Genomic DNA, 72,089 nt, shown 5'->3' with positions numbered 1-72,089 from the left:
GCGGACGCATCCTAATTGGAGGGTGGTCCCGTTTCCCGATAGGATGGCGGGCGGACAAAGTCTGCCCGCCATTCTAATGACCCCCAAACTTCTTCAGAGTCATAAACAATCTCCAGTGACGTTAATATTATGCAGTCTGTTTGTCAACACCATGACGAAGTGACAAAATGCCTAGAAGTTGCATTTAAACCATTCACAACTATTTGTGCCATTGCCAGGCTTGTTTACATTCAACTCCCAGCCTGTGATGTCATAGCTTGTGGTGCATTAATGCATTACATAATTACTGCCTGTAACATCACAGGAAGCAAATGGATAATAAACATCTTCACTGACAATGATATCTGGGTGAAGCGACACTGTAATAATGGATCAATAGGTCAATAACAAGACAGTGCAGTTAAATTTGTGAATACAAAGTCCCAATTCACAACAGTACTTGGTGAATAAAAATCGCAATACACAAATTGCAATCCTTTGCTAGTCTCACATTAGGGGATGTTAAAGGTGTGTCCCCCTGACAATTCCCTTACTGTCTATAAATCATTGCTACAGCTTCTGCTGTAACAAAGAATAGAGGGGTAACCACCTGTTAAAGAATCACAGTAAGTATTTGCACAGTGCACACTGGTAATGCTTGACAGCTTACAATCTGTGCCTGCAGTCTCTAGAGATTGGGAGGGGAAGATGTCTTCCCGATGCCCTACTCACAATGAGCGACTTCTTGTGGCATTGTCACTCCTCTCTCTTTCAAGGGACACCGAAGTGTTAAGCCAGCACATTCACCCCTACTCAAAACACTGCTAAACGCATGAGACCTCAAGAGCACAAACTTAATAGACCTACCACAACTACTCCCCTAGAGAAACAAGCATCGGCATAGCCAATAGGTTTCGTTTTTGGACCTTCTAAGTATTTAGTTATGCACCACAATATCCTTGGTGCAACAACATCAACTGTTGCGCGGCTATACACTTATAAGGTCCCAAAGGCGAGACCTATTGGCTATGCCAATGCTGGTTATTTTTTGTTCTTGGGGGAAACCTGGCTAGTGCCAGGAGGGTCAAGGGTGAGTGGCAGGGAGGTGAGGGGTGAATCCCAGGAGGGACAAGGGTGACTGTCAGGCAATGGGGGTGAAAGGTGAGTGCCAAAGAGGTGAGGAGTGAGTGCCAGGGAGATGAGATGTAAGAGTCAGGAGGGTCAAGGGTGAGTGACAGGGAGGGGAAGGGTGAGTGCTGAGAAGGGGAAGTATGAGTGCCAGGGGTGAGGGGTAGGTGCCAGGCCAGGGGGGTGAAGGGCTAGTGCCACAGAGGTGATGGTTGAGCGCCAGGTCAAGGGGATGAGGAGTGAGTGCCAGGGAGATGAAGGTTGAGTGCCATGGAGGTGAGACGTAAGAGTCAGGAGGGTCAAGGGTGAGTGCCAGGGAGAGGGAGGGTGAGTGCAAGTGGTGAAGGGTAGCTGCCATGCCAGAGGGATAAAGGGCTAGTGCCATGGAGGTGAAGGGTGAGTGCCAAGGGGGCGAGTAGTGAATGCCAGGAGGGACATAGGTGAGTGTAAAGGAGGTGAAGGATATGTGCCAGGGAGGGGAAGTATGAGTACTAGGACGTTCAAGTGTGAGTGTCAGGGAGGTGCAGTTGAGTGTCACAGAGAGTTAATGCTGAATGCCAGAGAGGGAGAAGGGTGAATGCCAGGTGCGAGGAGTGACTGCTAGGCCTGAGGTGTGAAGGGTGAGTGCCAGGGAGGTGAGGGGTGAGTGACAGACTGCAAACAGTAGTGAGCTGGGGACTAGAAGGAGGTGCGGAGATCATCACCCGGTGTGTGCCAGGCTGGGACACACCAGTGCCAGGCCAGGCTTGGGTGGATGCAAGAAACTCTGAAATAGGGGTGCCAGGTCACTCGTAACTAGGGTGGGTGAAATTTGCGAAGTCTCGCTACGCAAAGCTCCCCGAAACGGTAAAAAATCTCTGCGAACGTGCAAAAGCTCAGCAAACACGCAGAATTGGTTGTTCTGCCCGTTCGCAATGCTTTTTATCTGTTTGCGAATGCTGTTTGCGTGCTCGAGGAGAAATATCTTGTGCGCACACATTTTGAAAGGGCGAACAAGCAAAAAATTCCACAAAGTCGTGGATCGCAGCATTTTTGGCAATCCCGCGTTGTTCGCGTAACGCGAAATTACCCAAATTCTGTAAATTTGGAGAGCGGAATTGAATTTACCACCCAGGCCTACTCGTAACCTTAGTACAGGAGTGGGATGCACAGGAGAGAGTACAATCTTGAAACAAGACACTATTCAAAATCCTGAAAACTCCACTTTATGGTCTTGCAAACTTATGTGGAAAATAATTAGCATATGAATGAGCTTCTGTAGTGGATTTGAAGCTTGTTACAGAAACTTATTGAGATAAAGTTTGCATTGCAAATAAGCTAAAGCTGACACAATTTGAATTCGTAACAGTAAGATTTGCAATGAACTAGAGACAAGTTATTCTGTGTCCTCGGTTCAGTATTGAACAAAGGATACAGAATAATAAAAGGGGCAATATTGGTCTCCTTTTCACAGCTGACATCCAAAAAAACAGGGTGTTGTGGAGAACTCGGAATCTGGTGGAATCAGAATTTTGAAAACAGTTAATTTTTCCTAAAACTTTCTTTTTTTAAACAACTCTTTTGGACACACTAGCGTATAGTGCCATGAGAGTGCCACTGCCCTTCTCCTAAGACACAACCTCTGTGAAACAAACTGATTACAATAACTGTTTGCTGTTTAACAATAAGTGGGGCACAAATGCAGTTTAGCATTCTGGTTATTGCTTTAAGGAAGGATAAGAAACCTGGTTACCTTTGTCTATACCACTGATATCTATATGGATCGGAGAAAACTCATGGAGTGGTATGGCTGAGAGGGGACGTGGAGGCTGCTTAAATATCGTAGAGATTGGATTGTCAAGCACTAGGAAACAACAGTGAATGCTGAATAAAACTAAAAACGCGTACACTTTCACGGTGAGCATGGCCATGAAAGTGAAACTGATCAACTGAAAGTGAAACTGATCGCGATCAAGCTACCTGGCTGAGAGGAGGCTGATAGGCAGTGAGTGGCCGGGGAGTGGCCGGGGTGTGTGTGTATGTGTGGTCGTGTGTGGTTGTGATTGTGTGTGTGGTTGTGCTTGTGGGTGTGTATTTGTGTGTGGTTGTGGGCGTGGTTGTGTGTGGTTGTGATTGTGTGTGGTTGTGGGTATTTTTGTGTGGTTGGGTGTGGTTGTGTGTGTGGTTGTGTGTGTGCGGTTGTGTGTGTCCTTGTGGTTGTGTGTGTGGTTGTGTGTATGGTTGTGGTTGTGTGTATGGTTGTGTGTGGTTTTGTGTGTGGTTGTGTGTAGTGTGTGTGTGGTTGTGATTGTGTGTGTGGTTGCATATGGGGTTGTGTGTGTGGTTGTGTGTGTGTGTGGTTGTGTGTGTGTGGTTGTGTTTGTGGTTGTGTGTGTGGTTGCGGTTATGTGTGTGGTTGTGTGTTGTGGTTATGTGGTTGTGCATGTGTGTGGCTGTGTGTGTGGTTGCATGTGTGTGTGGTTATGTGTGTGTGGTTGGGTGTGTGTGCTTGTGTGTGTGTGCTTGTGTGTGTTGGTGTGGTTCTGTATGTGTGGTTGTGTGTGTGTGTGTGGTTGTGTGTGTAGTTGTGGTTGTGTGTGTGAGTTTGTGTGTGTGTGTGTCGTTGTGTGTGTGTGTGGTTGTGAGTGTGTGTGGTTTGTGTATGTGTGGGTGTGTGGTTTCTGTGTGTGTGTGGTTGTGTGTGTGTGGTTTTGTGTGTGTGTGTGTGTGTTTGGTTGTGTGTGTGGTTGTGTGTGTGGTTGTGTGTGGGTATGGTTGTGGTTGTGTGTGTGGATTGGTTGTGTGGTTGGGTGTTGTATGCGTGTGGTTGTGGTTGTGTGTGTGGTTGTGTGTGCTTGGGAGCGTGGTTTTGTGGTTATGTGTGTGGTTGTGGGTGTGGTTGTGTGAGTGGTTGTGTGTATGTGGTTGTGTGTGCGGTTGTGTGTGTGTCATTGTGTGTGTGGTTGTGTGTGTGGTTGTGTGTGTGTTTGTGTGTGGGTGTGGTTGTGGGTGTGGGTGTGGTTGGGTGTGGTTGTGTGTGTGGTTGTGTGTGTTGTGTGTGTGTGTGTGTGTGGTGGTTATGTGTGTTGTGTGTGTTTGTGTGTGTGATTGTGTGTGTGTGTGGTTGTGTGTGTCAGTGTGCGGTTGTGCTTGTGTGTGGTTGTGAGTGTGTGTGTGGTTGTGTGTGTGTGTGGTTGTGTGTGGGGTTGTGTGGGTATGGTTATGTGGATGTGGTTGTGTGTGGATGTGTGTGTGTGGTTGTATTTGTGTTTTGGTTGTGGTTGTGGGTATGGTTGTGGGTGTGGTTGTGTGTGTGGTTATGTGTGTGGTTGTGTGTGGGTGGTTGTGTGTGTGTGGTTGTGGTTGTGTGGTTGTGTGTGTGTGGTTGTGGATGTGTGTGGTTGTGGTTGTGTGGTTGTGTTGTTGTGTGTGTGGTTGTGTGTGTGTGGTGTTGTGGTTGTGTGTGTGTTTGTGTGTGTGTTGTTGTGTGTGTGGTTGTGTGTGTGTTTGTGGTTGTGTGTGTGGTTGTGGTTATTTGTGTTGTTGTGCGTTGTGGTTGTGTGGTTGTGCGTGTGTGTCTGGTTGTGTGTATGTGTTTGTGTGTGTGGTGAAGTGAAGTGAAGTGAAGTGAAGGGGTTTTGTAGAGCGCGACTGCTGCTTGAGGGCGTCCAAGCGCTAAGTAGAGGTAATAGAACTCTGAGGGACAGGGGGAGAAATCCAGGTGGGGAGCTAATTTCTGAAGAGGAATGTTTTTAGCTCTTTACGGAAGGACGAGAGAGTAGGGTTGGACCTTAGTGAGAAGGGAAGAGAGATCCATAGTTTAGCAGCGTTGAGCGTGAAGGACCTGCCTCCTGCTCTGGACCTTTTGACTCTGGGGACTGCAGCAAGGAATGCGTTCGTGGATCAAAGTGATTTACCGGGACAATAGGGGGAAAGAAGTGAGTGGTTAATCTCAGGGCTAGCTCTATGGAAGGCTTGGTGCGATATGCACAGGATTTTGAACTTTATTCTGTCCCTGACAGGGAGCCAGTGGAGTGACCTGATCCCTGCCTTAGCTGATTCTCTGCGAGGGATCTGGAGCAGCGTGCGAGCTGCACAGTTCTGCATGCGCTGAAGTTTCTCCAGCACGTATTCAGGGGCTCCCAAGTAGAGGGCGTTGTTTTTTTTTTGTTCAAATCATTTTTATTAAGCAAAAAAAAAAAAAAAAAAAAAAAAAAATTAAAACAGCAATAAACCATCACTATCATACAGACATCGTGGAATAGTGCCGAAATCAGTCATGGGTAAAAAGCATATAAAACAATATATGTATAAGCGAATAGATGAATAAATGAATAAGTGGATAAATGAATAAATGGATAAATGAGTAAATGAATAAATAAATAAATAAGACTGAATACTAAAGTATAACATCGTATCAAGCGAGACAATAATCACTGCATCGTTTTAAGATGAAGAAAAGAAGTTATAACAATTTAGAAAACAGTAAGCAATCAGCATCACATTATCATCAATGCATACAATTCCGTAGAAGTTTCCATCTATAGCCAGGTATGAAACTTCATGTAGTTCCTCGTCATCCCTGCACGTTACGACTCTGGTTATCATGCTCAATCTGTGTAGTGTTTACCCCATGGAATAACTGAATGTAAGTTTCTCGGACAGTACTTTATGGTGGGTCGAAGGTGAAGGAGGAGGAAGCCTGGTCCAAGGAGGACCACAACTTGTTGTTGCTGACCTGCCATGGTGATGTGTGTAGTGCAGGGTTGTCAGTGCCCCTAATGCAGGACAGCCACTCTCTCCAAGCATTGAAAGAGACCTCTGTCGCTGATTTCCAATTGCATAGGATCACCTTGCATGCTAGTGTTAGTAAGAGATCTAGAAGCTGGCGGTCATGGTCTCCCTTTAGTCTCGGGTCTATGGCTCCCAGGATAATATAGGAGAATTCCCTTGCGGGTTGTATCCCAAGTATGTGCCCAATATAATCAAAGATCTTGGACCAATATGTGCGGAGTATGTGGCAGTTAAATAACATATGTGGGAGATCACCAACATCCAAAGAGCAGTTCCAGCATGTTGGTGTATCTCGTAGGCCAACCTTATGCAGTCTCTGTGGGGTCCAGAACGTCCTGTTGAGTATCATATACTTTGTTTGCGACAGTATTGGTGAAACCTTGTGTGTGAGCGCCGATGCATGTATCCTGGCCCAGTCTATGTCTATACCAGTGTTGTTTGCTTCAGCCTCCCATTTGAATTCATTACGCCTCAATGATTTGTTAGGTGAAGGTGCAAGTAGTTTGTATATTTTGGAGACAAAGTGTCCGGAGGATTGGAAGTGCGGAAGCATAGATGTTAGCGTTGTTAAAGTCGAGCCTGTACTGGATGAGGCCCTGAATAACAACCTGCTTAGCTTCCAAGGGCAAAATCGGCAGGATCTTTCTCAGCATTCGGATAATCCCGAAGCAGGTTGATGCTGTTTTAGTTGCCTGGGTATTAAAGGTAAGGGTTTTGTCCAGCCATACTCCCAGACTTTTGATGTCCTCCTTCGGGGTTGGAGGTGGGCCTAAGCTTGAGGGCCATAGCTGGTCGAAGGGGGTGAGAGTAGGGGGGTCGAGGATCATTATCTCGGTCTTGTCGCCGGTGAGTTTTAAAGAGGATGTTGTCATCCATCTTCTAACATCCTCCATGCAGGCTGCAAAATTGGATTGGGGTAGCCCGCTGTTCTTCTGTGCCAGAGAGACCACCAGCTGAGTGTCGTCCGCATACGAGATGATCTTGATACCGTATTGTCAGACGACCTCAGCCAGCGGCCTCATGTACACATTGAACAGTGTGGGGCTCAGGGAGGAGCCTTTGGGTACTCCGCAGTTTAGAGGTCTGCTAGTGGAACAGGAGTCGCCATCGAAGACCTGAAAGGATCTTCCGCTCAGAAAGGAACCCAGCCAGTCAAGAGCGTTTCCTGAGACTCCCAGATCGGCTAGTCGAGACAGCAGGGTTCTATGGCACACCGTATCGAACGCGGCGCTTAGATCGAGGAGGACCACTGCCACTGACCCCCCTCGATCCAAGATCCTCCTGGATTCTTCCATCACGGCTAGAAGAGCCGTTTCTGTGCCGTGTTTAGGACGGAATCCTGTTTGGGTGGAGTCCAGTAGAAGATTCTCCTCAAGGAAGTTAGTGAGGTGGAGATTAATGTACTTCTCCAGAATTTTGCTTGCCCAAGGCAGCAGGGAGATTGGACGGTAGTTGTTAGGGTCCGTAGGATTGAGATTGGGTTTCTTAAGCAATGCTCTCACCATTGCCTGTTTCCAGGAGGGGGGAACCACTCCTCTTTGCATGGAGCTATTGAGTAGGTCCATGAGGGTGGGGAAGATGACATGGTTGGCCATGTTCATCATCTGAGGGGGCGCTGGGTCGAGGGGAGAGCCTGATTTTACCTGAAGTGCAACGGATTTGAGTGATTCCAGGTCTAGTGGTGGGAATTAATTCAGGTAAATTCGCGGAGGGTGTTCTGTAGCGCTTGGAGGTGGTGGTATGACAGTGATAGTCTCTGGGCTGGGAGCTGCGAAGGATAAATATATTTTGTTGATTTTTTGAAAAAAAAATTCAGCCAGCTCGTTGCATCGAGCTATAGGATCGTAGGTTGGGGCTCTGGGAGGGGAGATCTTAGAAAGGCTTTTGACTACTTGGTATATTTCTCTTGGCTTAGATCGAGCTGCCATAATTTTCTCTTTGTAGTAATTAGTTTGAGCTAAGTTTATTTCGGTTTTGTATGCCCTAATGGCTTCCCTATACCTGTCTTTTTCGGTGATGGCGTATCCTAGGCGCCACTTCCTTTCCAGCTTTCTACACTGTCGTTTTAGTTCCCTGAGTTTCTCCGAGTACCAGGGGGCAGTTTCTCGTGCTCTTTTTAGCCGGGTTTTCCTGGAGGGTGGGATGGTGTCGATGGAGTCCTCAATCCACTTATTGAATGTCCTGCTATCGGGTGCAGGGCTTTTGGAAAGAGCAGGTTTAGAGGTGGAAAGGAGGCTCGACCACTGCTCTAGCGGGAGTCTTGACCAGTTTCTCATCTTGCGTGAAGTGGGGGAGGGGGGATTGACTTTGCAGGTGGACCAGTTGAGGGGAATCAGGAAGTGATCAGTGCCATATTCCTGAATTAAACTTATATAAATTGCTCCTATGCGGGGTTTTTTTTGCAAGAGTTCTAACCGTGGAACTTTAAATGGGGGAGTAAAAGGATAATTTAGTAAGTAACTTCGTAATTGGAGAAATTTAAAAAAATCTTTTCTTCCCACAGCAAATGTGATCACAAGCTCCTGAAATGACAACATTTGATCATTACTAAACAAGTCTCCCAGATAGCATATTCCTCTCTGTTGCCATCTATACATAGTTAAATCACAAAAAATTTCTGGTAGCAGGCCTTTTGATACGAGGGGGGTATAAAAGTTCAGTTTACATAATTTCAGATGTTTTCGCACTTTTTGCCAAACTCCAAAGGCCGCTTTCAATATCCTAAATTTTGTTTTTTTTAGATAACTGGGTTCTACAATCTTCAGAAAGCTACCCTTAACTTTTTCACCCAAGATCATTTCATAGATTGACGGGGTTTGATGTTTCTCCACCTCTACTCTATCTCCCAGAATCAAGGGGCTTATATATTGCAGTGCGGCAGACAAATAATACAGGAGGAAATAGGGAACATTCCATCCACCACATTCATTGCTCAGTATCATTTTCTTAGATGATTTCCTATGGCGTTTATACCCCCATAAAAACCGAAAGGTAGTTCTTTCTAGATTTTTAAAACAGAGCGGTTGGAATTCTAGTGGTATTGTATGATACAAATACAGCACTTTTGGTAGGACCATCATTTTTAAAATGTTAAGTCTGCCATAAAGTGATAAATGTAAGTGGTCTAAGCGCTGTAATGAAGCATTAATTTGTGTTATTATGGGATTTATATTGCGTTCTGGTATCTTCTCTATGGGGAGGGAGATCTTAATTCCCAAGTATGTAACCTCTGAGGTAGTGGAAATATTTGATGGTGGTTTATCTCCTGAACAAAGAATTTGAGTCTTCTCGAGGTTAAGTTTGTACCCTGAGAAAGATCCAAATTGCCTAGCAGTATCATCAATCACCGGTAGGGCTGACTGGACGTCAGTGGTGGTTATCACTATATCGTCAGCATAAGCTAAAACTCGGTAATTAACATCAGCTAATACAATAGGTTTAATTTTCTGCTCCAAAAGAAAACGATTAATTAACTGGTCAATGTAGAAAGCAAAAAGTAAGGGGGAGCAGGGACATCCTTGTCGGGTGCCTCTGGTAATCATAAAAGGAGTAGAGATCTTCCCATTAATTTGAAAATGCACTTTAGGAGCAGCATACAACGTTTTTAAAGCTCTTATTATACCAGAGCCTAGTCCCTTCCTAGATAAAACATCCCACAAGTAGTCCCAAGCAACCCGGTCAAAAGCTTTTTCAGCGTCTAAAAATACAAGTCCTACATTAGACCGAGTTGCTTGAGACCAATCCAAAAATGAGATCACTCTCCGAATGTGGTCAGCAGTTTCTCTAGTGGGGATAAAGCCATGTTGGTAGATAGAAACTAAAGGGGAAATAATGTTAGACAGTCGTATGGCTAGAATTTTAGAAAAAAATGTACTGTCTGCATTTATAAGCGATATGGGGCGAAAAGATGAGGGTAATAACGGAGGTTTGCCTTTTTTAAGAAACACAGTGATTATAGAATCGTGCCATGATTTAGGGGCATTTCCCTGTTGAGCTCTTAAACATAGGTCCATTAATTCTGTTTTAAGGATAGATCTAAACTGTTTAAAAAACTCTAGGGGGATAGCGTCTGGACCGGCTGCTTTTCCTGATGCTAAGGACATTAGAGAGAGTTCTATTTCTTCCCAGGTAAGTGGTGAATCTAATTTCTCCTTTTCCTCACTAGATAACTTGATATTCAAAGCTGAATCAGCAAACGGAGTGATCTGATCTGAGCAGACTACCCTAACATCTTCAGTATACAATTTAGAATAAAAATCCTTAAATACTTCAAGAATATCTTCTGTTTTATTAACTGTTGTTCCTGTCAGATTATTTATTTTATCAATACTGGCAAACATCGCTTTCTGTTTAGCCCTCTTAGCCAAATGTTTACCGGTATTTTCTCCCACTTCATAAACCTCTGCCCTAAAGGCAGAGATTTGTTGAGCAAATTTTGTAGCGAATCCCTGATGAATCTTGACTTTGAGGATCGTTAACTCCTTTATAATGATTTCAGTAGCTAATCCCTTATTATACGCCGGCACTGATCTAGGACAATGTCAGCAGAAATGGGCTAATATTTTAGGTATACCGGAAGTTGATATTTTGTTATCAATCAAAATGGCATCAGAGTGTTTAATAACAGGGATGATGAAATCACAACATTTTATGTGTATTCATAATTTGTACTGTACTCCTAGTAAAGTTGCCAAGTGGAGCACGACGACCGGTACGAACTGCAGCCGATGTGGTCTATTTTCAGCTGATGCTTTACATATGTTTTTCTCTTGTCCTAAACTTTCTAACTTGTTCCTACATTTTTTTTATTTATTATTCTTAAACATGAGGTTAAGATTACAGCAGAGTTGCTGTTATTAGGTATTGATCATACAGTCATTAGGCCAAGATCAATCTCATATTTTTTATTTATTTGCTTGGCTGCAGCTAGGTCTTGCATTACCAAAGAATGGATCAGCTTAGCTCCGCCGTCTTTTTCTATGTGGCGTGAAAAGTTATTATTTATGTATAATATTGAATCCGCCATATACAAGTTGAAGGGGGTAAAAAAAAGAGCTCTGGGGGAGAAAATTTGGGCACCAATTGCCGATTGGATTTAAGCTATTTGTTTGCCTGATTTACTTCATTTTTCTGTTATAAGATGCTATGTACTTTATGAAGATTGTTTTTTTTTTCTGTCTTGTTTACTAGTTTATGGCATTTGTTATGTATCGCTGTATTTCCTTGCAATAAAATAATAAAATAAAAAAAAAAAAAAAGGAAGTGATCAGTCCATGGGAGGGGAGTAATAGTGCCAACCGTGAGGTTGGGGCAATTACTAAAGACTGGGTCGAGCAGGTGACCTTTGTTATGAGTGGCGGACCTGATTAATTGTTCTAGTTGAATTGCGGCTAAGCTAGAAACTACTAGCTCGTTGGCGGTGCTGTCAGTGCTGTCATCGAAGGGAATATTAAAGTCACCCAGCAACGTGAAGTTGGAAGAAGACATGGCAGATTCGGCCGCTAGCGAAGGTAGAGAGGAGTGGAAGTGATTCAGTGGGCCTGGGGGGCGGTATACAAGTGCCCCTGTCAGACTGTCGTTAGGGGTGAGTTTGAGGCAGAAAGACATGCTTTCGCAGTCTGGGATTGGATCCAGGGTACAGTGGCATTGATATATAGATTTATGGATGATGGCGAGGCCTCCTCCTTTTCCTCGTGTGCGGTCCCTAAAGCAATTTGGTAGCCCGGTGGCAGGGCTTGAATCACATCTGGGTCGCAGTCTGGGGTTAACCAAGTTTCGGTTAGGAAGATGGCGTCAGGAGACCGCTCGTCTAAGAACAGGAAGATTTCTGCGCTATGTTTTGGCAGAGACCTGCAATTTAGGAGCAGTAGGGTGCAATTTTGCTGGGCCGGCTTGAGCTGGGCTGTTTGGAGGTTGGTGTTGCAGTATTGACAATAGGTGGGGAGGTTCAGAGAATGGTGCTGGTGAAGGCAGCTATCTTCCGTGGGGGGTTTAAGTGTAAGAAGGGTAGCAGCGCTATATTGAGTCCTAAGGGGGTCCAGGGGGAGTGGCCCCTGTCCCCGGCCGGACGCGGACGGGCGCCGACGGGCTTGCCTTTGGCGTGCTGGCGGTGCGCCCGCTGCGCGTGCCCGCTGCGCGCGTCCGCTGCGCGTCCGGGGGAAGCACATTGTTTTAAATGAGGGAAGGGGGTGATGCCTCATGGCCGTGGGCGTGGCCTGTGCGCTGGATGAGAATGGCGGCACAAACAACTCTGACCCGCGGCACCGTTTAGATCGGCTGCGCGGGGAAATTAGGTACAGGTGAGGAGAGTGCTCAGGGTGGAAGTGCCAGCATAAACACAGTTTTTAGACTAAAAGCAGTAAAAAAATCACACAAGCGCGCTCCCGGCTGTTCGCCTCAGGAGCGTTGTTACCTCTAATGCGGGCTTTTAGATCAGCGGCACAAACAACTCCGACCCGCGGCAGTGTGTGTGTGGTTGTGTGTGTGTGGTTGGGTATGTGTGGTTGTGTATGTGTGGTTGTGTGTGTGGTTGTGTGTGTAGTTGTGGTTGCATGTGTGTGTGAATTTGTGTGTGTGTGTGCAGTTGTGTGTGGTTGTGTGTGTGTGTGGTTTGTATATGTGTGGTGTTGGACCCGGCCTCATGGCGTGGTCCTCTCTGATCCCCCGCAACCCAAGGACTACCGGTGGGTCTGACCCCAGCCCGCCTAGAACTGTACACGACCCCTCTACCCCGGACCTGAGCCGATCTCCAGACCGCGTGCCTGCCACAGTGCACGTGACCATCAGACTCCATGTTTGGCCAGACCGGCCGGCTGCCTTCTTCCCTTTCGGCAGCTCGTGGCCGACCCTGGCTGCAGACAGGCGTGCGCGTCAGGTGCGCCCGGACCCGCCCGGGGGGCGAAGGACCCACCAAGTACCCGAAACCAAGACTTCAATCACACCTCCGGCCTCCTCCTGAGGAACTGGTTCCCCTCACACCTCTGAACTATCCCTGGGGGCTGGTTTCGTTCACACCTTTGGCCTCCTAGCGAGCTGGCTCCAAGCCGTGATGGGCGTCTGGGATCCCCTGGACGCACGGTCCAAAGCATCAAAGAACCAGCTGCCCAGACAATCTGCCGCCTTGCCCTCGGACCACCGGCCCCCTGCCTCTGAGGGTCTGGACATCAAAGGGCCCCTGAACTATAAGACAGCCTGCCTCCCATCCAGCCAGTAGTTGTATCCTGGACATGAAAGCCCTGCTGATCTGATCGCGGCTGACCTTGAGGAGAACAGACTCTGACCCGCCGAGCCCTGCTGACGCTGTCGCGGCTCATCCTTGAAGCTACGGAACTGAACCACCGAGCCCTGCTGAAGCTGTCACAGCTCATCCTCGAAGCTAGAGGAAGACTTGAACCATCGGAGCCCTGCTGACCTTGTCGCGGCCCACTCTTGTGAACAAGAGACTCTTGCTACCATCCTGAGCCCTGCTGACGCTGTTGCGGCTCCCCCCGAAAGAGGAACACTACGGAGCACTCTGGATCGAGCCCTGCTGACCTCGTCGCGGCTGGAGGAGTCCCCTGGTCCAGCTGGACCATCAACGCTACCCTCACGACAACCTCGAACCGAAGTGAGTAGGACAGCAAGTACCATCGCCAGCCTCCGTACCCCCCAGTTCGAGGATTGAGAACTGTGCGCAGGGTACGCTACGTACTGGCCGGCCCTTTGAGACTGTCCCGCTTCCCCGTTCCCTTGTGTTACGAGACCTTCACGATCCCTCGATCGCTGTATATTGCTACCCTTTTTACCTTGATAAAGTTCATACTTGATAAAGATTCACGGTGTGGTGTCCGTTCGTAAGTGTGGTGTGCCGACAGTGTAGATCAGTCCTCCCCGGCGGGGACCATCCCTCGTTAAGACTCGGCAGGAATTTTGGGAGAGGAGGGTCTCGGGTGGTTAGGAGAGCAGTCTTGACCCCTGAGGTCACCCCCTTCCAACATGTGGGTGTGTGGTTTGTTTGTGTGTGGTTGTGTGTGTGTGTGTGGTTTTGTGTGTGTGTGTTTGGTTGTGTGTGTGGTTGTGTGTGGGTGTGGTTGTGGTTGAGTGTGTGGTTGTGTGTTTGTGTGTAGTTGTGTGTGTAGTTGTGGTTGAGTGTGCTTGTGTGTGTGGTTGTGTGTGTGGTTGTGACTGTGGTTGTCTGTGGTTATGTGGTTGTGGGATGGTGTGGGTGTGGTTGTGTGTGTGTGGTTGTGTGTTTGGTTGTGTGTGTGGTTGTGTGTGGTTGTGGTTGTGTGTGGGTGTAGTTGTGGGTGTGGTTGTGTGTGTGTGGTTGTTGTGTGTGGTTGTTGTATGTGGTTCTGTGTGTGTGGTTGTGTGTGTGGTTGTGGGTGTGTGGTTGTGTGTGGGTGTGGTTTTGGTTGTGTGTGTGGTTGTGTGTGGTTATGTGCGTGTGGTTGTGTGTGGGGTTGTGGTTGTGGGTGCAGCTGTGTGGTTGTGTGTTTGGTTGTGGGTGATTGTGGTTGTGTGTGTGGGTGTGGTTGTGGGTGTGAGTGTGGTCATGTGTGGTTGTGTGGTTGTGGGTGGTTGTGGGTGTGGTTGTGTGTGTGGTTGTGTGTGTGTGTGTGTGGTTGTGTGTGTGTGTGTGTGGTTGTATGTGTGTACTTGTGTGTGTGTGTGGTTTTGTGTGTGTGTGATTGTGTGTGTGGTTGTTGTGTGTGGTTGTGTGTGTGTCTGGTTGTGTGTGTGGTTGTGTGTGTGTGGTTGTGGTTGTGTGTGGTTGTTCATGTGGTTGTAGTTGTGTGTGTGGTTGTTTGTTTGGTTGTGTGTGTGGCTGTGTGTGTGTGGTTGTTTGGGTGCCGTTGTGTGTGTGTGGTTGTGTGTGTTGGTGTGTGTGGTTGTGTGTGTGGTTGTGTGTGTATGTGGTTGTGTGTGTTGTTGTGATTGTGTAGGTTGTGTGTGTTTCTGGTTGTTTGTGTGTGGTTGTGTAGTTGTGTGTGATTGTGTGTGCGTGGTGTTGTGTTTGTGTGTGGGGTTGTGTGTGTGGTTGTTGTTGTGTGTGTGTGGTGTGTGTGGTGTGTGTGTGGTTGAGTGTGTATGTGTGGTTGTGTGTGTTGGTGTGTGTGTCTGTGTGTGTGGTTGAGTTTGTGGTTGGGTGTGTGGTTGTGTATGTGTGGTTGTGTTTGTGTGTGTGGTTGTGTGTGTAGTTGGGTGTGTGTGGTTGTCTGTGTGTGTGTGGTTGTGTGTGGTTGTGGTTGTGCGTGTAGTTTTGGTTGTGTGTGTGAGAGTTTGTGTGTGTGGTTGTTTTTGTGTGTGTGGTTGTGTGCGTGTGTGTGTGGTTTGTGGATGTGCGTGTGTGTGGTTTGTGTGGGTGTGGCTGTGTGTGCGTGTTTTTGTGTGTGTGTGGTTGGTTGTGTGTGTGGTTGTGTGTGTGTGTGGTTGTGTGTGGGTGTGGTTGTGCGTGTGGTTGTGTGGTTGTGTGTGTGTGGTTGTGTGTGTGGTTGTGGTTGTGTGTGTAGCTGTGTGTTTGTGTGTGTGGTTGTGTGGTTGTGTTTGTGGGTGTGGTTGTGGGTGTGGTTGTGTGTGTATGTGGTTGTGGGTGGTTGTGGGTGTGGTTGTGGGTGTGGTTGTGTGCATGTGGTGTGTGTGTGTGTGTGTAGTTGTGTATGTGGTTGTGTGTGTGTGGTTGTGTGTAGTTGTGTGTGTGGTTGTATGTGGGAGACCGCCACCTCCGCTGGGATCTGAGATCTCAACGGGGGCTGCGGTCGGATTCGCAATCCCTGAAGGGCGGCGGTGCTGAGGCAGGCACCACGGCCGATATTACGATGTCCCTTTCTGATAGCCTTTTCACGGAGGTCTGACCACTATGATAAGGCTGTCGGAAAAGGACTTTGGGGGCCCCAATCAGGTGTATTAATGTGCACAATGTGCTCTTTTACAGAGAGGCTTGTGCTACAGCCCTTTTCCTGGGCCGCAGCACAAGCCGCAGTGTAAAAGAGCACCTTCCAACTGCCAGCACATCAACTGCTTGTTTGGTGGTCTCCTGACCGCCGCTGATGTGGTCAGAGTTCCGACCACCAACATCGTAATGAGGGCCATTGTTTGACTCGACATCTTGGCATTCACTGTTCAATAGATTTTGGCCCTCAGTTCCTCACTATTTCCCCACGTAGATGGGAATCTAAGCATTGCTCTTTCCCATGTTGTCCTTCAGGAGCTGGGGAGTCCCATCAATCAATGGTTCACTTCACATTGGTCAATGATCAACTTTCAAAAGCTGATCTCTGAATTAGGTATGTTCACTTTGTGCTGTGCTCACAAGCATTTTGGCTACATCCTTCTAGTTCTTCTAGTTCTTTTCGGCCAATCCCTCCTTGACCGTGTTGCCTCTGTAACCTTGGAACAGTTTGATATTGTAAAGAGTTCTTATATTTCTAGTCATTGGTTGAGAGCCAGCACCTAATCCTTGTTTGAACTCTTTCAGTTATTTTATGCCCAGCGCTCTTCAGGTCATGTGATTCTGACCATGGTAACATCAGGATTTGTCCATTTCCAGAGTTAGCTTTGGTTCCCCCTCTTCTGGCTGTACTGTCAGATAGTGTGCCGGACTGTCATATTGTGGCGAATGGCCTTCAGATTTATACTGCCAAGAGAACTTTTCAATGCTTGAATGAGGGAACTCTTTGTAGAGCTAGATCTGTAAAATGTCCATTTCATGACCCCTTTGTAGCTGTTCGTTTAATGATGTAGATTCAAACTAATTCAATCTCTTTGCCGCTGCAGCAATACAAATTGTTTCTTGTGACTAGGGTAATTGATACAATAGTTTACTGTCCTCATCTGACTGGTGGTCCCAGGACAGTCTAAAGGTGAATGGCCTGCCCCACATGTGCCTGCAGTCAATGGAAAGGTGCTGTTTTGGCTTTATTGGCCACGTAACTTCAATGGCTTCACCTTTTCTTCCGTGGGCTCTCCCCTGAAAAAACGGCTGGATTTGGCCTTTTTTGTGTAAGTCCTTGCTGCGGCATGGCTATAGTTCAACATTTATCACTATGGAGTTCAATCGGCAGGAGGTGGTATTTGTTAGGCCTATATCCATTTAGCATAGCTTTTCTGCATGTTTAATTTCACAAGAGTAATCATTATTCTCCTAGATCCATCTGGTTCAACATGATTCTTGGATGAATGTAGTGGTCAGCATTCATACCTGTGATAACTCTGCTGTATTGTCTCCTGAATTGGTTGATTTTGCATACATGTGAATCTACTGAGTCAATCTGCCTAGTTCTGGATTCTTGATTTTGATTTTACTTGTCACCTTTTTATCTTCTTCACAATGAGCACAGTCACATAGGTATATGACAGTCTTTATGGATTTCTGGTTTACTTCCTCATTCTCTGCTGTTTGAGAGCTTTTCTCCTTTGGCAATTGAGTACATTTTCCTTCAGAATGAAGTTACATTTTGGATTTGTCGTTGGGGGTAAGTAACTTCATTGATGCTGCGATATATTGATTGTAAAGACTACGACGAGGAACAGTCATAAACTCCCTAAAATGCATACACAGGATGATTGGAATTAACATTTCCTATTCATATTCCCAATTCACAGATAGCAACTGTCATTTGTTTGATTTAATTGTCATCCTTGGCTTGCTTCTTATGTGTGGAGTCTCCGCCACAAGTGCGGTTATGAAGATAATAATTGTAACATTTATTTGAGAATAGCAAAAAATTGTAAACTTACACCAAAGTGTAAGTTTACCTTTGTGAATTAAGCCCTAGGGGCCCGATTCACATAATGAACTTAAGACTCAATCCTAAACTTACTACTATTTTGGTATTCACAGAATGCACTTACTCATTTCGGTATTCACAGAAGGCACTTACTCATTTCGGTATTCACAGAAGTAAGTAGTCCTAACTTTAGGACTCCTAAATGGCTTCTGTGAATACCGAAAGTCTTAAAATTAGGATTTTTCTCAGTTTAGTAGTAGCAAAGTTAGGACTCCTAAATCCCTTATGTGAATACCGAAAGTCTTAAAATTAGGATTTTTCTCAATTTAGTAGTAGTAAAGTTAGGACTCTGTGAATACCGAAATGAGTAAGTGCCTTCTGTTAATACCGAAATGAGTAAGTGCATTCTGTGAATACCAATTTAGTAGTAAGTTTAGGATTGAGTCTTAAATTCATTCTGTGAAACGGGCCCTAAGTGACTACATGTCATCACAAACAATGATGCAAGGATGGATACCTGTTGTTGACATTACATTGGGGCCATTGCTAGACTGAAATATCTGTTTGCTCCTAATGCATATCTAGACACAATATGCATTCAACAGTCAAAGTGATCCAATAACTTGGTGATTGGTGTCACCATAGCTGTGTGTGGAGGTCACAAATTTTCTGTAGGAAGGCTCAACTAAAAGAAGCTCATGTCACCTCCCAGAGGACTCACTATTCATTTTCAAATACTCACTACTCTTCAAATCATTCTTAGTCCAATACCAATAGCTATGGCTGTCTTTCGGACTCACATCTGTTTCCCTAGCAATGCTGAGTGACCATCTGCATACACTTCTGCGGTCAACAGTACAATGACTTGCTGCCATGTATGTTGATGTCCACGACAATGATGTAGGGTCCCAACACAACACATGTGCGCTATAAAATCAATATGGTGGTAAGAGTCCCTTACCTTCCTTGGAGGTGGACTACAGGATTAATTTCACATTCAATATTTAAGTGAAGATCTGTATACTGCGTGGCCCTTAAAAATACTGAGATGGTAAATGCCAGTGTGGTTACTGAAGAAACCAGCTGGAGTCCCTGTTGCAAAAGTTAGCACATAGACCTGATAAAACTGGGAACTTTAGAAGCACGTTTAGGGAGGCCAGGATAGAAGGCAACAATCTAATAGGTCCTCCTCGATGGCATCTTTGCATATCTCAATTCACATAGAAAAGAGCATTATGTATTCTTGTTATTGTTTGATGTTTTATTAATTGAAAAACAGAACAACGGACCATCATGTTAGGGGTCAGCACACTCCGTCAGGTCAGAGTATGCTTACCGCCAACATTTAAATTAGGCCCTCAGTTACCTAAAAAGCTCAGAATGTGTTTCCTCTAGATTTTGAAAGAGAGTTCACTGTGCAAATATTAAAACCCATTATAGTGAATTGGGGTCTATTAGAATAACTTCACAGATGGTATTGTAGGATGTAAAGCCTTCAGGTGGGGTCAGATGTTCGCAGGCAAAGGGATTCTGCTCACTAAGATGCACAGAGGGCATTTCTCTCATCGGGACACAGGTGTGCTGACAAGAAAATCGAGGTTTGGTTGAAGGAAAAAATGGATGCAGAAAAAAGACCAACACATTTTTTTTGATACACTGATCTGTGTGAGAGGGAGGGCATTCCACAACCTCGCTAGGCTCTTGAATGCCCTCCCTCTCACACTCAGATCAGAGCCCATACTACTCGCCTTCCGAAACTCCTAAAAACCCTGCTCTTTAACAAACCAGAGTAGCGTTCATCGGCTCTGTCTCGAGCATGACCTCCTGCAGCGCTGGGACGCCTTAGGGTAGCCATCGCGCTCTACAAATTGTTTTTTTTATTTCATTTCATTCAATGCATTGGCTATCAAGCTTGGAATGTGAAAAAGCTATTTTTGACAGCTTGGGGCAATGGACCAGCCTCAAGACAATCAGGCAGTGCCTATGGGGCTGGTCTAATATATCAGTATGTGTGCTGTTTTTTTTAGGATTGTGGACCTGTTTAATGGTCTGGTATGCCAGTTTTTACTGTTGATATTTCCGATATTACCCTAAAAATTACCTTTCCTCACGTACTACCTTTCAATCCACCATGCTTAAGATCTCTGAGTGGATGTACCATAGTCAACTCAAATTAAATCCCACTAAGACTGAGCTTCTTTTGGTGGGAGGAGCAGCCAATCCATGGAATGACAGCTTTTGGCCCCCCTCACTAGGGCTCCCCCCTGTCCTGTCAACTCAGTGAAGAGCCTTGGCATGGTCATCTCTAGTGACTTATCCATGGGGTCCCAGATCAGTGCGGTGACGTCATCCTGCTTTTACCAACTACGCAGGATACGAAAAATCTGTAGATTTCTTACCAGAGACGCACTGATCCTTGTCATCATGGCCCTGGTCACATCAAGAATTGACTACGCCAACACCTTGTATGCCGGTATTCCTGCATACCTCCTTCACAAGTTGCAACTTGTGCAAAATCAGGCTGCTCGCCTGATCTATCACCAACCCCGACATCAACATGTCTCGCCGCTACTGCGGAGCCTTCATTGGCTCCCTGTAGCCAAGCGTTGCATTTTCAAACTGGGCTGCACGATTTTTAAAGCCCTAGCTGATCTTGCTCCTATTTTTATCTCTTCTAAATTGAAATGTTATGTCCCTTCTAGAAACCTCCGCTCCTCTGGCCACAATTTTCTAGTCGTTCCAAAAACCAAGCGGAAAAAACATGGCGGCTCCTGTTTTTCTTTCTGCGCCCCCAAAACCTGGAATGCTTTCCCGCCTGCCATCCGTCACTGCTCCACCTATGGCTCTTTTCGTGAACTATTAAAAACTTATCTTTTTCAGTCTGCTGTTGAGTAAACACACGTCCCTGCCTCCCCGCATTTGTCATGAGCGCCATGAAACCGTACGATGTCCGAGCGCGGTATAAAACTTTTTACCATACCATACCATACCATACCTGTAGCAAAACACAAATGCACAAATGCATGCATGTATGTGATTTCACAGAAAAATGATTGAATACCATTATTGAGAAACCATATCATGTAAACGATCCTACGGAATTTTTCAGGGTGAATGGCATTTACCATTCCATAGGTACCCAATCCTAGAATGTAATTTTTCCAAAATTGTCTTCTGCATACTTATTTTTAACGTGTAAATGAAATGGTTGGGGTAGGTATTACTTTCAGAAACACTTGTGTCGAAGGTATTTATTTCCAATCCTTTATGTCAGGGGACATTATTTCATATGTATATCTTTTACATTGTCAAGCAATTACTTTGGATGCTTTAAATTCACTGAACACTCACCCTCATTAAACACCATAATCTCTGCCCTCCAAAAAATCCTTCCCATGCATTGACTACACCTATCCCTGACCCTTTACCTCCACTGATCCCTGTACTCTAAAAGCCCTTTCTAAACCAAAACTCCACCTATCTGTGAACCCTAAAAAACCCTCATCACACCTATACTCCAACCATCTCTGACCCCTGAAATCCACTCATCCCTGAAAACTTAAAGCTTTTTCTGCTTCTAAACTCTACTCTTATCGTAACCTTAAACCTCCTCACTACTTCTTAACTCCACCCATACCTGATCCCTTGAAACCCCGCACCACCCCTAAACTCCACTCATCCCTGAACCCTAAAAACCCTCACTACTCATGAAAACCACTGATTCATGAAAGCTAAGGTTCCTCATTATCCCTAAACTCCCTCATCCCGCTACCCTAAAACCCTTTCTACATAAAATCTCAAACTATACCTGAAACCTGAAAATCCCACACTCCCATAAATTCCACTCATTCCTGACCAATAAAAACCCTTCTCCACCCCAACACTTCACCTATAACTGAACCTTAAAAGCATTCCCCAGCCCTAAACTCCACCCATCCATAAAATCTAAAAAGAACTCAACACCCCTACATACAACCCATACCTTTAAGCTAAAAACCCTTCACCACCTCTAAACTCCACTCATACGTGAACCCTAAAACCCTTTGGCACCCTAGACTATACCCATGCCTGATTCCTAAAAAACCCTCACCACACCTAAACTCCACTCATCCCTGAAACTAAAATCCCCTTCAAAAAAACGAATCTCCCATAAACTCCACCCATCCCTGAACAAAAAAAAACCCTCACTACCCCTAATCTTCACCTAGGTGTGTGATTTTGGATACTTCCTTAAAATGTTTCCTTTCATATTTGCTTCATTTGTCTTTCCTTAGAAATGTTCTTTCCTTAAAATAGTTTTTCTATTATTTGGTTACTTCCGATATGGAATCTTAGTTGTAATTTTTCCAATACTTCACACATATCAGTCTCCCACACCTTGCAAAAGACCTACACAACTTGTCTTTACAAGTTCAAAATTGCCCTACTTCTAAATGTGTCCACTTTTTCTAAACTATCTGATTTTATAATGGGCAAACATGCCAACATTTTAGAAGAGGAAAGTGGAGGATTTAAAAAAATATGATCTGGAGAATCTATTTTCCCCATTGACTTCTATTGGAACAGAGGCAATTTCAATCAATCAATCAATCAGAGTACTTGTAAAGACCGCTACTTACCCATGAGGGTCTCAAGGCGCTGAGGGGAGGGGGTGCCGCTACTGCTCGAAGAGCCAGGTCTTGAGGAGTCTTTTGAAGGCGAGTAGATCTTGGGTCTGCCGTAGGTGGGTAGGGAGGGTGTTCCAGGTCTTGGTGGCGAGGTAGGAGAAGGATCTGCCTCCGGAGGAAGTTTGTTGGATGCGGGGAACAGCAGTGAGGGCGAGGCTGGCAGAGCGGAGCTGGCGGGTGGGGGTGTAGAAGCTGAGTCTGCTGTTCAGGTAGGCTGGTCCGGCATTGTGGAGTGCTTTGTGTGCATGGTTGAGGAGCTTGAAGGTGATCCTCTTGTCGACGGGGAGTCAGTGTAGGTCTCTCAGGTGGGGGGTGATGTGGCTGCGGCGGGGGACTTTGACGATCAGTCGGGCAGAGGCATTTTGGATGCGTTGTAGTTGTCGTAGGTGTTTGGCTGGGATTCCTGCATAGAGTGCGTTGCCGTAGTCCAGTCTGCTGCTGACCAGGTCCTGTGTCACCGTTCTTCTTGTTTCGGTCGAAATCCACTTGTAGATCCTGCGGAGCATGCGGAGGGTGTTGTAGCAGGAGGAGGAGACGGTGTTGACCTGTTTAGAGATGTAGAGGGAGGAGTTGAGGATGAATCCTAGGTTGCGTGCATGGTCGGTAGGTGTCGTGCTGTTCCCAGTGTGGTCGCCCACCAGGAGTCATCCCAGGCTGAGGGGTTGGTTCCAAAGATTGAGTACCTCTGTCTTGTCCGAGTTCAGCTTCAGACGGCAGTTTCTCATCCAGTCGGCGACGGTCTTCATTCCCTCGTGGAGGTTGGTTTTGGTGGTGTGCGGGTCCTTGGTGAGGGAGAGAATGAGCTGGGTGTCGTCAGCATAGGAGATGATATTGAGGTCGTGTTGGAATGCCACTTGTGCGAGGGGGGCCGTGTAGACGTTGAACAGCATCGGGATGAGGGATGAGACCTGGGGGACATCGCAGATGATGTCAGTGGCCTCGGATCGGAAGGGCGGGAGGCGGAGGCACTAGGTTCTGCCAGAGAGGAAGGATGTGGTCCAGTCAAGGGCCTTCTCTCTGATTCCGGCTTTTAGGAGGCGTGTCTTTATAGTGCGAAGGCAGACCGCGTCGAAGGCGGCTGACAGGCCCAGGAGGATGAGGGCTGATGTTTCGCCATTGTCTAGTTGGTGCCTGATGTCGTCTGTGGCGGCGATGAGAGCTGTCTCGGTGCTGTGGTTTAGTCTGAACCCGGACTGGGACGGGTCCAAGATGTTGTTGTCTTCCAGGTGGCGGGCCAGTTGCATGTTGACGATTTTCTCGATGACCTTCGCCGGGAACGGGAGCAGGGAGATGGGCCGGAAGTTCTTTAGGTCCTTGGGGTCTGCCTTGGGCTTCTTGAGGAGGGCATTGATTCCGGGGAATGTCGCTCTTTTGAAGGAGATGTTGATGAACTTCCATAGTTGGGGTGGGATGGCAGTGTCTGCTTTGTTGAATAAGTGGTGTGGGCACGGGTCTGACGGAGATCCTGAGTGGATGAAGTTCATGACCTTGCGTGACTCAATGTCATTGACGTTGGACCAGGAGATCAGGCGGTTGGCGCTGGTTCTGTTCACAGGAGATGTGGGGTCTGGCGTAGTCGGGGCGGTCATGGTGTTGAAGCTGTCATGGATGTCAGCGATCTTGCGGTGGAAGAAGATGGCCAGTGAGTTGCACAGTTCTTGTGAGAGCGGTATGTCATTGGCGCTGGGGTTGGAGAGTTCCTTTACGATGCTAAAAAGCTCTTTGCTGTTGTGTGCGTTGTTATCCAGGCGGTCTTTGAAGGAGGATCTCTTGGCTAATCTGATGAGGTGGTGATGTCTGCGGGTGGCACCCTTGTGGGCTGCGTGGTTGTCCGGAGTGCGTTCGTGGAGCCATATCTTCTCCAGTTTCCGGCATGCGCGTTTGGAGGTCTGCAGCTCGTCTGTGAACCAGGTGTCTCTCTTGCTGGCGTGGTTGTTGGAGGGTTTCTTGAGTGGGGCGAGGGTGTTGGCGCAGTCGTCGATCCACTGTCTGAGGTTGCGGGCTGCGGTGTCTGAGTTGGTGGGGTCAGTGGGTGGGTTTTGGGCGAGGGTGGTGATCAGCTGGTCTTCGGAGACTTTGCTCCAGCAGCGGCGAGGTAGCTGTTGGGTGCGGTGGTGCGTGATTGGTATATTGAAGGTGAAATGGATGCAGCGGTGGTCGGTCCATTGGTGTTCGTGGTGTGGTCAAAGTAGACTTGGGCGCCTGTGGAGAAGACAGGGTCCAGCATGTGGCCAGCGGCGTGGGTCGGTGCGGTGACGAGTTGTCTGAGGCCGAGGTTGGCAAGGTTGTCGATCAGGGTGGCGGAGTTGGCGTTGTTGTTCTCAAGGTGGAAATTCAGGTCCCCGAGGAGGATGTAGTCCGTGGAGGCGAGTGCGTGGGTACTGGCGAGGTCGGCGATAGAGTCGCTGAATTGAGCTCGGGGTCCGGGGTTGTATGTAGTTGAGTGTTCCTCTGAGGGTGGTATTGGGGTTGGTGTGGATCCGGAAGTGCAGGTGTTCGGCGGTGTTGAGGGTGTCGTCTGAGTGGGTGGCGACCTTGAGGGTGGACATGTGGACGATGGCTATTCCTCCTCCGATTCCCACGGCGCGGTTCCTGTGGGTGATCTTGTAGTCATCCGGGATGGCTATGGCGATGTCGGGCGTCGAGGAGTTGTTCCACCAGGTCTCGGTCAGGAAGGCCACATATGGGGCGGAGGTGTCGAGCAGATCCCAGAATTCGTCAGCGTATTTGCTTCCGGAGCGGGTGTTGAGGAGCATGCAGCAGAGGTGGTTGGGTCCAGTCCTTGGAGGTTTGGTGGCTCTGTTGCAGGTGAAGCTGCAGGTGTGGCAGGAGAAAGGTCCCTGAGTCCGTCTCAGGGCGGCTTGGAAGCAGGTGTGTTTTCAGCCGGCGTTGAGTGCGTAGAGGGTGCTGGCGTCGTAGCGGAGTCTAGTGTTGTGGCGTTCGTGGGGTCCAGGGGATTCTGGCGCTGGGCGCGGTCCAGGCGCAGACGGGCACGGACGGGCTTGCCTTTGGTGACGGAGCACACGCTGGGCGTGGCCGCTGCGCGGCCTCCATAAGAGGGGGATAGGGAGGGAGGAGCAGCTGGGAGGCGGTAGCGGGCTGGCCAATGGGGAGCAGGGGGGCGGGGCCGCAGGGACGCAGGGACGCAGCGGCGGAAAGGAGCAGGAAACGGCAGGAAAACAGGCGGGCGGCAGGGAGCAGGTACGAGGCAGCTGGTGGCCGTGTGGTGGCGTGGGGAGCGACCTGTCTGCGAGCAGGGTCAGAAGTCGCTCCTACGCCACTGCGCAGCCTCCTTAAGAGGGGGAGAGGGAGGGGGGAGCAACTGCGAGGCGGGAGCGGGGTGGCCAAAGGGGAGCAGGGGGGAGGGGGCCGCAGGGACACAACGGTGGGAAGGAGCGGGAAACGGCGGGAAAACAGACGGGTGGCAGGGAGTAGGTACAAGGCAGCTGGCGGCCATGTGGTGCCGTGGGGGGCGACCTCAGGCAGGAGACAACAAAAATAAAGCAACTTTTGGCTTCAAAAATCTGGAGTCTCCTGCCTGATTCGAGTCTATTGGCATGTGTGACTGGGGGGCACTTTTATTTTGGTGCATGGGCCTATTTCCTGTCCAAGTCCGACCACGATCAGCCTACTTCAGCCATTGGCTAACCTCATTGTGACACCATTCTGCCCTTTCTGGCCTGTGCTTTATGAGACAAAAAAATATTTTTGCATTTAACTGTTGGTTTTTTGTTTAGAATGCCGAGGGCCCCAGCAAGTCTCCCAACAATACATCTTTGCAAAAACCATGACGAAACAAAACAAGCCTCGGCAAACAGAACAAACTTTGGCAAAGTCAAAATGCTGACTGGCAAAATTTGCCTATGTTTTTTTTCCAAATACACTGAGCTAAGCTCAAGGTTATAAAACTGAGTTGAGGTTACACGATATTTACGAAGGTGATATTGTGGAGGCCCTGCACCAGAGCGAAATGGATCTTATAGTCGTATTAGGTTTCGATTCATGGATGGTAGTATTGTCAGTTTTGGCATCGGCGGATGCCTGTGCCCTTTACATGCCCACCGACTCTGACAGTCGTCAAGTTGTTCTCTGTCCTTAACAGTAGGGCCGTCACTGCTGCCAGAGGACAATTTGCCAAGAGGGTTGTTTTCAATTTGTCAAACGTTGTGTATCTCGCTTTAAATGCGACGAAAGAGCGTCTTCTGCTTTTATGGTCCTTTTATCACCGCCTTCCGGGAAGGAATTCAGATTGACAGCGTGAATGCCCAACTCTGACACTGAGCCCGTGGGCAGCGGGACCTCCCGCGGGCCCCAGTAACAATATAGGCTTCATTCCAGCACATGGTTCTCATTGCTAACCCGCCCCAAAGATGGAAAGAATACTTCACACCGAGATCGCGATGAAAGGTGAGGCGAGAGCAGCTACATGAAAGCGCACTATATATAACCCAGCGGGTCAGCTAGCCGCTGTATGTGGTGCAGCATGCGGCCACAAATTAAACATGTGAAAGGGGAACGTTCCTTCTCCCCATGCCAGTGAAAAAGGAATGCAGCACGCACATCAACAAAAAGAAATTACAAAAGCTAACATTTCTGGCATTTTATAATATATGCCCAAAGCGACGCACAGCACGACTTCGTATGGGTCACACACGGAGCCATAACAACACAGCAACAGGTATCCTTACTCAGAATGACGCCCTGATGCACACTGTTTGTTTCACACAAACATAAACAGGCACACATACCAACAGATCTATAGTCACCTAGGCATACAGACCCAAAGTAATAAAGGTACTCGTGTACAGGGACAGACATATGTACATGCACACAAGTCAAGTCAAGTCAAGTCAGAAGATTTATATAGCGCACTACATACCCAGAGGGTTTCAAGGCGCTTAGGAGGGGGAGGAGGATTATTTGTCAAATATCCACGTTTTAAGCTGTTTTCTGAACGCTAGGTGGTTCTGGGTGAGACGGAGGTAAGCGGGGAGTGAGTTCCATGTTTTAGCAGCTAGGTATGAAAAGGACCTGCCTCCCATGGTGGTCTTGTTGATGCGAGGTATAGTGGCTAGGGCTTGGCTGGAAGAGCGAAGTTGGCGGGAGGGGGTGTAGAAGGACAGTCGAGAGTTGAGGCAATCTGGTCCGATGTCGTAGAGTGATTTGTGTGCGTGGGTAAGCAGTCGAAAAGTGATTCTCTTGTTGACGGGTAGCCAGTGGAGGTCTTTAAGGTGACCAGAGATGTGTTCGTTGCGTGGGATGTCTAATATGAGTCTGGCTGAGGCGTTTTGGATTCGTTGGAGTTTCTTCTGGAGTTTAGCGGTGGTACCTGCGTAGAAGGTGTTTCCGTAGTCCAGTCGGCTCGTGACCAGAGCGTGGGTGACTGTTTTCCTTGTTTCGGAGGGGATCCAGCGAAATGTTTTTCTGAGCATGCGAAGAATGTTGAAGCAGGAAGAGGATACGGCGTTGACTTGTCTGTTCATTGAGAGTGAAGAATCTAGGATGACGCCAAGGTTCCGTGCGTGGTCTGTCGGGATGGGTGCTTTTCCGAGGGCTTCCGGCCACCAGGAGTCGTCCCAAGCAGAGGGGGATGTGCCTAAGATGAGGACTTCTGTTTTGTCTGAGTTCAGTTTCAGACGGCTTTGTTTCATCCATTCGGCAACTTCTTTCATTCCTTCGTGTAGGTTAGTTTTGGCGGTGCTGGGGTCATTGGTGAGAGAAAGGATCAGTTGAGTGTCGTCCGCGTAAGAGATGATGTTGAGGTTGTGTCGGCGTGCGATGGCCGCGAGGGGGCTCATGTATACGTTGAAGAGGGTGGGGCTGAGTGAGGATCCTTGAGGTACGCCGCAGATGACTTCAGAGGCCTTGGACTTGAATGGAGGAAGGCGGACTCTCTGGGTTCTTCCGGTGAGGAACGAAGTGATCCATTCAAGTGCTTTTCCTTGAATTCCGATATTATTGAGGCGTTGTAGAAGGGTGCTGTGGCAGACTGTATCGAATGCTGCAGAGAGGTCGAGGAGGATGAGGGCGACTGTGTCTCCATTATCCAGTAGGGTTCGAATGTCGTCTGTTGCTGCGATGAGGGCGGTCTCAGTGCTGTGTTTTGCTCGGAAGCCAGATTGTGAGGGGTCGAGGGATTTGTTGGCTTCGAGGAAGGCGGCGAGCTGGTTGTTGACGGCTTTCTCGATGACTTTGGCCGGGAATGGAAGCAGCGAGATGGGGCGGTAATTTTTGAGTTCGGTGGGGTCCGCTGTTGGTTTTTTCAGAAGGGCGGTGAGTTCAGCGTGTTTCCAGACTTCTGGGAAGGTAGCGGAGTTGAAGGAGCAGTTGATGACGTCTCGGAGGTGCGGTGCTATGACGGAGTCTGCTTTGTTGAAGATGTGGTGAGGGCATGGGTCTGTGGGGGATCCTGAGTGGATGGAGTTCATCAGGCGGATGGTGTCCTCTGTGGAGATTGGGTTCCAGGCGTTAAGGGTGTTCACGGGGGGAAGATGGTCAGCAGATGGTGGGGTGGGTTGGTTTCCGGGTTGGTTGTCAAAGCTGTTGTGGATGTCTGCAATCTTGTTGTGGAAGAATGAGGCTAGGGAGTCGCAGAGGGCTTGAGAAGGGGTGATGTCGTTGGAATTGGCCGAGGGATTGGAAAATTCCTTGACGATGTTGAAAAGTTCCTTGCTGTTGTGGGCGTTGTTGTCAAGTCGATCCTTGAATGCTGTTTTCTTGGCTTTTCGGATCAGTTGGTGGTGAGTGCGGGTGGCGCTTTTGAAGGCGTCCTTGGTGCTGGTGGTTGGGTCTTTTTTCCAGGCCTTTTCGAGGGAGCGGCAGAGTTTCTTGGACTTCTTGAGATCGTCGTTGAACCATGATGCCTTCTTGCTGCCAGGTTTGCTTTGTCGTTTTTTCAGTGGTGCTACGGTATTAGTAACTTTATAAACACACAGGTAGCCCTGCATGTAGACCAACAAACATACAGGCATCGAGGTACACAGATAACAAACAGCACACATGCACATTTAATACAACACATGCTCATTCATGTTCAGACAAGACATGCAGGCGAACATAGATGGACAGAAGATGGGGAAAGATAGATAGATAGATAGATAGATAGATAGATAGATAGATAGATAGATAGATAGATAGATAGATAGATAGATAGATAGATAGATAGATAGATAGATAGATAGATAGATAGATAGATAGATAGATAGATAGATAGATAGATAGACAGGCAGTGGGAAGGGCAACACGCCTACGGCCATCCACACATTTACAGACTCAAATCCCTATAGACACAACTGCATGCAGACCAACAGCCATACAGGCACTCATTAGCACAAGCCAAAGATATGCATTTCCCCAAAACCACAGATTCATTTACGCATACCTAGTCACTTAGACTAATGAACAAATTAATGCCCACACAAGGAACGTGGAAATGCACACAACAACTACAGGCACATACATACACAGACAACCAAAACACAGAAGCACACAAGCAGACACACATGGATATATAATGTCACATACAACCGGCAAGGCCACACATACAGTGACAAACAGCACACAAACATTCACACCTAGCTGGAATGATGTCAAGATGGATGAATCAATGGTAAGATGTCAATGGTCAGATGTATGGATCTTTAGATAACAAACCAACAAGCAGTAGTATGAACACAGATCAACACAATCATTCACCCAGGCATATAGAAGGCACCAATGTACACACAGAGAGCACACATGTAGCCACAGACAACATACATACGTACATACGTACACACACAAAGTGGCATTAGAAACTGATGGCAGTAGTAAAAAATGAATAGTCAGCACCCCCGTTATGTTTGCAATTATTAGATGACCAATGTAAAGGTGTGCTCAATGAAAAACACTGTGCCACCAAAACAGTGTTACTCCCGCAGGGGTCGTCCCTTAGCCCCCTCCTCTTTCACATCTACGTTACTCCTCTGGTCTATTTGGCCGAGGACCTTTGGGGTAAGGTCATTGCCTATGCAGATGACACCCAGCTTCTTTTTACCTGGGGTAAGGATGCAGACTCCGTCTCTTCCTCTCAGCACTGCTTGTCTTCTGTCTTTAAGTGGCTCGCCGCCGCGCAGCTTAAGTGCAATGAAGACAAGTCGGAGATTCTCCTTCACGGTAATTTCCCCCCAGCTTCAGAGACACGCTCTGGCCTCCAGGGTTCCCTTTACCGACATCTAAAGGGAACTCCTGCAAGAACTTGGGAGTGTGGTTCGAGGATAATCTATCCTTCTCTACTCAGGTTAAGAAGCTGGTAGGCAATTGCTTTGGACTTCTTAAAACCTTAAGGAAATGTCTTCCTCTTCTTCATACTCCTGCAAGAAAAACAGTCATTTGTGCGCTGATCCTTTCTAGTCTGGACTATGCCATGCGCTGTATGTGGGCATCCCGGGATACATACTGAATAAGCTTCAGGTTGTCCAAAATGCAGCAGTGAGGCTTCTCCTTGAAATTCCCACTGGGTGTAGCGTGCGACATCACCTGTGCTCATTACATTGGCTCCCGATGGCTGAACGGGTTAAGTTCAAATCCCTAGTCATCGCGCATCGTGCCGTTTATGGCCGGGGTCCCTCCTATCTGCATAAGCCGTTCTCCTTCTATGTCCCGCTGAGACAATTGCGCTCATCAGCAGTGCTTCTAGCACAGGTTCTCTGCTTCATTCGTCACTGGCTGGGCGGTGGCTCGCTCACTGGGGAAGCGGCTCATGCATGGAATGCCTTTCTTTTTGCGCTTCAAAATACCCAAGACCCCTTGGTCTTTAAGAAAAAATAAAAACCTATCTTTTTGTCTAGTGGTAATCAGTTGACCCATCCTGGTTTGCGCCGGTACACTCCTCGGAGTAGCTGCGTGTGTTATAAAATTAAATAGCATAACTCTGTATAGGAAAAAACTTTTCCTTATACAAAACACAATTCAGAGCACAGCACCAATGTAGTTTAAAACTGACTCTGTTGTCAGTTAGATTTTAATTTCAATAATATACCAAGGAAATTAATGCGGACAGAGTAATATAGTCCACATATAAATACAAAGATAAGCTATTTCTTGATGAGTTGAAACGTAGGAGGAGCATAGATGCAGGCAGCCGACACATCTTTAGTCATGTAGACAACTTTCTCAAGGCTTGAACAGTAACTGTTTCGTTTGTAGTAAGTAGATTCAGGACAGGTTCCAATCCCCTTACTGTACTGGGGAATATGGACTGCGCAAGCTTCAAGACTATCCTAGGCTCAGCGGATAATATTCCAAATTCAAATGTTATCTTGCAAATGCGAGAGTCACACTTGTAGAACCTAGGGTCTGAGGTACGCGTTGTGGTAGACGAGACTAGGATCCTAAGAGCTCCATTAACAGAGTAAAGTTTCCATTGTCAGTGCGGGGCAGCCTGTGTCCATATTGCTGGGAGCAATACGGACACAAGCGGATTGGAACCTGTCCTGAATCTACTTATTACAAATGAAACAGTTACGGTTGAAACCTTGAGAAAGTCGTCTACACGACGAACCACATGTCGTCTGTCTCCATCTACGCTCCACCTACGCGTCAACTCATCAAGAACTAGCTTATCTTTGTATTTATATGTGGACTATATTACTCTGTCCACTTTATTTTCCTTGGTGTATTATCGAACATAAAATCTAACCACATGCTGTGGTTGAGGCTGGAATATCTTCTCATTCTCTTAAACCTAGTCCTAAACAATGTTAATTTATATGTTCCACCTATTTACCTTTCACTCACTCACCCACTCACTAATTTTTCTGATATTTTTCTAATTTTCCTCAATTGTCCTTCAATGGAGTGACCAAAAAATACCCTGACTTTAAATGAAATCTCTGATAGCATCAAGCAAGGGAAGCAAATGAGCATAGCCCTCCCCAGAAGAGGTTCCTTGTCTTTTTCATTCAAGCATCTATCTATTCGTCCCTTTACCCTTCCATCCACTTGCTGATATCCACTATTTTACCTTTCCATTCTCACATCCAATACATTTTTCACCCATCATTCAATCTTTCCCATTCCATCAAACCATCCATCCATCCATCCATCCACCCATTCATTTATCCATCCATCCATTAACCCATCCAATTACCCACTAACCCATCTATCCCTTTACTCAGCCATTCATTCACCTATGCGTCCATCTCTTTACTTTGACATCCCTTTACCTGTCTATGCACATATATCTTTACTTTGCCATCCTTTCACCTGTCCTCCCACCGACTCATCCATCCATTCATCCATGCCTTTAAACTATCATCCTTTCACCTGGCCATCCACCTAGCCAATCACTCATTCATCCAGTTAGTCATTGATCCCGTTTGCCATCCTTTCTCCTGTCCATCCAACTATCCATTCATTTACTCACCCTTTCACCCACTCATCCATCTAGCCACTTATTCATCGACCAAACTCATTCAATCTCCCACTCATCCATCCATCAATCCTTCCTTCCATTAAATAATTTTTCCTTCTTCCCCTTTTCTCTTTACCCAACTTACATTCTTCCTTGATCCTGCTTGCTCTTATATCGAAGTTGTATTCCCTCATAGTGATAATTATGAGCTATTATCTGTCGAATTGCGGACAGAACATGTTCATAAAGAACCCCTACAGCCGCTGTAGCTCCTAAAGCGTGATGTTGTAATTAATCTCGCCATTGTTTCCGACCCCTCGTCGAAATGTTCTGATAGATCTCCTCACTGGTGGGTTACACGGCATAACAAGATTAGATCATTCCTTTCTTTTTCATATACAAAACTTTTGGTTCAAATCCTTGCTCTGCCTTTCTTCAACTAAGATCCTCTCTGTTATGGCCCTTCTAAGTATTCAACATGTGTTTGTGCCTCTTATATCTGCTTTACCACACACAAACATTTATTGGCCAGCTATTCTGGTGACCTGTTCATTCTCAGATTGTTTCCTTTTCTTTGCCTAGTTTATGGATGTGTTCATCCTCTGGCCCTTCTTTACTGATGTTTATTGGTTTCTCTGTATACCACATTTAGATTGTTATATTCTGTTTCATTATTTCTTTTATTTGCTTCTTGTTCACCTCTTCAAGTGCGTCACAATTTTGTTATTTCTCACCCGATTACTCCTAAATTGTGTAATGAATTACCCCCTCAGAAGCGACTATCTTTCCTGTCTTCTTGTTAACTGATCAATTTATGGCATCTTCTATTCTTGCTCTATGCTTGCAAAGTTTTCATATTTTCTTGATTTTCGGTGTTGTTTGCTTCTGCTATGTTTAAAGCTTTAGTTAAAAAGGAGCTATAATAGATAGATAAATGAAATAAACTAGTGCCCGTAAAACTAGATAGATATCTGCTTTAATGCAATTTAAATAATATATATCTCTTACTGTAGATTATCTTTCAGAATCAAACTCATTCTCTACAATTTTCAATTCAATTCAATTTGAATTTCAGTTTTAATTTTATTGTTTAGTTAATTAAAACCATAACAAATTTCCATTATCATTCTCAACCATAACTTAAAAGTTTGATCACTGAGTAAGATCAGCCAAGGATACATTTTATCTTATTAAAAACCTAATAATAATTAAACAAAATAACTGAAATTGGTAAAAAAAAAAAAATTACATTGCCTTTAAAAGTTTTTCAAAAGTCATCCAGAACTGTACAATCTTATAGTTTATTTGTGGTGACGTTGTGTCCAGGCCTCCAATAACTGCAGTCCTGCAGGTGCGTAGTCTCTTAACCAAAAATAGAAAATATTCAGCGACCCATTAGTGATTCCTACCTTTGGTGCTTTAACTAGACAAATCAATAGAAAGAGTAGACAGAGATGCATTAGTAGAACTATCAGCATTTATACAAAAAACATGTTTTGCTCAGCCATCCGAAGAGGACCCGAATATGACCTGCAGGCCATCCTGTACATTGTCCCCATGTGGCCGGAAATGGCATTTTCAAAACAGCATGCACATCTCATTGTGACATTTGACATCGTGGCGCCATCTTCCTTCAGCACAAACTCTGTACCTACTACCAAAGCAGAGCTCTTCGAACTTCGATCTGTGATGGATTCGCTCTTGGCAATCCCTTCTCTCTAAATAATCTTGCACTTGTGGGAACTCCATCACTCTTCAAGTGGCTAAAATATGGAAATCATTTACTGCCAGATAAGATTAATTTACATCCACCTTTGCTTCCAGCCAGAGAGCATTGAAACACAGAGCTTCCCATGATCACAATGAATTCCTAAATATAATGGCAGTCGTCCACATACATGACTGCACCAATCCTCACAATTGTTTTTCAACACTTCATGGATATGAGGAGCGATACTACTGCACCCTGTGTAGAGTATATATAACTTTGTACAGGTGGTCGAACATTTCCCATATAGGTGTATCTACAAACAACACCAAGTTAAGCAACTCATCCCATGGTGTCACCTTGAGCCCAATGCATATATCAGTGCTCTTTGCAACCCTGCAAGGGTTTCGAAGCACAATACCAATGCAACAGTACAGTACTGGGAAAGCCTCTGTACACACGCCTGTTTTCTGAGCGCGCCTATAAAAGTTGTTATTGCCTGCAAAACGCATACTGGTTGGTTAACAAGCACATAATAGTCTACTCTGAGTGTTAATAGCAGTTAGATCACATTTTCCTCTCTTCTTCATCTGGCAATTGTAGAGTGTAACTAAAGTATCCTGCTGCTCTCGTGCAAGTCGCTGTGACCTCACTGACGCATTTCCTTCTTAAGATCAAAACTAAACATGTACTGTGGTAGTCTATAGCCAGATTGAAAACGGCATTTATTAAAAATGCACTGTGTTCATTGTGCTTTCCTCTCACACCTTTACAAAAAACAATGTGACATAAGAGGATAAAAATAACAAAGCTCCCCACTAGCCTCTATATTGCATACCTGTGCCCCATCTCATCAGCCACAGAGAGCGAACCAGGGTTGATAACCTGGTTACATTCTTGATGGGTAACCTTTTGCAGTAGTATGTAAAACACTTTAATTTTCACTTACATTTTCTTTCTTCACCACAGTTACAAAATGTGAAAAAATAGGTGGTTCCACGTGATTTGCTGTGTTCTGACTGTGATTCAATCGGTTTCATTTCAAAAGCGAAGTAATTGGTGGGGCATGTCCATACGTTAAATGGAAACCCACATTTTTAGTATATGATTCCTTTTTACATAATATGGAATAGCACTGGAGACCTTAGAGGTGAAAAGGAAATGTACTGTAGGAGGTGCCGCTCGCTAGAGGTGTCTGTTGCCGCCTGACTCTGCCTTCCGCTACAGGAGTAGCACACTTGACTTTCTGTCACCCTTGTGGAGCTTGCAGGAGATTCTAACCCCTTGGCAGCAGAGGAGGTGAGAGGCGCGGCGCACGGGACTGCGAGGACCAGCATTCCTGCAAACACCAACAGCTGGTTCCTCTTCCCGGCCGAGCCGCGCCCCCTCACAGTGTCACGCCCCCTGCTGTACTTTACCTCTCGCGGCCCCCGCTTCGGGGGAGCCGCTCGCTAGAGGTGTCTGTTGCCGCCTGACTTTGCCTTCCGCTACAGGAGTAGCACACTTGACTTTCTGTCACCCTTGTGGAGCTTGCAGGAGATTCTAACCCCGTGGCAGCAGAGGAGGTGAGAGGCGCGGCGCACGGGACTGCGAGGACCAGCATTCCTGCAAACACCAACAGCTGGATCCTCTTCCCGGCCGAGCCGCGCCTCCTCACAGTGTCACGCCTCCTTTACAAACTTAAGCAGGCCCTATAACGCGCACCGCGGGACGTGCGCGGGTCGTGGCCCGGGGCGAAGCCCGGGCAAAGGGCGGGCCCTCTGAGGCCCTCGTAGGCCGGATAAGGCCGGGCTGGGCCTACTCTCTTCAGCTTATTGCTTGGACACTGGATTATTACTGTTATACTTTCTCCTTTTAAGTCGTGCACCCTTAGCGTCTTGTTATGCCTTCCCCGGCCACGGAGGGCACCCCTATGAAGCTGGGAGGAGTCAAAAATAGGACTCTAGATAATTATTTCCCCCGGGCTGTGGGAGACGGGGATAAGGAAAGCACTCTGATCAAGCGCAGGGCGGAGCGTAGACGTTCCATCGAAAATCTGAAAAATAGGCCTCTTGGAGATAACTCCATATTATTTAGCGAGGAGCCATCCTCATTGGACGATGTCCCCCTTTTGCTGAGGGATTGTACTGATAACCCAATTGAATCAACCACTAACGTTACCCCCCCTATTAGCCCAAGTTGTGTGACTGTTGATCTAATCACCCAGCTCCCACCTGCCATTAAAGCCAGGAAAGCCAAACCTAAGCCAACTCTTGTGCAAGGGGTACACAGCCCACCACCCAATAAACGCAGGAGGAAGTCGAGGGGTGGCCAGGGAAAAACTAAAACAAAAATTCCCCACTCTGATTTTGGGAGAACCCCAAACCCCCCCCCAACCACTGAGAGGTTATTGGAAGATGTAAATATAACACCTCCCGAAAAGGCTACCATTATCACCGATTTGGCCGATGCCACGGTAAACAATGTTACCAATGTTCCTCTTTCTGTTGTCCCACTAGGAAATTTGGAATTTTTGCTTAGATCACTGTTATTGCCGATTAGCGAGAGCATTAAAAAGGTTGAGATAAGACTCACTATCCTGGAGGCTACATTAAGTAGTATGAAATCTTCGGTTAGCCCCCAGGGTAGATCTTTTGAGACTAATCCCCCTCCCATTGTCCCTCCCAATTTCCCTAACACGCCAGCTAGTTTGGCACCCCCCTTGGCGACCACTGGTGCTCCCACCCCACAACCCCGTATGGCTAATTTAGTCCCAGCTCATCTACAAAAACGCTATATCCCACCCTCACCTGTAGGCATAGCTCCCCCTATGCCAATCACTGGCAGTATTGCTCCCCCACCCCCAGTGAAGCCTGCTCCTAGACCCCGTAGACCCAATCTCCCCCCAGAGGCAAATGATCTTATGGTAATCATGGCCGGTGTTCCCCCACTGGAAGTGGGCGAAGGTGAGAACTTTTGCTCACTGAAAAGCAAGGTTATCAACTGGTTGAATTGGAACAGACCCCTTCCGGCCCACCTTAACAATGAAATCATCATGGTGAGAAGGGTACCTTGGGAGGGTAAAACAAACAAATCTATAATAGGGGATTGTATCCTGGTGAGTTTCCGAGACGCTGGGACTGTTACCCATATATGTCACGGGAAGAATAGATCCCTCGAATCAACAATCCAGACTCTACAAGTGTTGTTTTTCTTCCCTCCTACCCCTATGTATCTCGATCAAGCCCACGACAACTGGACGATGGTCGCCCGGAGGGGTAGACACCATGATTTCAAAGTTCGCCCAGTTTTTCATCGTCCGGTGACACCCTTCCATGACTTCAATCGATTTAGCTGCCTGAATGGACTCGAGGGGGTCGATTGACACATGGACAGATATACCAACACAAGGGGAAATGTATGTCCAGAAGTTGTAAATACCGGGGGTCCAATATTGGAATCTGGGCAGCAAAGCCTGCTGGTACAGCAAACTTCACCTAGTAGGGCTAGGGGGATTGAAGCAAATGAGATCATGGTTATAGCTACTGAACCTATAATGGGAGGAAATGGGTTGGAACCTGGTCGGGTGGAGACTGTGGAACGAATTGGGCTCAGTGGGGGAATAGAGCATGTTCATGACGTAATGAGAACCATTTCCTGGAACATAGCAGGCTTGGCAGCCAAATTTAATAACAAAGAGTGGCGCAACTATATTAGCAACTTTCATGTAATTAGCCTCCAGGAGACATGGGCCCTTGATAATAGCAACTTCCACATTCAGGGGTATAAATGTTTTTTTGTCCCAGCGCAAAAAACGAGATCGGGGAGGGCCATGGGAGGACTATCTATATATGTAGATCTAAACCTTCCGGGCAGCTGTTCCATTACGGACTGGAATTCACATGCTATACAAGCAGTACAGTTTAATGGGAAGGGGCTAAGACTTACTGTTTTTAATATTTACAATAATGGGGTAGGGGGAGACCATACCTCATTTGTAGGAGAACTGGATGACAGATTGGGTCAGGAAATTATAGCGAGGAAAGGGGGACAGGTACCTGCTCTGCTGGTCATGGGAGACTTTAACTGTCACCTATGCTCGGCATTGGTTCCAATAGATGCAGAATGGTCTCATTGCCCCGTAGAGAAAGGGCCGCATTTCTCCCACACGCCAGATGGTCTAGCTTTCAGTAAACTCCTTCTTAATCATGATCTAGAGCACACTATTAATATGATGGGTGTGCAGAGGGATGGCAGCTTACCACCAACATTTAAGGGCAGAGGATGCTCCTCTTTTATTGACTACATCTTAGTTTCTAGAGTTTTAATAAACAGAGTCATCAGCGTAGGGATAGAATGGAGCACTTTTAGTGACCACAATCCCCTTGTATTGGGGTTGCTGCATCTGGCGGGTCCAAGAAGTAGATACCAAGGCACAATTACTGAGAAGGTAACAGACCAGGGAAGGAGATTAAGGTGGTCCAAAATAGAAGGGGAAACCTTCTATAAATCCTTGATGGACTCTGGAAAACCCGCCACTGATGACTGTTTAGATATGGGTGTACAAGGTCCTCGGTTGCTTGAAGCATTTGGCCAGATTGCTGACCTTATAGACGGTCTACTAAAAACTAGTGCGCCCATAAGGAACCATTGTAACCCACGGTGGTTTGATAGAGATTGCTCAAAGGCTTTGAGGGAGCTCAAAAGCAGCCTTAAAAACAAACCAAAGGATATCCTACAAATTGCTATGTGTAGGAATAATTATAAGAGGGAGACTAAGAGGAGGAAATTAGCTCTACAGGGAGAAGCGTGGGCAGACCTAAGAGAAGCGGGGGAAAATAGGGACATGTCCGGGTTCTGGAGAATTATCAATCAACCAACTTTCCAGGAAAATAATGCCCCGGAGATAGGATCAAACATCCTGCCAGAACAGTGGGTCTCTCATTATAAGGGGCTGTACAACCATGAGCCAGGAACAACTGAAGAGTATGCAGGGACCTCACACCAGGGCACCACAGTAGTGTTTACCATTAAGGAGATCACCGCTGGAATAGAGGGCTTGACAAAAAACAAAGCCCCTGGCCCGGACGGGATCCCCCCTGATTTGTTTCTGAGCTGTGAAGATCTGTGGGCTCCCATAATGACTAGGGTCATAAATACTGCCATTACTTGTGGTTTGCCGCCGTCCTGGTCAAAGGCCATAATCGTCCCTATTTTTAAGAAGGGCAACAGGGACGATCCCCAGTGTTATCGCCCGATTTCCTTGATTGATGTGTCTGCCAAACTCCTGGGAAGGGCGATCCTTAACAGATTGTCCGAGTGGACCGAGGAAAATAACATCTTTTCGGACACTCAATATGGATTCAGGACGGGGAGGTCCACCAGTGACCAATGCCTGAACCTCTATATGCTGACTGCCAAATACACCATGGCCAGCAATGAAGCCATCTATATGGGGTTCATGGACTTGGCAGCAGCATTCGATCATGTAAATAGGGAGAAACTCTGGGTCATGATGTCTCTTATGGGGATTGAGGTTGGCCTAATTAATATTTTAAGGGAACTTCACAGTGATACCTCTGCTAAAGTACGATTTAATAGGGAGGGTGGGCTGACCGAGTCATTTCCTTGTAAGAGTGGGGTACGGCAAGGCTGTATTCTTGCCCCATTTTTATTTTCACTTTATATAAATAATCTGGAGCAATTCTTGTTAAATCTAAAGACAGATTGTCCAAGGGTAGGGCTGCGTCATATTCCCGTTCTGCTTTACGCAGATGACGCGGTCCTGCTCGCACGTACGCCTAGGAGCTTACAGATTTTGATCGATGGATTTGTTAAGTTTATGGGCTCTTTAGACCTTTTTGTTAATTTGGGGAAATCATATGTGTTGTTGGCTGGTAACAAACCATGCACCAAATTTACGTATACAATAGGAAACCATAAAATAGAAGAGGTTAAAAAGTTTTCCTATCTAGGTCTAATTTTTGACGGGTCTTTAAAATTTAACTCCCTGGTTGAGGAGCGCTGTTGCAAAATGATCGCTACTAATGGCGCTATTGCAAGTTATGGTAGGAGGGTAGGTAGATGGAGTCCTGAACAGGTGATGAATCTGTATAGCTCCATATGCTGCTCCAAAGTGATCTATGGGGCAGAGGTATGGGGCTTTGTTAACACTGCGAAAATATAGCGGGAAGAAAATAAATACTTAAGAACCATCTTGAGAGTACCCCCAAGCACCGCTGGCTTCATAGCATACAGGGAACTAGGGAGGCCTTACCTAGAAGATCTGGTAAAACTTAGGCCAATAGAGGCCTGGTTAAAAATTTGGGTCAACCCTGAGGCGTCTCTGAGCAGGGAAATTCTAAATGATTGCTTAGAAAGAGACAAATGTATGAGAATCCCATGGCTCAACTATATAAAGATTACCTTAGAGGCTCTTGGCTACGGGAACCTTTTCACTGACCCGGTAGCAATTGTATCCCAGCACAAAGCGTTAGTAACAAAAGCTTTTCTAGATCAAAAAGCACTACAGAGAGCTGAGGCTGAAGGGCCCAAAAAGACTGTGAGGGCTCATAACCTGGTTAAGAGCACAGAGGGAATGGAGCCATACTTGTACCTCATGCATAATGCTCAGGATAGATTTCTGATGTGCCGTTTTAGATTAAATCTACTTCCGCATTTACTGGCATCACCAGCAGGGTTTTTCACCACAACTGAGCAGAAGGGAACCTGCGGCTGCGACAACAGGTCTCCGCAGGATTCCCTTCACTTTGTACTCCTGTGTCCTTTTTACTCAATGCCCAGGCGTATATTTTTAGTGAAAGTCTTAAAACAAGCCAATCTGAAACATGCTAGAGAGGCCTTAACCTATTTACAGAAAGCATCTGATCCTTTAACATTGTGTTGCATAATGAATTTTATTAAAGTGGCGGTCCGATTAAGGGTAACCAGAGGAGAGGAATGATGCCTAAAACTGTTATGAATTTTTTTTTTTTTTTAAAGTGTCAAATCCCCTTCTCCTTTTTTGTCACGGGTATAAATAATTATTATAATTAGGATTCTGTTAACGATTTAATGAAATGTTTTTAATTATGTATATATGTATGTGCTTTTATGGTGATTTTTAATCATCGAATAAAGAATCCTTGACTTGAAATGTACTGTAGCATTTTTGCATGGTCACCCCAGATGCGTTGCCTTTTTCTGTACCATATTTTCCAAGGTATTAGAACTTTCACACTTATGTTAAGTGCCACCGTATGTATGCTCCGGCCCTACAATTGCATTGGTACAATTGGTTTCACCTAATAGGTCTGAAAGAAGCACCACTGTTTAAAGGCACTACAGTAGGACAGAGCAAGCAAACATTACTTTGCAATGTAGGAAAATCTATTTTCTATATTATAAACTCACCCTTAAAGGCTGCCTTGTAAACCCACAAGGCAAGGTGCCTAATATATTTTAAAAAGTGCCCAAACAGTGATTGAGCTATTTCACTCTGTAGGTTTTGGTATATTCTCAATATAACAGTCCTAGGTGTGATTACATTATTTAATTCTACATCTTGGGAAAATGCTAGATGAGCCATTCAAAATTATTTGCCACCTAACTTTGAAAATGTTATTTTACAGTGCAATCACAGTTTTAATAACCATTATTGTAATGTGCATTAGGCTGCCTGAGTCAGAACTGGCTTAAAACCAGCTCTGCCATTCATCAGATCGCCAAAGCTGCAATACACATCTTTGGATATGAGAGTTAACAAAGAAAAACCAAAGGGGATGATGTACAGAGCGTTGACAAACAAACACTTACCCCCAGTCAACTGATCTGGGTTTAATCCATCACCGTTCTTTAGCTCACTCTGCCACCCCAGTTCAGACATGGCCATATGCAAATCAGTCTGACCCTGTGCCTCATGGGAACAGTCCAGACCGAACTGCCAAGCCATGTCTTTCCTGGACCGGAATCAAGCTTCCCAGGACCGGCTTCTGGCATTACAGCCGTCTTCAGCTGGGCTTGCTTGAATCCAGTGGCAAAGTGAGCAAGGGACTCACGTCTGAGCATACCCTGCCAACTTAGGGCAAACAAAGAAAAACCAAAGGGGATGATGGACGGAGCGTTGACAATACAAACACTCACCCCCAGTCAACTGATCTGGGTTTAATCCATCACCGTTCTTTAGCTCACTTCGCCACCCCAGTTCAGGCATGGCCATATGCAAATCAGTCTGACCCTGTGCCTCATGGGAAAAGTCCCGACCAAACTGCCAAGCCATGTCTTCCCTGGACCGGAATCAAGCTTCCCAGGACTGGTTTCTGGCATTACAGCCGTCTTCAGCCGGGCCTGCTTGAATCCAGTGGCAAAGTGAGCAAGGGACTCACGTCTGAGCATACCCTGCCAACTTAGGGCGAACAAAGAAAAACCAAAGGGGATGATGGACGGAGCGTTGACAATACAAACACTCACCCCCAGTCAACTGATCTGGGTTTAATCCATCACCATTCTTTAGCTCACTCCGCCACCCCACTTCAGACAAGGCCATATGCAAATCAGTCTGAGCCTGTGCCTCATGGGAACAGTCCAGACGAACTGCATGAGGCTCAGACTGATTTGCATATGGCCATGTCTGAACTGGGGTGGCAGAGTGGGCTAAAGAACGGTGATGGATTAAACCCAGATCAGTTGACTTGGGGTGAGTGCTTGTATTGTCAACGCTCCGTCCATCATTTCCTTTGGTTTTTCTTTGTTCGCCATAAGTTGGCTGGGTATGCTCAGACATGAGTCCCTTGCTCACTTTGCCACTGGATTCAAGCAAGGCAGGCTGAAGACGGCTGGAATGCCAGAAACCGGTCCTCGGTAGCTTGTTTCCGGTCCAGGGAAGGCATGGCTTGGCAGATCGGGCTGGACTGTTCCCCTGAGGCACAGGGTCAGACTGATTTGCATATGGCCATGTCTGAACAGGGGTGGCAGAGTGAGCTAAAGAACGGTGATGGATTAAACCCAGATCAGTTGACTGGGGGTGAGTGCTTGTATTGTCAAAGCTCTGTCCATCATTTCCTTTGGTTTCTCTATGAGAGTTAACAACCCTGACTCAGAAGACAGTCTGAGCTGTTGATCATTTAGGAAGGATTAGCTTCTTGGGAGAAGACAGGAATAGCTGGCAACACAGCCTTAGCACTACCTTTTTTGACTTGGAGATACCAGGGAGGTCATCTCTCCTTGTTTCCCAGGATCCTCCTGGACAGCCAGACTCCAATTGTGGTGGGAAATACAGTCAGTTTGGATTCTGTCTGGTAGAAGGAGAGCTAATCTAGTGGCTAAGAATCTGACTATAGGCCTGATATGGGGTGGATTAGAAATAGGGGCTCCTGGGTAATTTTACACTAAGGCTGCGAGGAATGTCTGCAAAAGGAGATGGGAGACTACAAGAAAATAGTTACATCGAGTCTCAAGATTTCTTCAGCCACTGGCAAGTTTACAGGATATACCTGGCACCTCAAGCATCACCCCCTCAGAACACTTCTGGACCTGGAAAGACTCCACCTGAGGAAGGCCCTGCTGGAAGGAGATTCGACTCTTAACTCTTGTTGTACTAAAGTTAAGTCCTACTAGCACTCAGAGACTGGAACTTCTCTCAAAGGATTAGGTGGTTGGTCTCCTGTTAACCTACTAAAGGGACACAAAAATAGAAAGTCTCCTTGCTCCAAGATGGCCCAGCTGACCATAGAGAATTGGTCCCTGTAGAACACTTGGCTGGAGATGGACCTTGTGACTGCAGGCTGTCCTGCGAGGTTAGGGACTGCAGGACTCACCAGAAGCACTTTTCTGAGCAGTTGGCGAAAAACAGGACTTAGGGCTCGAATATGAGTTTGGCGGTCCATTGGACCACCAAACCCATGGTGATGGTCCCTGAACCACCAGACTGGCGTTCCACCCGCTGTATTACGAATACAGCAGTGGGACTGCCACAGGACCACTGATATCACCAGCATCCTTGATCTTGTAGCAGTGGGGCATTGGTCAGAGGCCATAATATGCTGAGGTTGTAGCTGCTGCACCACCAAGCATATTATGAGTTTCTTCACCGTCACAGTCTTCTTGGCAGTGAGCCCGGTGCCTCAAGGCCATGGGGATGCACGCAGGGGGGCACATAGTGTGCCTCCCTGTATGCATGCACACACAGTCCATGCCATGCAGGAACTTTTTTTGTGATTCCCATTGGCATTCCCATTGTGGTGCCTTTCTAAGACTCACCACCAGGGACTGCTAAAGTATGGCCCACCAAACCAGTAGAATACTCCTAATCTGGCGGGCGGTGTCAGTACAGCTTTGGCAGTGCAGGAGCAGGGCGCTGGTGTGGCGGTCCGCTTCCACACTGCCAAAGTTGTAATTACGCCCTAGTAATTTTTTTCCCCTCCGAAGGAAGGAGACCAGATGCTGGAACTTGCCAGGGAAGCTTGCACCTTAAGTGTGCAGGAAAAACAATTTTGCTCCATTCACATGCTTTTTGCAGTGCCCAAAATAAGTTCAGCAGGACCACACTGTAAAGGTATCCTGCCTCATAAATCCATGCCCAGTTAGAACTTCCAGTATTGCTTTAATGAGGGATTTTCATTTCCCAAGAAGCCAGTATGGGCCTATTTTACAGTACACAATATTTAGAGCACTCTGTTGGAGATCTCCATGCTTTTAAAGGAGAACCATCATGACGGCTCTGCTGAAGGCAATTAAGTTTGCTGAGCTGCCACCATGTTTAAAGTGGCAGCTCAGCAGACTTTTTTTGTTCTACAAAAACAAACTTCTAAAGTGTGACTTTGTTGTATCAAAAAAAAGCATTATTGGTTATGATGCTAACACCCTAGATTTTTCAGTCAGAACGTGATGGTCATTTTTTGGTCGAGCCTAGCAGCAGCAGCATGCGCTTCTCACTCTGCGAGACTGCTGTAGTAGAGAATTGGAGAGAAGTTGTTCCCACTCTCCACCATTATTTTGAATTGGCTTGAGTCATTGTCTTTTGTAAATTCTGCCTTCGGATTTGTTAATTGGCTTGTTAGTCCCTCCTTAGTACGGCGTTGTCTTCATTTGTAACCTCTGATGGCGACTGACCCCTTTACTTTGGTTGTTACACAGGGTCTGTAAGCACTATTTACTTTATTGAGTTTCTCTTACTGCAGGTCGGACATGTGCTGCTTCAGCTGAAACCGCTTGTGTTTTTTTAAGCCCCATGGCCTCCCCCGTAACACGTGCGCCTGCATTCAGTCACTTTAATCTGGCATTATCTCATGTCTGTTTCAACCCCCCAAGTAAAATGGATGTAGAAACGCTTGGCATATTAAGTCATGTGAATTCCAGGTAGCACATAATTGTGTGTTAATTGGCTGAAGCTGACAACAGGACATCTGTGTTACATGTCATCTGCACTAAAGCCACCTGACGGGTTGTTTTCAAAAGCCTGTTTTATTAACAACAACAAAACCACCAAAACGATCTCCACCAATACCTCCAGCACCAATACCACCACCACCAATACCACAACCACCACCAATACCACCATCACTAATACAACCACCATCAATACCACCAATAAAATCACCAATACTACCACCACCCATACCACCACCACCCCAATACCTCCTCCAACGCCACCACCAATACCATCACCAATACCACCACCACCAATATCACCACCACCAAAGCCACAAATACCACCACCACCGATACCACCACTACCACAACCAATTCCTCCACCAACAATACCACTACCACCACCAATACAAAAACCACAATACCACCACATCAATACCACCACCAATACAACCACCACCAATACCACCACCACCACCAATACCATCACAATACCACCACCACCACCAATACCCCAACCACCAATACCAATATCACCACCACCACCAATACCACCAATAAAATCACCAATACTACCACCACCAATACCACCACCACCACCAATACCAATATCACCACCAATACCACCACCACCAATACCACCACCATCAATACCACCAATAAAATCACCAATTCTACCACCACCAATACTACCACCATCCATACCACCACCACCAATAACACCACCACCAATACCAATACCAATACCACCACCAATACCACCACCACCAATACCACCACCTCCACCACCAATACCACCAATGCTACCACCACCAACACCACCATCACCAATACCACCACCACCACCAATAACACAACCACCACCAATGCCACCACCTTAGCACATCTTGGTCATTGGAATAGCACAGGCACTGTACAAGGCCAGGGCTTCAGCCAAGACCCTCCCTACCTCCCTCCTTCCTGCCATAAAGCACAGCCCGCCCTGCACCAGGAGGTGAAGCCAGGGTCCTACTACAGCTGGAGTGTTTTTTATTAGGCCAAAGATAGCAATGACATTACACAATGCCACACTGCACACTCAGATCAAAGACAGTGCAGGAAATTTTATTTTTATGAAGGAGGTACTCCATCGCCAATCCACCAATCTCCAAATAAGGCCCTAAACCGTATGCACAAGCATTTATGATCAATCATGTTCTTGTATGTAGATGCGCACACAGGTACGTGAGTGACTGGGCATGCATGTGAATGCCCAAGCATATACATGTGTACTCCTGTATGTAAGTAAATGAACAGGCATGTAGATGAATGCCCAAGCCTGTATGTGCAAGCCTGTGCATATACAAGCACGTGTGTGCAAATTAACCAGTGTGTGTGTGTATGATCAAAAGTCTATGTGGCAAATTTCAGATGAGATCCTGCTTCTCATTTTGGCCAACCCAATATTTTTTGCTGTGCAGGAAACTTATGTCATGAGCCCTCTAACATGCGCTTTACATGTTCATGGGTACAACCAAGTAGAACTGCTCTGTCACAGTGGCTAGGCCATGTCTTGATCAACAACACAAAACAGCAGTGGCTATGCTAAGTGCTTGCACATCAAATAATTTATCAAAAACCTTAGAGAGAAGTACTTTCCAGTGGCACACACATGGTTAACACACCCAGCCACCTTGGGTGCAAAATACCATCCTGTGTCACAGTCCAGAAAACGTGGCTCTCTGGTACCGAGGCACACACTCTTGTTCATCTGAAATCCTTGATAAGAAAGCCAAATGTTTAAAAAGGTAATTTCAATTTCTTCTGTTAATTTGCCATTCAATTCTGTACATGGCATAAATAAATTCACCAAAGCTCACACTAAGAGCAGGTCACAAAGACCACTGCCTACTCTTAAAAAATTAAACAGATTTTTTTTTTAAATGCATCCCGTTTTCGTTTAAGGGAAACAGGCTACATTTTTTTAAAAAACCTGCTTTATTGAAAAAGCAGTCACAGACATGGTTGTCTGCTGACCCCAGCAGGCCACCATCTCTGGGAGTGCTAGCCATTCCCAATGGGGATGCAAATTGCACCTGCCTTATGAATATTAATGAGGCAGGCAATTCTCTACCCAATTAGGAATCACAAACAGTGTCTGAGACACTGTTGTAAATTCCATTTTGCGAGTCCCAAATTGCGAGTCACCAAACAACACAACTTGTGAGTCACAAATTGGAAGGGTCCTACATCTGACCCTACGTTTCATGACTAGTAAACCCAGAAGACTTTTTTTGAGAGTAGTACATTTGCACATTTCTGTAGTGTGTAACCCTATTTTCAGAGTTGGCAGCTGGAAAGGGGATTTTAGGAGAATAATGAACTCAGTATTGTGGACATCTTGTGCATCCTCCAAGAGAAGATTCTGCCACCTGCTCATTACAGGCGGAAGTAACAAGTTTTTGTCACATAATTAGAGTCCATGATTTTATACTGAGACAAAACGTCTATCAGTTCATGTATTTTAGCATTTGTCTACAACTGACCCTTTTCTAGTGAGACATCTGGTTGGTTGAAATGGTCAGTGGTTTTATCTATTTGCTGAGCTTCTCTCTTTTTTGCATTAAATGCATGTTAGACCGGAGAGCTACCTTATGTGTTGTGTTTTATTTTTACCAGGTGCCGCGTGTGCTTAGAGATGGACAGGAATCTTCGGTCTACCATTTCCTGTATGTCCCCCTGAACTTCTGTTATGTTATGTTGTATTATTGGTGTTTTTACAGCACCCTAATCACCCATGAGTGTATCCAGGTGCTCTGTAGCAGGTGTGTGAGGTCAGCGCGGGGGGCTTACTTGAAAAGCTAGTTCTTCAGCTTCTTGTAAAAGTCAAGAAGAGAGCAGGAGGCTCTGATGTGTTGTGAGAGGTTGTTATAGGCTTTAAGGGCCAGGTATGAGAAGGCGTGAATACCTGCTCTGCTTTTGTTTATGTGCGGGGAGTGTGCTAGTGAGAAACCAGCAGATTGGAGGTGTCTGGATGGTTGGTTGAAGTAAATGAGGCTGTTCAGGTAGGGATGGCCAGTGTTGTGGAGAGCTTTGTAGTTGTTGATGAGGAGCTAAAAGGGTGCACGCTTGTGCATCAGTAGCCAGTAGCGCTCCCTAAGGTGTAGTGTGATGTGGGCTCAGCATAGGTAGTTGAGGACTAGTCTAACTACTGCTGCCTTTTGGACATTGTGTAGTCTTCTTGTGAGCTGGATGGGTATCTGTTGGACAGGCCGCGTGGAAGGCCCGCTCCCTCCCCGCATGGCGGGGCCCGGACCCCTGCTCTCCCTGTATCCAAGACAAGAACCATCCCGGCAACCCACCGGGGCAACCCACGGCCCATCCACAACGGAACTACAGCTCCTGAACACCCCAGTATCGGCTGGCCCGGGCCCCCGTCAGTACCACTGCCCCGGCCCAGCCGCCATCTTTGGACACTACACGACAAGGCCGCATGGCCTCGGCTCGACCCCAACCCTGGCCTGGCCAGGCCCCGACATCGAGGCACCACCCTCCACCCAGGAGGTGAAGAGACCACTTGGCAGGTCAATGGGAGAAGGAGTGTCAATGGCTCCCCTCCGCCAGGTGTTGATCGCCCCCGGCCTCCCCGGGCGCTGGCTCCACCCCCCTGCTGGGTGTCGGGACTCCCTCATCCCGGACCTTCCGACCTCCAAGTGCGAAGGTCCGGACATCAAAGGAGGCCAGACCTATAACTGGGGCAGCTCCAGAGCAGGAAGGGAGTTGTATCCTGGAGTCGAGAGACACCGAGACAAACTCATCCTTGGAGGCCTGCTGGCGCTGCCGCGGCCCTTTCTTGTGAACCATCTTCGAAGCCTGCTGGCGCTGCCGCGGCCCTCTTCAACGTGAACCATCGTCGTGGCCTGCTGGCGCTGCCGCGGCCTTCCTCGTCGTGAACCATCTTCCTAGCCTGCTGGCGCTGCCACGGCCCTCATCACCTCGAAACCATCCTCCTAGCCTGCTGGCGCTGCCGTGGCCCTCATCACCTCGAACCCTCTTCGTAGCCTGCTGGCGCTGCCGCGGCCCTCATCACCTCGAACCATCTTCGTAGCCTGCTGGCGCTGCCGCGGCCCATCTTTGCGGCTCCCCCAAGCTCGAGGATTGTGAGCTTCACCTCTTGCTGCTCCCGTACCGGACCGAATTGGAACTGGCTCGACTTCGCTTAGATGGAGAACTCAAATTGGCGGAACAAAAAATAACTTTAGAACACTTACGGCTCCGAGAGGAGCGAGAAGAGAAACAGAGGCAGAGAGAGCTGGAAGAGAAAAAACTAGCCTACGAGCATGAGCGCAACTTGAAGGAACTAGAGATTCGGAGGCAGAACAAAGATCTCGGGGTCCCCGGGCACCCGAGCCCCCCTGTCACTACGGACCCCAAGGTCCACATCCCCAAGGATGTCGTAAGAGAATATTACCGGAACGATGATATCCAGCAATGGTTCAAAGCCTACGAAGTAGCCATGACCTCCCACCGGATCCCACGGAGCGACTGGGGAGCCGGGTTATGGGGGAGGTTTGTCAACGAAGGGCGAGACGCCCTGCTGCAACTCCCGGACCATCAGATGACGTCCTACGACCACATGAAAGCCGCCCTCCTCACTCGATACGGACTCACGCCCGAGATGTACCGCCAGAGGTTCCGCGACTGCAAACGGATCCCGGGTACGACTTGGGTGGAGTACGTGAACTTCTTTAGCCGAGCCTTCGAGGGGTGGATCAAGGGCAGCAAGGTGACCACTTACGAGCAGCTCTTTGACCTTATTGTATGGGAGCACCTCTCTAATAACTGCTTCGTCGAGCTTAGGCAGCACCTCCTTGACAGTAAACTGACTGAACCTCGGCAACTCGCCATCGAGGCAGACTGATGGGAGAGCACCCGAGTTTCCCGAAACTGGCCCAGCGAACAGAACCGAGCCTCCCAAGGGCCCCATCGCCCCCGAGGGGGAGGAGGAGGCCAGGGTCGGGGCAGAGACACCGTCCCGGTGGCTCCCACCAGCAACACCCCGCCCCCGGCCGGAAGAGGAAGCCCTCCGACGCGACCAGGGTTCCGCGCCAACGTTACCTGCCACCGATGCCAACGACCCGGCCAATGATCCCAACTGCCCGAAAAACCAGAGCCCCATGCCTCGCCAGATCGCTGCCGCCGCCCTGGGAGAAGAACAAACCCAAAAAGACACCGAAGAGTACGAGCCAGACCAGCCCGAGTGGGAACCAGCCGCCATGTCCCTGGTCTGCCTAGGGGAAAGAGACCTGATCCCGCGGGCACCCCTTCCCGCCAACACGCAGAAGTACAGCCAGTGGGTCAACATTAATGGGCACCGGGCTGAAGCCCTCCGCGACACCGGGGCCAGTGTGACCGCAGTCCGCTGCCATCTGGTGACCCCGGACCAGATCCTACCAAATGTCCTTTGCCCAGTACGGTCGGCCGATAACTCTGAGAGCCTGTGTCGGATGGCCTGCGTCCCCTTCGAGTGGGGAGGGGTATCTGGAATGCTAAAAGTGACTGTCCGCGACGATGCCCCCATGGACTGCCTCCTGGGGAACGACCTCGAAAGTTCCCCCTGGTCAGCCGTTGAGCGAAGAGAGCACCTGGGGATGCTGGGCCTCCCGGAATGGGTCTGCGTAACGACCCGGTCCATGGCCGCCCGCACCATCCCCAGTCCCGAAGAACCAGAATGGCCGGAACCCCCTCCCCCGATCGTCCAAGAGGGAACAGCCCTGGAATCCAGTTCGCCGGAGCACAGCGAAGAAGGACTTGATCGGCTCCGGGACCTTCCCGAACTGGCCCAGTGGCGTCAAGAGGGTGGCCCCACTCAGGAACAATTCCGACAAGAGCAGAGAACATGTCCCTCCCTCGAGGGACTCCGACAGCAAGCCCTCGCCGAGAGCACGGGAGACACCTCGGGGGCCCACTGGATTTATTGGGACAATGACCTGCTCTACAGTGAGCAAAAGATTGCTGAGCTGGGGGCCAGCCGGGTGCTGGTGGTCCCCCTCCGCTTCAGAGACTTCCTCTTGAACCTAGCACACGATGTGCCTCTTGCCGTACACCTGGGGCAAGACAAAACGTACAGCCGCCTGGTGACCCACTTCTACTGGCCCAAAATGCGGAATGATGTAAAGAACCACTGCCGGGCCTGCCCCACCTGCCAGGCCAGCGGGAAGAGCGGCCGAAAGATCAAAGCACCCTTGCAGCCTTTCCCCATCATCACCACCCCGTTTGAACGGGTGGGGATAGACATTGTGGGGCCCCTGGAGCCCCGAACAGCACAAGGACACCGGTTCATCCTGGTCCTGGTGGACCACGCCACCCGCTATCCCGAGGCCATTCCTCTTCGGACCGTGACGGCACCCGTGGTAGGCCGAGCCCTGATGGGGATCTTCTCTCGAGTGGGCTTCCCCCGGGAAGTCGTCAGCGACAGGGGCACGAACTTTATCTCCAAATACATGAAGTCCCTCTGGCAACAGTGCGGGGTCACCTACAAATTCACGACCCCCTATCACCCGCAAGGAAATGGGCTGGTCGAGCGGTTTAACCGCACCCTCAAGGGGATGATCATGGGCCTGGAAGAACCCCTACATCGCCAATGGGATGTGCTGCTCCCGTGCCTCCTGTTCGCATACCGAGAAGTCCCCCAGAAATCCCTGGGCTTCAGCCCATTCGAACTCCTGTATGGACACCCCGTCCGGGGTCCCCTCAGCCTGATCAAAGAAGGGTGGGAGGTGGCCCCTCAGAAGACTCCTCCGGATGTATACAAGTATCTCCTGACCCTCCGCAACCAGACCCGGCAATTCAGGGAACTCGCCAAGGCCAACCTTGAAGCCAGTCAGGAGGACATGAAGCGATGGTATGATCAGCATGCCTCCTCCATCGAGTTCGAGCTGGGACAACAGGTCTGCGTGATGTCCCCGGTTGAACCCTGCGCCCTACAGGACAAATGGACGAGGCCCTTCAAGGTGGTAGAGCGCAAGGGCCCAGTCACCTACCTGATCGACATGGAGTCACCCCGGAACCCCCTATGGGTCCTCCACGCCAACAGACTCAAACCCCACTTCGTACGCTCGGAACTCAGCCTCCTGATGGCTACCGATAGTGGGACTGAAGAAGACTCCGAGCCCCTTCCTGACCTACTGAGAACGCTCGAGAAGGACGGCTCCGTGGAAGGGGTCAGACTCTCCGATGCCTTATCCTCAGAACAACGCCAAGACTGTCGAGACCTTCTGCTCCAATTCGCCGACCTGTTTTCCCTCATCCCCGGGGTCACCCCCTGGTGCCTTCACGACGTAGATACCGGGGATAGCCCCCCTATTCGACACAGGGCGTACCGAGTGCCGGACCGAGTGCGCGCCTGCATCCAGACAGAAGTCTCCAAAATGCTGGCTCTGGGAGTGATCGAGCCATCTGACAGCCCCTGGGCCAGCCCAGTCGTGCTGGTCCCCAAGGCTGCCGCCCCGGGCGTTGCCCCCGAGCTCAGGTTCTGGGTGGACTATCGGGGTCTGAACGCCATTACCAGAACCGACGCTCACCCCATCCCCCGGGCGGATGAGCTGATTGACCGCATGGGGGTCGCCCGCTATCTGAGCATCTTCGATCTAACAGCGGGCTACTGGCAGATCGGCCTCACCCCAGGGGCCCAAGAGCGATCCGCCTTCTCTACCCCGGATGGCCACTACCACTTCAAAGTGATGCCCTTCGGCATGAAAAACGCCCCAGCTACCTTCCAGAGACTCGTAAACCAGGTACTGGCGGGCCTTGAAGAATTCAGCGCCGCCTATCTGGACGATATTGCTGTGTACAGTCACCACTGGGCAGACCACCTCCACCACCTCCGGGAGGTCCTGCACGCCCTCCGGCAGGCCAGGCTCACCATCAAAGCCAGCAAATGCCAGATTGGCTAAGGGTCCGTGACCTACCTGGGACACCAAGTGGGGAGCGGTCTGGTGGCCCCCCTCCAGCTCAAGATCGCTGCCTTCCAGGCCTGGAAACCCCCAGTCACCCAAACCGTGGTCCGAGCCTTCTTGGGTCTCACCGGGTCCTACCGGCGGTTTGTAAAGGACTATGGCAGCATTGTGGGGCCCCTCACAGAACTCACATCCAAGAAAAACCCCAAAACAGTCAACTGGACTCTGGACTGTCAGGCGGCCTTTGAGAAATTGAAGTCCGCCATGTGCACCGCCCCAGTGCTCCAGGCCCCCGACTACAGCCGGGAATTCATAGTGCAGACGGACGCCTCAGATCATGGCATTGGGGCCGTCCTCTCTCAATTCAACACCGAGGGAGTCGATCAGCCAGTGGCCTTCATCAGCCGACGCCTGCGGGCCCGAGAACAGCGCTGGAGCACCATTGAGCGGGAGGCCTTTGCCGTAGTATGGGCCCTCAAGAAGCTCCGGCCCTACCTCTTCGGTACCCACTTCCGGGTGCAAACAGATCACCGAGAACCCAAAACTGTTGCGCTGGTCCATCTCCCTGCAGGGGATGGACTTCACTGTGGAGCATCGTCCAGGCCAGGACCACGCCAACGCAGACGGCCTGTCACGCTTCTTCCGCCTCGGCGAGGAGAGTACCCAGGAGGATGGGTGACTCTCCCTGCCTTCAACTGGGGGGGACGCATGTTGGACAGGCCGCGTGGAAGGCCCGCTCCCTCCCCGCATGTATGTATGTAAATGTATGCATGGCGGGGCCCGGACCCCTGCTCTCCCTGTATCCAAGACAAGAACCATCCCGGCAACCCACCGGGGCAACCCACGGCCCATCCACAACGGAACTACAGCTCCTGAACACCCCAGTATCGGCTGGCCCGGGCCCCCGTCAGTACCACTGCCCCGGCCCAGCCGCAATCTTTGGACACTACACGACAAGGCCGCGTGGCCTCGGCTCGACCCCAACCCTGGGCCTGGCCAGGCCCCGACATCGAGGCACCACCCTCCACCCAGGAGGTGAAGAGACCACTTGGCAGGTCAATGGGAGAAGGAGTGTCAATGGCTCCCCTCCGCCAGGTGTCGATCGCCCCCGGCCTCCCCGGGCGCTGGCTCCACCCCCCTGCTGGGTGTCTGGACTCCCTCATCCCGGACCTCCCGACCTCCAAGTGCGAGGGTCCGGACATCAAAGGAGGCCAGACCTATAACGGGGGCAGCTCCAGAGCAGGAAGGGAGTTGTATCCTGGAGTCGAGAGACACCGAGACAAACTCATCCTTGGAGGCCTGCTGGCGCTGCCGCGGCCCTTTCTTGTGAACCATCTTCGAAGCCTGCTGGCGCTGCCGCGGCCCTCTTCAACGTGAACCATCGTTGTGGCCTGCTGGCGCTGCCGCGGCCTTCCTCGTCGTGAACCATCTTCCTAGCCTGCTGGCGCTGCCGCGGCCCTCATCACCTCGAAACCATCCTCCTAGCCTGCTGGCGCTGCCGCGGCCCTCATCACCTCGAACCATCTTCGTAGCCTGCTGGCGCTGCCGCGGCCCTCATCACCTCGAACCATCTTCGTAGCCTGCTGGCGCTGCCGCGGCCCATCTTTGCGGATCCCCCAAGCTCGAGGATTGTGAGCTTCACCTCTTGCTGCTCCCGTACCGGACCGGTATTAAGACTGTCCCGCTACCCCTTTCCCCTACAGAGACTAGAATTGGCAGGATCCTCGTGTCCTGGTCCCGCTGTATCGTTTATCACCTTGCCTCAAGATTCCTATATAAAGTGTGCAGAACTTATCCTTGTGTGGTGTCCATCTGTGGGGGGGAAGTTACTTGTCTGTACGATCACAGGAGACGGCCCTCACCGGAGGCCTCTCCCCCTGTACTCGGCCGACCCTCCGGGTCTCCGTCTAACAGTATCCCTGCATACAGGGTATTTCCATAGTCTAATGTGATGGTGATGACGGTTTGGGTGATCATTTTACTGCTGTTCTCAAGTAGCCACTTAAATATTTCTTCAGCATCCATTTTGTGTTGGAGCAGGCTGAGACCACTGCATGGTTCAGCTCTTTTTCTCCTTCCATGATGTAGCCACTGTGAGCCACTTATATTTGCCTAGTTTGAATTAATCTTCAGTGTGGCAGAAAGGTTTTTCCTTCCAAAGATCAAGCCTGTGGGTAGAAAGTTGAGATGACTTAAGAAAGGGTATAGCCACTGCAACACCCCGATACAAAGGGCCGTTCGCCCATCCTGCTCATCCACTATCATCTTCTATCTGAGAAGAAAGCTCTCAGCCAAGCCCCTATTTTGTTAGAGGCTCTTTGATGCCAGTTAGGACCTGGCATTATTTGCATTTTGTGTAAACGTAATCCAGAGAAATTCCCTATTACTGGCAACATGAGTATTGTGCATAATGTTTGTTATATGCCTGCTTACACTTTATGAGTAATTTTCACTTGGGGAGGACTTGCTGAGGCAGAACATGTCTAGTGAGGACCTGTGCAACTTTATGTGTGTCACAGGTGCTTGCACTGTGCTGGCAACACGCCCACTGCCTGCCTTTAGAAACTGCATGGAAAACGCAGTGAAGAGGTATCGTGTGTAGCTTTTGTATGCAAGGGCATCCTATGCGTCAAAGTTTCAGGCAAACAACCACTTATTATAGTTTGCATAATCCTTGTACTTTCATGAGAATTATTCACATTGTTAGTGGAATAAATATGCAGTTCTAATTAGCTCTGAAGTTGACATCATGGGATGCCTGTCGTCAACAATAAAATTAAAACCGCATTACATAGTTTAGTAATTGCCTTCCATGGTGCTGTATAATGCCTACAATAAAGATGTATTTTCTAATTATTGGTTACCTACAAATGTTTTGATGGTAACTTTGATTTTGAGTGACCATTTGGTTTGTGTCCACTTTCTTGTGCTTAATAACATAGGCTGGTACTGAGAGTTAGATTAATTAAACAAAATTAGTATGCAGTTCCTAACATGACAAGCAGGGTTTAGTGTGTTTTATGCAACTGCTCCATAACTTGTTTGGAGTCATATGAGCGTGGAGAGGGAACCTCTCCTTTAGGAAAAAGACCCTCACACACCCAGACAGCTAGGTGTCTTGCTTCATCATGGGGTCTGCTCCTTATCAGGTCGGTGGTGCCATACCCTATCGGCACCCGTGATGGTGCCTTCTTGGCGGAGATCTTTTTTCCTTTTTGCCGGTGGGTGAGGTGCGTGTTAGGGCCCTAAGTCAGTGTAGGTGAAAGTGGTGTGTAAGAAAGTGGATTAAAATAGGGGAGATGATCCACTCAAAACTATTTTAATGAACGTGGTCCCTGCCTTAATAAAAAATAAAACAAGTTGCGTATCTTCACTCTAAGGATGTGGAGTATATGCGCTTGTGAAAATAGGTCAACATGTTTCTTGCCTTTCAACTTATTAGATGGCAATTCATCATGACCAGAAGGATCTAGCTACACCTTTTGGTAGTGGTCAACAAGAGTTAAAGTGTATAAGTGACCACCATTACAGCACCCTAAAAAGTGGAACCTTGTAGATCATAAAAACACAACCCTATTAGGCAGACCCTCCAGGATTTTGCGATTTCGCGGTTTGCCGCAAAATCAGCACTTTTGTAAAAATGCAGTGATTTTTACAAAAGTGCCCGCAAAATCAGCACTTTTGTAAAAATGCTGCGATTTTTACAAAAGTGCCTGCAAAATCGGCACTTTTTAAAAACGATATTATAAGTTAATGTAAAAATGTTGCATATTTCCAAATCCTAAAGGTGCAGGTTTCTCACAAAGAAAGGCGCTGCATTTTATTTGTAAGCACCACTCACTTATGTCTGACTCTTCTGATAAGAAGAATGTTACACCTGTTTTAGTAACAACTCTTCCTGAATACCTAAACAGTTGTAACTTGCATCAATGCACTTTTTGTATAGGTTGCACCTGCCATAAATTAGACTTTTATTTTATAACCGGTCTAAAGCCTTTTGATGTGAATCTAGTCTAGATACGGTTTATATTTCTAGAAAAACAAAGGGCCTCCTGTGATTTCACAATCTGTCTCTGCCCTAGGTCAGTGTAGGTGAAAGTGGAGTGTAAGAAAGTGGATTAAAATAGGGGAGGTGATCCACTCAAAACTATTTTTAATGAACGTGGTCCCTGTCCTAATTAAAAATAAAACAAGTCGCGTATCTTCACTCTAAGGATGTGGAGTATATGCGTTTGTGAAAAAAGGTCAACATGTTTCTTGCCTTTCAACTTATTAGATGGCAATTCATCATGACCAGAAGGATCTAGCTACACTTTTTGGTAGTGGTCAACAAGAGTTAAAGTGTATAAGTGACCACCATTACAGCACCCTAAAAAGTGATACCTTGTAGATCATAAAAATACAACCCTATTAGGCAGACCCTCCAGGATTTCGTGATTTCGCGGTGTGCCGCGAAATCAGCACTTTTGTAAAAATGCAGCGATTTTTACAAAAGTGCCCGCAAAATCGGCACTTTTGTAAAAATGCTGCGATTTTTACAAAAGTGCCTGCAAAATCGACACTTTTTTAAAACAATTTTATAAGTTAATGTAAAAATGTTGCATATTTCCAAATCCTAAAGGTGCAGGTTTCTCACAAAGAAAGGCGCTGCATTTTATTTGTAAGCACCACTCACTTATGTCTGACTCTTCTGATAAGAAGAATGTTACACCTGTTTTAGTAGCAACTCTTCCAGTTGGGAAGGGATTTTCCGCTGTAGGTAGTTGACTTAGCATTATTGGTACTGGACTTTTAGGTGCTACATTGAGGCTTATCCTAATCATTGGTGTTTATGTCATTTATCTATTCGCTATTGTGAAGGGATTGTAACATATGGGGACCAAGAAAAGCTCTGTTGAAAGAGAAAGGGGTATTAAGAGAGAAGAAGTTGATTTGGAAAATGAGCAGTGTACGTTTGATGATGAGGTAGAGGAGCTGAACCACGTAACCAGCAAAAGACGACAATTTTTTTTTATGCTGGTCTTAGAAATGTTGGTTGTTTGTGTAATGGCTATTCTAGCCATCACAGGAGGGAATGATGCAAAATAAAGGATGCAATACTCTTAAACTGATATATTTATAACATTTGCCGAACAGCATAAAGTGTATTTTAGATTGCCTAGCTTTTCCATCACATGGGCACTTAGGTAAATTTGATGACCAAACCTTTGATTTGGGAAAGGCCACAATGTGATGGATTATTTGGAAGAGTAGTCTAATCAAGTAAAATCTGTCCTGCTTGTGAGTCATGCTTGATTATGAGCAAAATAAAGTGCAGCAAAAATGCCGTTAAATTTCCATTTTTGTGTCGCTAAATTTTCGAATCCATGCCGCTATATCCTGGGAGGTCTGATTAGGGTCAAAACTGTATGGCAACAGTACCGGCTCGTGTAGACACTGAAGTGTAGTGTCGTGTTCTGCTCTGGACGGGGGCGTCTGTCCTACCCTCACAACCGTCCTCATGAGGGTAGGGCAGACGCCCCCGGGACTTAAAATAAAACCCCATAGACAATAATGTTACATTAAATTACATTATTTAAAATAGTTACAAATATCAATATATAATTTTATGTTTAAAAAAATCTAAAAATAAAATATGTATATTTTAAATATAAAATATTTTAACAACCCTTTTTATGTATGAATTAAGTTAACATTACATTTTATTAAAAGATCATTCAAAATACTTCACAATAATTCTATGCAAAACTTTTAATAGTTATTCTTTTTTTATTTCACCTTCAGAAATAAAACGTTTATGTAATTTAATATATTTAAATAATGAAAGAACTAATTAAAAATTAGTTGACAGTGCTGTAACATTTTGTCCTGTGTTCTACATTTCAAATAAGTATATAAAATTAATATACATTAATATTTAACATAAAACATTTTTACTAATTCTTTAGAAAGTTTACTACGGTAAAGTATAGGGAAAAGAAAAAACATGTATTTAACTCCAAAAATAAAGTATATAGATTTAATTTAAAAAATGTTTTATTATATTTTAATACAAATTATTCATCATAATTTTTTTTCTAAATTCAGAAAATGTTGATAAAATATTTTATCATTAAATAATAACCTTGTTTTGTTTTTTTACATTGAATTATATGTATTTATATTTTTAACTATTTTAAATATTTTAATTTAATGTAATCTTATTTCCTATGGGTTTTATTTAAAATTTCTACCTCTGTTATTTTCTATGGTAGGATTTTGCAGTACCAGTAGTTGGCCAAATGTGGTACTGAACCTACTCCAAGTTTGAAATGAAGTAATTTACTACTGTTTGGAGTTCTTTTTTGGCTGTTACTTTAGAAGTGCAGTTTGTGAATACCAATGGGCCTATTCTTTTGTGGGTGGGTTCATGCCCCTTACTAAACACTTTACTAACCCTCTCTAAACAACTCCTTAAGTCTCCCTAGACTCCACCGATTTAATAAGTATGCCCCTTTTTTCAGTCACTGCCCCTGGCCCATTCAACATTTACTATTAAGTAGGGGTAGTCAGAACTCACAAAATTTCATTCCGGGGAATTCCGCAGAGTTACCAAGATTCTGAAGAGTTCCACAAGCGGCAGAACCTCAGTCCATTGTACTGCTCATTCTGATTTTTTACACTGAGAGATTGTCCAGTGCTGTAGAGTCAGTGCAAATGGGCCTACGCGGCACATCAGAGAGCGTTGCTTCGTTCTGCCTCTTAAGTAGATTATCTACGCGAGTAGCAGCTTTCACAACATGACCTGCAACTTTCTCAACGTGAACGGTAGCATCCTGCCACTACTGCCAGCATTGAGGAATCTCGCCCGGAGGTGGTCCAGAGCTCGTTTATTTCTCTCTTACGCTTGACACCATAATGTTGGTGTGCCATGTGCGATACAAACTTCATCAAGCGGCATTGCAGATTTTTGCCGACCTCCATGCTCCAAGCAGATCATTGATCGGAAAAACTCTGCAAACTCATCTGGCGGAGCAGAATTTACCATCTACCCCTACTACTAAGTAGCTTACCTGTGTGAGAATCTCTTCATAGAAATAACAGGATAGGTGGATGTGGAGATGTACAATTGTAGGCTTTTGAATATCATTTTGTAGTACTTGACTAATACTATTCTACTGCTGCTAAACGTACAACAAAATACAGTTTGTGAATAGACCCTGAAGAGTAGACAACACTACAGCCCTGTTGCCAGTGCCATGTCTGACCCATGATTGCTATTTAAGCATAGCTTTCTCCCTACTCTGGGATTTCCCCAATCAAGCAAGCAGTCTATTCAAAATTACTAACCAGGTATAAATGAGGTAGAGGCAAAAAGGCAATGGGGTCTCTTGCTACAGGAAGACACTCTCTGACAGAAGCTATTTTTCCCTCTCTGTGTTGTTTCACCTACCTCTGTGTTGCACCCATGAGGGTTGTCGTGTTCTATCTGGGACCCCGATCAATATTGTGATCCTATGCCCCTATACGGCTATAATCCATTCATATCCCTATAATGGCATAAAACGATCAGAGCCATATTTCAGCCATATTTCAGACACTCGCCTCTACAGCTCATTAGTACATGACACAGCAGAAGCCACTATCTTAGATTCCTAGATTACACTCCTAGTTCTTCAACAGATAAAACTTCCAGCAACCTGGGAAAACTCCGCTGGCTTTGTTTTCATTAGTAATAGAACTCTAATGAGCACTGTAAGAACGACCGGTTCTTAGTGACATCGTTGTTGACGTCTTATGTCTAAAAACTTACGTCAAACAGGGCACCTTTCAGGTATAAACAATACCAACGTTGCCTTAAGCAGGCGTGACGATGGTGGTGGTGAATACAGGAGCAGAACAGCTGTCCCTTGCAGAGCCCAGCAGATGCGAGAAGCCCATGGACGCTGCCCCTCCTCCTCTTTGACGCGCTAAGAAAGACGCTGTCTTTTCTCCTGCCGAGAAATTCCAGCTCCGGTGTTTCAAGCCTACCCTTGCAGGTGACTGGGATATTGAGTCCTGAGAGGAGATACCAGACCTCCAACATTCTATTCCAGAGGTATGGTGTTGATTAAACCATTAGAGAGAATTCTTGAAGCAAACCCTTGGCAAAACTTAACTTAACTCAAACTGCTACTTATTCACTCTCTCCCATGTATTAGGCTTAGGTCAGGTACACTGGGGTAGGCGTAGTTAGAAGCACCAGTTGAGGACGTTAGCCAAATTTATATATGAATGTATATATTTTATTCATTTTAACCATTGTATGGCTAAGAAACCATATCAATGCTTTTACAGTATTATTTCGCAATACTCCTTTTACTGTACGCACTTTTTATAATAACAAGTCTTGCAATTGTGGCAATTCATTTCTCTTGCATGAGTAGAAAGACTGTTCAATAAATAATACCTTTTATTGAAACCGCCCGTCTCTCTATTCTCTGCATCCTGGTGAAAGTAATTCTTGCACAACTGACTGAGTGAAATAGCTGTCTATTGTTTCACACGATTCTAGAGATTGACTCTTATTCTAAGGAGCAAAGTTGTCATGTTTATGCGGTTGTTGGAAAACTGAATCCCTTCTTGTCTGAGCCAGGGAAGCTGATCACTTCCTATTCAGTCAAGAAAGTTTCCAGTGACCTCTGAGCTAGTTGGTACAAACCAAATTAAGTCTAATATAGTCAGTAGAGACCTGGAAGACCGCACTTCTACGTCTACACTGCTGGTTATGTTATTCCAATGAGCAGGGCCTATAGGGAAATTAGGAACTACACTACATGGCGCCCAACGTTTGGTAAGGCGATAAAACTAACTCAAGACGTTAGAGTAACTCAGTCGTGCTTTTTCACACAGACCCTTTCTCCCTTAAATCTTAAATACTCCAATAGACGTCTGGAGTGGGTGAAAGGTTAAAATCCGCCCGAACTTAGTAGCAAGAAATTCCTATGTAAAGCTTCTGATTTATTCAACGTTGAAGGATACAGTGTTCCAAAATATTGTGCACCTAATCTTTGTCTCCTTGGTGACCTGCTCTGCAAAATAAAACTATCATTTTTATAAATGTCAGACTTAGAAAACAACGGAACCGCTGACACAGCAGTAAATGCGACTCAGCAGGGTCCCGATGCTACAGGAATTAATGAACCGGGTGCAATAATTATCCCGGTCAACATAAGAAAAACTATAACGTTAAAACTTATAGAAAATGGACTGACCACACAAGGTGGCACAGTCGTCTTCGTGATAGAGGCACACGAATATCGGCAGACAGAGGTATTCTATTCTTGGATAAAATTCCCAGCAGCAAACGCTGCAACAAACGAGTTCCACTATTACAAAATAGAGGATCCACCGGATGAGTTCGCTCCTTTCGAGGAGATTGAAATCCCATTAAAATACCAAGAGCACCTGCTCTGGTTTAAAGGCACCCTAAAACATAATGATCACATCACCAGGCTCGGTCCACTAGGTAGACCAGGAGCAACGTGGCCGGTTCTAGCCAGCTACACACCACATCCGGACATTGAAAAAATGTCTCGCGAAGAACTTTTAGCACAGCTAAAAATATTAATTAAGATACATAGACAGTTAGTCCAATATGTAATGCAGACTGCAACAGTCCAAACAGCTGTTAATGTTCCACAGCTGACCCCTCATCAGGGGAACACAAATAAAATTACACCACAGAACATACAATCGTGTCTGGGTAAAACACCCATAAAACGGGAACAAATTCCTTTCTGGTTAGCGCAGAAAATTACTCAAATAGAGGCAGTATTTCCGAATACTACCCCTATTGAGAAACACAGAATTCTGACCATCTGCCTTCCAATGGGGGTCGCACCACATGTGGAGGACTGTGACGCTTGGGGTACAGTTTTTGCTTCCATTTACACAAAAACACATGGTGTTCCGTCTCTGGCGGTAATACCAGATGTGCTAAAACAGATTCAGAATGAATACAGTCCAGAACCTGCTTTAACTCTTGGTATGAAATTACTGAAAGACTTCAAGCAGGTCTCGGCTACATTATTAGCCAATATAAAAGGAGAAGCAGCATCTGTGGCGATCTGCCAGAAATTGAAGGAAACAGATATAACAGATCAACCAATTGAGCTTGCCAGAATCATAGAAAAATCCTATGAAGAATTAGGTAGAGACAGTTTGGGTGGGAAACCAGTAAAACCCCAACTACTCAAAAATCCTGAAAAATTATTTATTAAAAATAATTCAAACACTCCTAAAAAGAGCTGGGATGGAAATAAACAATCCACTCCCAAAGAAAAAGTTTTCCAGCCCAGAGGAAGGTCTCCTCGACGGAGGGAAAGGACTCCAACTCGAGAACACCAGTCTCCCCAGAGGGAGCCCTCTGAGAAAAGATATAACCTTAGAAATAGGGATAGCTTGAAAAAGCCTGATAGATAGCAAAGTATTGATACACGTCCCTCTCGATCTTTTTCGCAGAAATCGGAAAGAAGAGGACGGTCAGACCCAGAAGAGCACACCAAGTCCAAAGACAAGGAACCTGCTCAAAGTAAAAAATTACAATTTCCAAAAAAGAAGGTAGCCAGTATTAGAGTAATCAACCATGCCGAGTATACTGAGGACACAGCTGAAAAACGGGGAGTGGGCACAGACAATGCTAGACAGCGCAGCAGAAATCAGCATAGCTCGCAAGATCCTGATGAGTCATCTGGAGACAGTGGACACGAATGAATACATTCAAGTGGAAACTGCCGACACCAGAGTTAGCGAACCTCATAAGATATACGAAATAACACTGCGTATAGAGGGAGATAAGACTAGGAAAATAAGGGGACTATTTTGGGATAACCTCTCAAAAGGCTATGACATCCTGTTAGCTGAAAAAGATTGGCCCCCGAAGTTTGTCAGGGAGTGCCCTCATGGCGAAGAAATGATTATGCCTGCCTTCTCAAATCACATTCCAATTCACACTTAGGGCCTCATTAGGATCGCGGACGGACTTGCGTCCGTCTGCGACCCCAGAGGATGAGGGAACGTCCGCATGGGCTGCGGCGTTCCCTCATGTGCGATTAGGATGTGACCGCCACCCTGACGGTCACATCCTGGATATTTAACATTGCGGCGGGTGCTGCTTTAAGCAGCACCCGCCGCAATGTTAAAAGTGCATGTTTAACATTTACATGCACAAAGCGGCAGGCACCGCGCGGTGCCTGCCGCTTTGTGCAAGTAAATGCTGGGGAGTTCCATAGGTATCCCCCATGTGCACCCCCCACCCGCCAACACCCTGGGGGCCCGCAACAGGCCCCCAAAATCAAAGGTACACATGCTTTTCCACGGCGGAAAAACCGCAGCGGAAAAGCATGTTTACAAATGCTTCCTAATTTGGCTGGCGGTGTCTGATAGACACTGCCAGCCAAATGAGAGCTTTTCCGCCGCGGTTGTAATCTGACCGCGGCGGAAAAGAAGCGGACAGTAACCAAGACCCGCCAGCCATCGTAATGCGGCGGTGGGTCTTTGGTGAGTCCGCAGAGGATTTTCCGCCTCCTCCGGGCAAGAGGTGGCTTCCCCCGGCCCGGAGGAGGCGGAAAATCCTCCATCATAATGAGGCCCTAAATATGTATATGGGAGGGAATGGGCAGTAGCCCCGGCACCAGCATTATACAAAAATCATGTAGGATGGGATGAGGACTCTCCTCCTCACAAGATCCAGTTAAAAAGTCAACCGACTGCACAAAGGCAGTACCCAATTAAGCAAGAAGCTAAAAAACAGGTCAAGGAGATTTTAGATCAACTTGAATACCAAAGGGTGATCGAAACATGCACCTCTCAAATGAACAATCCTTTGTTTCCTGTCTCCAAACCGGACGATTCATATCATCTAGTCTTGGACTACAGACACCTTAACTCATGTTGCAAAACATTTGCAGTATAAAATTCACATAGTGCTGCACTAATGAATAATATAGTTCGGAAAAAATACAAAATGACATTAGACATATCTAATGGTTTCTTTTGTCAAAATATCGCACCAGAAAGTAGGTACTTGACCGCTTTCTCAATAATGGGGTCACAGAAAAATTTCTGTAGGCTCCCACAGGGATTCAAGAACAGCCCAGGATTATTCTCAGCCACAGTAACAGAGTTACTACAAATATATGATGATGAGGCATTATCTTATGCCGATGACATCTATCTAACAGACAACGACTTGGATACTCACTTGAAAAGGGTGAACACCATAATACTTGGGTTCGCTGCAGAGGGTTACAAATTCAACTTTAAAAAGTCAAGAATTGCTCATCTGACAGTATTATTTTTAGGATACGAATTATCAAGTGAAGGAAAAAGCCTAGCGGACAACTTCTTAGAGATGTGCGCTGTACTCCAAGCACCTAAAACGCTGAAGAACTTACAATCGATTCTAGGCTTCCTGAATTTCGGTAGAACTTACATTCTAAACTATGCAGAGAGGGTTAAACCTCTCTACGAATTAATCAAACCTGATTTTAAAGCAATCAACTGGACTCAAAAACACACAGAAATTTTGAGATCACTGCAAACAGACATGTTAGCAAAAACAAAATTAGACACACGTGACAATACACGCAACCTTGTAATCCGAGTCATCCCAGGAAGATGCGGATTCACGTACCTGACCTCTAATGAGGGAGAAACGGTACCAATAGCTTACAAATCTCACTTGTATACACAAGCAGAAAAAACATTCAGTCTCACAGAAAATCCTGTGAAAGCAGTGCAAACAGCTGTAGCGAAAGAACGAGAACTAGCAAAAGGCAGAAGGATCACTGTTGTCACAGCAGAATCTGCCTTCGAGGCACTATTTAGCCCAGTAAACCTGCCTACAGTGTCACTGGATCCAAAATGGATACAGTGTGAAAATTCTCTTGCTGCGGAAGACGTGAAATTCTATCACCACCCGCTCATGAAAAAACTGAATGATCTAACTTATGAAAAAGAATATCCTCTGCCAATCGAAATTCTTCCTTTACAACAGTACTCCTGTATAATATATACAGACAGATTAGTACAGCACTACAATGTAGAAAATAAATCCTACGATGCAGCCTGCGCGATTGTTAAAGGTCGCTGGCTCTGCGGTAAATTCAGACCGAAAATAACAAAAACTGAATCACTGAGAAAATGTTCGGCTCAGCGAGCTGAAATCAGATCTTTAAAGATGGCGCTTGAAAATGCAGAACGTGAATTCCCGACACTAATAGTGTGCGATTCGCATTTTTTGCGTCAACTCTTACAATAATGACTTGCAGAGCTGGGTTCAAAATGATTACAAAGATGACACAGGTGCCACAATCAAGCATAACATGCTTTGGAAACAAGTAGTTCTTTTACAGAAAGAACTACAAAAGACTCACGTGATACACACTCTGAGTCATCAACGTGATGGCGTTCACGTTGCAGGGAATTCATTGGCCAATACAGCCATAGCGGAAGCAACTAAACCGGCTTCCGTAGCCACAAAAAAGCGTTCAGAAAAATACATAGACGGGGAAACCATGCTGGCAGTAAAAACGTCCTTAAAAGGCGACTGTGCAGCACTACCCGTGAACTATCCACTCAATTATGCATACGTAATTGATGCAAACTCCGTTCCTTTTGCTCGAATCCCTGGAGTGGGGGATAGGGTAATTCCAAACACGAACCGGAGAAAGTTATTAATAGTAGACGCACACTTTGGAGAAGGTGCAAGGCACAACCTGAAAGAATTACAATCAGAGTACTGGTGGCCAGGAATGAGCATACAACATTACAAATGTGTAAAAAACTGTCCGACTGAGATCGCAGCAATGAATCTTCCGGAGTAATGCCATGGCCAAACGTATAAATAGCTTTAAGCTACCTATACGTAAAATCTAGCGTCCTATTAATTATTTAAGACTATGTTTTACTAAAAAATGTGTCCCCAGCGCTCGGCTGACGCCAAAACTGTTATAAAAGATCTGCAAGTCTTTATCGGCACATACGCAATTGCCATGTTCCATTCTGACCAGGGTCCTGCTTTTACCTCTCGAGCTTATAAGGAGGCCATGACCAGTATGGGTGTTGGGTTGCGATACTCTTGTCCATTTCACCCCGAAGGGAACAGTGAAGTGGATGGAAAAAACCGGGACATAAAGCAATCTATAATGGCGAAGGTATTAGGTTCGGGTGATGGGTGGGTCAAACATTTAATAAGTGTCCAACTTAGTCTAAATAATTTGCCAAGAAATTCTCTAAAAGGTTTCAGCCCGTACGAACTATTGTTCGGAACTAGAATACATATTCAGGATCTTGATAGTCAGGCTTCAGTGGTAAAAGATAAGAATAAAGACTTTGACATCAAAGATCGTTTGGCTGTTTTACAGGACTTGAATGAAACAAGAAAATCCTTAAGCAACATAAAAATAAAGCAACAGCCAACTACCACTGAAGACACACCACCAGCCCCAGCAAGACCTGTCTGGATTCCAAAGATTGGGGATCTGGTCAGGGAGAAAATAGCGGTGAAGAAGGAATTTGGGCCTTCTTTCAGAAAAGCAGTACCTGTCTTAGCAATCAACGGAACAAGATCAGTAGTACTACCGCCCCTTGCTGGTAAAAAGGAGAACAGAGTTGTATCAATCGACCTGGTAAAACCACAATCATGTGGCCTATAATCAACAGCAGGCCAAGTGGACTCCCAAGAAATAACAGAATACCCAAATTTGCAACAATCCAAGAGGTTCAAGCTGAAAGACTAATCACATTTGATAAACCTGCAGTAAACAGAGAAGGACTATGCAATAATGCCATGGAACTCGTGCCTCTTGAAACACAGATTGAAACAGTTTGTCATGAAAACACCAGTGTACAATGATGTGGCATCAGAATGTGCTAATGAAAGACAAAACGAAAATGCAATTCCAACAATTGACAGAACAGCATCTGGCTACTTCATCAATTTTGATAACTTTTCTGTAGATCCAAGCGAACCAGAAGAAAAGCCAGCAACAAAGACTTTTAAAGACAAAGCATCAGAACTCTTTCAACAACTCAAGGAAACTTATCTTATTTCCCCATGGTTAGAGTTCTGGTTTGGATTAGGTGTATTTTTCCTCCTGCTTTGGCTCATCATGGTACTTTCTTTGGGTAAATTCATTGAAGGGAAATACAGTTCAATGGACACAGCAAGTCAGAACATCAACTTAGTTCTGAAACCACACAAGTCATCTCACATCGAGAAAAGAGAACTATCATCAGTAAACGTCACAGCCATTCCAATACCCGGCGGGGTAGTATGGGACAAGACTGACTATGAAGTATATAGCCCGGTCGAGATCTTGAAATATCCTCACCAGTTCAAGGTTTCGTTAAGTGACTTTGTAAAACCAAGTACATTCTCTGATGATTGGGATTTTGAAAGTATAAATAATATGATGTCAGATCTAGTGTTGTCAGCAAAATTTACAGAACATGATTATTTGCAAGGTTCGTCTAATTATGAACAGATGTACTGCTTCTCGTATTTTGGGGACCATTACTTGCATAAATCTGCACAACCTAGAATTTTTTTTAAATATAACCAATGGGAACATTGTGCTACTCCTTCTAAAAGTAGTTCGAAAACATTCAATGAGAAATTCCAATACTTCTCAGGGTTTAACATCAGTGATGCAGAAACGTTTTATTATAAACTGTTGGATAAAACAGGGACGAAAACAATGCTGACAAATACTAAATTGATATATTCAGAAGCATTTTATGAAAAAATGATGACATTTGGTTTTGATTTCTGGAAAAACAATATTGAAACAAAAACCATCTGGGGTACAAAAGATTGGCAGATACAAGGTCTAGAAGCATTATTTCGAGCCTGCATGATCCCAGAACAAATAATGTTCTTAAATGACACAATTCACCAAACATCCTGTCTTGGTCTAGCTAAGATTAAAGACCTTAACAAACCGTCTATTCCAAAGCCAATACCTGATAATGCAACCACAGATATTGAAATAGACGTATCACAAATTTTACATTTAACCCTTTCGATGCTCATGACGAGCTCAGCTCGTCATGATGCACAGTTGAGCTGTGCTGATGACGAGCTGAGCTCGTCATGAATAAAGTAATAAAGCAATTTCCAGCACAGGGGGGGAAAACGCCTAGCAGCCAAGGTGTTAAACAGAACACATCCTGACTGGAAAAAGTGGTTAATCTGGCCTATTGACACGAATAACTGTCAAGATAGATTCCTGAACAAAACACAGGGGTTAAAAATGACCAGACCAGACCCTAGATACTCCCAGAGACAACATCCAGTGATAGTAACAACATACAGTGTAGGGAAACTCTGCCTTGAATGGCTAGAATCATCCACACTGGCACAAATTAAGCAACACTTGTCTTTACTTAAAGATGGGGCTGATTTGCGCGATTTCATTTTGGGACCACGCAAACAGCGTCAAAAGCGTTTCATAGCGGCAAGTGTATATGCAGCATACAACGAGGCATGGAAAGTTATGCAAATTGAAACAGCTGAAAAAATACGAGAAATTGATCGTATTAATTTGGAAAAATCACTTTCTGTTGTGGACAATGGGTTAATGACTCTGTCCTCCAGAATATATTCACTGGACAGTATTGTATCATCTGCCATCGATATAATAGACAAAGACTTGCTAATGTTACAACATGGTCAGTCGCAATTGCGTTCTATTGTACAGCTAGGCTGGACGCTGCAAAATCTTCGTTCAGGCTATGTGCCATGGCGTTTAATAAACACGTCTTTGTTTTCCATCTTTAACCTTACTGATAAAAAAATCAGCTTGGCACAGAAAGGAGCAGACTATACAATCCTGAGCATCGAAAAACTTGAGAGATTACCATTTACAATGTCAGAAAGACCTGTCATTGAATGGATAATACATGGGATTATCACAATTCCGATAACAACTTTCCAATTTAGAAATTGCCTTGAGTATATACCTACTGGCCAGTATGAACGATTGGGTAAAGTGTACATTAAGTCAGCATGGAAATTACCATACATACACACATGCTATAGTGACAATAACAAAAATGTATTTCTTAGTGGTAAAAATTGTAAACATTCACTAAGCGGTATACTTTTGTGCCAGAGTATTAATTTACATGGGGCCTGTGAAGGAACTTCAAACAACCTTTAATGCACCAGCACGTCACACCTGCAACGCAGATAGAGCCCTTCTTTAGGCAGCTTTCTAACGGGAGTTACATTCTAATAACGGATCACAGCTGTTGTGGCTTGCTGCCAGGGAAAGCATATCTCGTAAGCGTAACTTCCATGGTCAATTGCTGTATGCAAGCATTGTTTCCAAACGGCCATGGAGACTCCGAGACTCCCGTCTGGCCTCGTTTGAATGTCTCTTCTATACGAATTGATACTTTAAGCAGAATGAAGTCTGTGCTTTTACAGACAACAGTGCCCATCACGTCATCTAAAGAGACGTATGATCTCCAAGTTGCAAGGACAACGTCACAGATACATGACCTTTTATCAACAAATTGCCCCGTGCATTTCACAGAAATGCTTAGCGAAATCCTAAATATGTCGGAATGGGCATAACCGATTCGGTAAATACCAAATCGGTAATGCCCATTCATTCCTAAGGGCTTCAAAGCCCATAGGAATGAATGGGCATTACCGAATCAGTATTTACCGAATCGGTAAATACCGAATTCATCCGATTCGGTATTCCAGCACATCTGGAATACCTACATGTCGGACCCATAGATTTACCGATTTTAAATTACCGAATCGGTAAAATTCGGTAATTTAAATTCGGTAAATCTTTTCTACCTACATCTAGCCCCTAGAGACAAATTAACTTTACCTCGACCTCTAGCACATTTTACAGCAATTGTATTTATATATGTGAAGGACTAGTCTCGCCCTTCTTTTCTGTATTAAGAGACTTTTTCATGTGTAAATCTTTTTTCGCAAAATCGTTCAACTGATTACATATGCAATAATTTTTGAATGATTCCTATGCTTAAAAAACGTACAGTACCTATATTTACATGTATTTCAAATACGCCATTTCAAATGCAATATGTATTTTGGGGTGGGTAATGTTATACATGCATCTTATTGCTTTAGTTTTTAGTAATTTGATGGACATAAATTCGTGGAGTGGGTGACGTGTTCTATCTAGGACCCCGATCAATATTGTGATCTTATGCCCCTATACGGCTATAATCCATTCATATCCCTATAATGGCATAAAACGATCTGAGCCATATTTCAGCCATATTTCAGACACTCGCCTCTGCAGCTCATTAGTACATGACACAGCAGAAGCCACTATCTTAGATTCCTAGTTTACACTCCGAGTTCTTCAACAGATAAAACTTCCAGCAACCTGGGAAAACCCCGCTTGCTTTGTTTTCATTAGTAATAGAACTCTAATG

Source organism: Lissotriton vulgaris, chromosome 7, assembly GCF_964263255.1.
Source record: "Lissotriton vulgaris chromosome 7, aLisVul1.2, whole genome shotgun sequence".
NCBI classification, from domain to species: domain Eukaryota; kingdom Metazoa; phylum Chordata; class Amphibia; order Caudata; family Salamandridae; genus Lissotriton; species Lissotriton vulgaris.
This window is presented reverse-complemented; position numbering follows the sequence as displayed.